Here is a 72,089-nt window from a genome sequence, read left to right on the forward strand (position 1 = left end):
GGGAAATTGAGAATGTGAGCCTTGATTCTACTGTGTTTCCCCGAAAATAAGACCTAGCTGGACCATCAGCTCTAATGCATCTTTTGGAGCAAAAATTAATATAAGACCCGGTCTTATTTTACTGTAAGACCCAGTCTTTATAATATAAAATATAATATAATTAATATAACATAATATAATCTAATAATATAATACCGGGTCATATAAATTTTTGCTCCAAAAGACGCATTAAAGCTGATGGTCTGGCTAGGTCTTATTTTCGGGGAAACATGGTATTTACAAAGGGATTCACAACTTGCAAAATTCTTTAAATATAGAGAAGTTTTTCAAAAGATGACAGACAAAACTTTAAAATTACAATGGTTTAGCTTATCTGACTCATATCTGTCTAATCCAAATATAGAAAAAACTTTTATAAACTCTAATCAAAACACTTAAAAAAACACACATGATATCATAAGAAAAAAACTGAAAATAGGAAGAAATATCTAAGTATTTAACCATTGAAAGAAAATAACTGCACTGGTTAAATTTGCATTAATACAGTCCTACACCTGAAGACACTGCCGTCTGTGAAGAACTGGATGACTACATCTGAAACAGCAAAGTTTTCTAGCTTGTGCAATAAGAGAACAGAGTTCCAGACTAACAGAACAGAAGAACTGGGAAACTGAGTGGAGTGGCAGAGAACCCTATACAAGTGGCAGCCTCAGAGAAGAGTGTCAAAGATAGTGAAGATCTGAAATATGCATGTCCACTCCATTCTGATAATGGGTCATCCCCAAATTGCACATGCACAGTGAAAACCATAGACCCCAGCAGAAGGCAATAGCTGGGGGACTAGAATAGAGCAGAGATTTCAGCCACTACACACTACAAAAGAACGTAAGTTTGGTGTTTGAGCTCAGGTAGATGCATTATACTCTTAAAGCATCACTCTTGAAAGGAAAGTAATGGAACCCAGAGTCTCTACAATGTATTAGCCCCAAAATCCAGTATACAGTTAAAACTAACTAAACATAAAGAGAAACAGGAAAAAAAAAACTGGGGGTTGCTAGATGGGAGGGGGGTGGGGTTGGGAGAGAAGGTAAAGGGATTAGAAAGTACAAATTAGTGTAACCACAATATTGCCATAAGGATATGAAAGACCGTTGGTGGAATATAATCAATAATGTTGTAAAGATTTTGTAGGGTATATGATGGACGTTTGTCTTACTAGGGCAACCACTTACTTCATGGACAGTGTAGATGCCTGACTACTTCCCTGTACACCTGACTCTGAAGCTTCCCTATACACCTGAATATATATATATATATATATATATATATATATATATATATAGTCACAAGATGTGGAGTATAGCATAGGGAATATAGTCAAGGGAATTGTAACAACTGTATACAATGTCAGAGAGGTAGTCATCACTTTGTGAGGGGTGCAAATGTACATTGTTTTGTACACCTGAAACTAATAATAAAAACAAGAATAACAACAACAACAACAAAAGAAACAGGAAAATATGATACATAGTCCGAAAATGTAGCCAATGAAAAGAGACTTTGAGATGGCCTGCATGTTAGAATTAGAAGACAAGGACTTTAGCTTCTTAACTATGCTCAAAGATGACAGGAATAAAAGGTTATTCACCTAAACATATGTGAAATATCAAGTAAGAAATGAAAACTATATAGAAATAAGGAAATAGAAATTCTAGAGCTGAGGAACACAATATCTGATTTGAACATTTTACTAGCTGAGCTTACCAGAGATGGCAGAAGAAAATATCAGTAAACTTGAAGACATATCAATAGAAATTTGTCCTGATCCGTGAGCATTATCTTGGAACTTTGTGGATTAGATGTAGTTACTGAGAATGAATCTGGGGGCAAGAAGGAATGCCCTGGCTTTGACATGAAGTCCACACAAGGAGCAGGGCACATGCTGTGGGACTGACCCCCATCCCAGATCTCGTAAAGAAGAAGGTCCTTGCTACTGGAAAATAATACAGATTAAACTACTTCAATTACATTCAAGATAAACTGACTGGCAATGATGTCTAAGATAAAAAAGCATTATAACCCACAAATGGAAGTATAAATAGTCAATACTTTGAAATCCAGGCAGTGATTGGGCTTCTAGGTAGAGTAAAACTAGCAAGAAGAAAACAGAGATTAAGTTCTAGGTTAAAAATAAGGCCCCAAGAAGGTTTATAATTCAAAAACTCAGAAGAGCCAAGCAGAAGGCTATATTCTGGGCTTTCCAGGCCGTGAGAGTAACAGGACTACTAAAACCAATTGCCAAAAACAAGAACTCAGGAACGTGGATTTGGGGGAGGGGTTCTGGGCAGAAGCTTACTTACCAAATTATTGCAGTAATTATGAGGTAGACGGTGGTAGAGAGGAAGGGCATGGGACTGGAAATGAATTGGGTAGCTCCATGATCATCACTGGAATACCCCATAACGGTCATCAGTGATGCAGAAAAAAGTATTTCAAATGTGAGCTCTTTCAATCCCACTGTAATAGGTCAGGGTTGGTCCTAGAGACAGGGAGACAAGTACAGCCTGTAGATATCTGTGTGTTTGAGGACAGAGAGTGAAGGTTAAAGGACCAGGCTGTGCCTAGGAGAGAGGTAGTAAGGCTGAAAACTAACTGGATTCTTTATTTTTGCAAAGATTGTTTTATTAAAATATAGCTAGTATACAATATTATGTTAGTTTAAGGCATACATCATCATTCAACAGTACCCACCCAGCACTATACAGATTTCGTACCACATTATTGATTATACTCCCTATGCTAAAGAAATGATCACCGTGGTAAGTCCAGCAACCATCTGACACTGTACCACGCTATCACAGTATTATTGATCTTCCCTCCCTTTTTAAATTTTAGACTTTAAATGTAGTCTTTAAACCACATAAGGGAATTCAGATTTTGCTGCTGTTTGCCAGTGGCTGCCCATAGTTCTCAGTCAGAATCTCCTGGAGGGATTGTGAAACCACAGTTGGCTCAGAAACTGTCCAAATCAACAAGTAGAGAAACCCACATTGGAGCAAGGTGGGGCAAAGTGGGGCCAGGCATTTATAGCACCATGGACTGATGCTGGAAAGGACTCATGACTTTGGGAGAGGTCATTCTATTCAGCTGTCTTACAGATGTACAACAACCCATTTTGCAATTTACTCTTGATCGATATATCCAATGGCATTGTGTCTTCAGACACGTAGAAGGATAAAAATTAGAAACATACATTCTAATGACATTCATTTGCCCTTGGCTAAATATAAGTCTGGATGCTTCCAGCTTGCCCTTGCTTGGTTAGAATTTTGGGTAGATCAGAGGAGAATTCACATTTGCTCACGTAAAATTTTAATGCACTTAACACAGCCATTAACCTGCTAAAAGGCACAATTTATGTAAACACACCTTTCTACATGAGACAATTCAGCCCGTGGTTTCCTTAAGGATTTTAAATATTTTTAGGTATCAGTAATTTTAAAAAGCTGGCATACATAATGCAAAGTATCTGCGTGAATGTTTCATGTTGTTTTATTAGTTGCGTGGATTAAAGTAACTGTCATAAAATTTCAAGGAATGATTAGAGATTGAGGAACAATTCTTGTTAAAAGGCTGCCCTCTTGTGACAATGTGCTGTATGTTTTACTGGAAAAATGGCCTCATATCGTCTAGAATCTAACTCATAATTGCATGAAAAGAAATAAAACCTAAATGTAGTTTGAGATTTAAAAAAAAAAAAATCTTGCTTATATGGCAACTTTGGATAATGAATAGTACTAATTAGATCGATGTTCCAGAGAGCTGAAAGTTTAAATGCATTTCATTATTTAACTAACTTAATGGACATATTTCTAATGTATACAACCCACTTCTCTGCTTTTAATAAATTAGTTACATTTTGCTGTAGCTTGAGGTGTCAGTGGCACATATCATAAAACTTAAATTGCCATCTATGCTTCTGTAACTGTGAATGTCATTCCCAGAATGAAAAATTAGTTAAACAATAAACATTACTAATGGAAAGATAATACATCTCTGGCTTTGAAGAGCAGTTGGCCTAATGCAGGGGATAGATGGTGTAGAGAATTACAAAGAAAAATCTCAAATGCTATAGTACAGGAGTACGTACTATACCCGGAAGCAGAGAAGAGAAAGTACTGAGCTTTGCTTTAGAGAACCAGGGAAATGGACTAGATATGCTAACACTGGAGACATTACTGAAATTTGAATAAGACACACACAATTGTACTATGTGCTATTGTATTCCGTAGAAACTCAGGACATATTAATGAAAATATTTAGTCACTACTTTAAGGAACTAGGATGTAATGGAGAAACCATACTGTAAACAATTGAAATGCAATATAATAAGGGTTATAAGGTCCCGTGGATTTTCTGTCTTTAGTATCTCTTGAAATTGTACCCTTCTTTGCTTTCATCAATACCCTCTAGTACAAACACAGTGACTACAATATTTCTGTGATGTTAATTTTTAGGGTTCTTTTTTTCTTCCAGTATTTTCCTAGGTATTGTTCCCCCAATTGTAGGCGCAAATCTATCCTGGGCTCACCGGCTTAGAGAAATAGACAGAAAGCATTTCATGGATAGAAACAGTAACCTGTAATTCTTTCTGACTTTTGTTTTCTAAAAGTTTAAGCCTTTGGGAGAATTTAGAAGGATTATGGAACTGGTGGAGAGTAGTGTTTTGCTGAGTGAGAAAGACTGTGTAAATGTGAAAGAAGAAAGATTTTCCCAGATTCAAAAAAGAAAAAAAAAAAAACCCACTCTCCATACCTCTACATCCCCTCCCCATGGTTGAGAGGGGGGGAAACAGAGGGGTCCTTTGATGAGCAGTGGAGATGTAGAAGCAGTTCTTTAGAAACATCCCAAGAGATGTAAAGGTCTAGAAAAAAAAAAAGCTACCGGGGTGTCTAGGCAGAAGGGGCCATGGGCAGACTCATGGCAGCATGTTTGTATTCCACATATGATAAAGCAGCAGCAGTGAGCTTGTGGCCAAAACAGGCTCTGCAGGAATGGACACAGGAAAGGCCCCCAGCAGACTGTGTGGACAGATGGCAGAGCACAACGTGCCTAACCATGGTCTATGCCCCCAGCTCTGGCTCTGCTTACCAAGGCCGTGCTCTGCCACCCAGATGCATCATTCTCTCAGTTCCTGGGAGTGTCGACAGCGAACTCCTTGCAATAACACTCACAGCTGAATAACATCATCTCATCCAAGTTCACCACGCCTTCCCAGGGACAACCTATATACAAGTACTGGTCAATGTATGTGTATAATGTCTTGGCTTCTTTACCCCAAGTCAGGACAGTTTTAGACCCATTAGGTCAAACTACAAAAAAGAGGAGAAAAATAAATTTATCAAAGATAATTATTCCTAACGGTGGGACATCAAAATTGCAATTAAATGCAGCATTTAATGATTACTTAAAATTAAGAGTTTAAAATCCAGTAGAATATACAAGAAATGGGTAATAGCTTTGTCTCCAGTGCAGGGAACTCTGGAAATAATGTTCTTTAAGTGTATTTTGATTCTGCATCATATTGAAAGAGAAACCCTTAAACAAGCAATAGGAAAACCCTTGTGAGAACATTCCATATGTAGATTTCAAAAGTTCTATAACAGAGACAACTTAGATAGACATGAAGATTATGGCCTAGAAAAACCTGTGAGATAACTGTAAGGGGAGCTTAATCGATAAAAAGACATTGATATAAAAAATGCATTTGAATAATTAGACTAAATTATTTCATGAAATGTGAGAAATTCTAAATCAATATACTTACATTATAGGTATAAAAAATATTATAAGTAGATGTAGATATTTGACTTTTATCCACAGCATAATTAACTTACACATCCAGTTTTGCTCACATGAAAACCTGGATTTTCCTCAATGGAAAAATTTGGGAGATATACCTAAGAATCAATGATTTTTTTCCTAGGAAGAAAGGGAAAATAAAAATCACATGAGACCCCTTATCATGGTCTCTACTTTTAAAAAACAAACAAACAAACAAACAAACAAACGAAAATACCCTTATTCTGGAGAAGGAATAGTGGAGCTACAATGCAGTTTGGGCCCAGAGAATATGGATCTAATTCATTTAGTATATGTGTGTTTGGTAGCCACAAATTTGCAAACCACTTCTACTAGTAGCCCTTCAAATAGCAGATACTGTCTAGATTGCATCTCTACTATGGAGATCAACTCAACCTGACATGTTCCTCACGATTCTGCTATTTCCCTAAAGAAAGTCGGGTATACGTTCTTTTAAAATCAAATGCATACAATTTTCAAGTGGGTGATGTACAGCAATCCTTAATTGTTTCTCTGATGTCCCCCCTCACTCCATTTAAGCAAACTTATAGGACTTCCACTAGGTCTTCCCTTCTACAGAGCTGGAAAGGGGGATTTCAACACATTTTAGAAAAAGGGTGAAGAAAATTATGCTACATTATTAGAAGGCCACATTTACACACCGCATGAACTTTTCTTCTGCTCTTGCCAGGCTGTTGTTGCAAAACTTCTGTGCATCGCTAGGCTGACTCTCCATCTCCTATCATCCTTGCTTACCTAACATCGTTTATTATCTGACCTCAGTATGTCTAGGGCCCCAGCAAAGAGGTTAGTAACAACCTCTCCAGTGGAGCTTATTAGAGATAGACCTTTTGGAAAACAATTATGCTCATGCCTGGTCCTTACCCAAGAATCTTAAATAGCCCCTGACTAGAGTAACTCTTTTTCTATGATATATAGAAAATCTTCATATAATCTGACCTGCCTGTATCACATCTGTCCTCCCTTTCTGCATCACAGTCTACAAAGTACCAAGCTACATTCTCTTCTATATCTCTCTTTGCACATACTATCCCAAAATATCCATCAAGAACCAACGCAATCATCTCTATTAGCAGCCAAATCTTCCCTAAACTCCTCCTGCAGCTGACACTCAGCCTTTCTCCACACCACCCCTTGGCGCAGTCCTTATGGCTGCAAGCATCTCATAGTCAGGCAACATGTGTTTACATAAGTAGTTTCCCAATACAAGTTTGGTGAGTCCAAGAATTTGAACTTTTCCCATTTTGTACTCCAATACCTGTCATGCTTGAGGGAAGGCTTGTTGCCAAGATTGATTAAGATGATTAAGTACAGTTACCCCACTCCTTTCAAGGAGATACATGTGGAGCACTTGAGTGCAAAATATTGTAAAGCTGCAAAAGCAAATCTTCAGAGATACACTCTGAAAAACGTCTCAAGGAATAGCCTGCACAACATAGGAGATGAACAAAAGTGGAGGACTGACACTACCCAACTTCAAGACTTACTACAAGCTACAGCTATCAAGACAGTGTGGTGAAAGAACAGACACTGTCTTGTTCAATGGAACAGAATACTGAATAGAATGGAACAGATTCGTTCAATGGAACAGAATCAGTGGAACAGAATACAGAACCTAGAAATAGACCCACATATACCCAACCAAGCTTTGACAAAGGAGCAAAGGCAATACAGTATACAGTGTAGAAAAGATCATCGCGGTGCTGAAACAACTAAACATCCACATGCAAAAAAAAAAAAAAAAATTCTAGAAAAAGACCTCATCCTTCACAAAAATTAACTCAAAATAGTTCATAGACCTAAATGTAAAACGTGAAGCTATTAAACTCCTAGAAGTTAACATAGGAAAAATCTTATATGGCCTTTGGCACGGTCATGGATTTTTAGATACGACACCAAAGGCACAATCCATAAAAGTAATAATTGATAAATTAAACTTTGTTAAAATTAAAAACTTCTGCTTTTGAAAGGTAATACCAAGAGAATGAGAGAAGCCACAGACTGGGAGAAAATATTTGTAAAAGACACATCTAATAAAATAATTCTCCAAAAACTAATTCTTAAAACTCAACAATGAAAAATAAATAAATAACCCGTTTGAAAAATGGACAAAAGACCTGAACAAACACCTCACCAAAGACATAAGGATGGCAAATAAGCATGGTAAAAGGTGTTCAACATCATATGTCATCAGGGAAATGCAAATTAAAACAACAGTGACATTGCACTGCATATGTATCAGAATGGTCAAATCCAAAACACTGACACCACCAAATGTTGGTGAGGATGTGGAGCAAAAGGAACTCTCATTCATTGCTGGTGACAATGCAAAATGGTATGGCCATTTTGTAAGACAGTTTGGCGGTTTCTTACAAAACTAAACATACTCTTATCATATGATCCAACGATTGTTCTCCTTGGCATTTACCCAAAGAAATTGAAAACATGTGTCTATACAAAAACCTAGCCATGGATGTTTATTATAAAAGCTTTATTCCTAATTTGTAAAACTTTCAACCAAGATGTTCTTCAGTAGATGAATATAAAAATCAACTTGATACATTCAGACAATGAAATATTATTCAGTACAAAAAAAATGTGTATTTTTCTTGACTTACTCATGGGGAAGGGATATAAGGGTGAATCTAGTACTGTTGGGTGCCACCATCTTATCCTAGGGGTGTCTCCCAAATAATTTTTGTTTACCTTGTAGTAAAAACTGTGTCCGTATTCAAGTCTATAAATATTGATCAAGTGTTATTTTTTTTGGTACAGGCTATAGGGGGAAAATAAGTTTGAAATAAGATTGTCCCTATGTTCAGTAACTCACTCTTTAACAGATACTGTATGTTGTCTTTTAGAATGAAAGTTTCTTGGTGATAGTGCCCTAGGTCATGTGGTTCTGAAAATACATTTAGTTTGATCATTAAAATAAAATATGCTCTTAATAAATTCTAATTTTCTCTCTATCTCTCTCTCACCCCATATCTCCCCCACTTAAAGAGAATTCTGCTAAAAGTAAGCATATTTGCTAATTCTTTATTCTTCATTCACTTTGATAACCTTCATCTTGAATGATATTTTCTCAATTAAAAATCTCTCCTACCAAGGGTTAAACAGTAACACAACACTAACAAATACTGGAGAGTAAAAAAAATCCTTTAAAAACTATGACAAGTTCAAGTGACAAAATCCAGTGATTTCAGAATCTACCTATGCCTGCAGTAGACATTTTGTTAACCTTCAAATTGTCTTGTTTCCCAGAGAGTTACGAACGAAGACCTGAAATTTATAATTCTTCTATGTGTTTAGCATGTTAATGAATGTTTTAATACTTTAATGATATACGGGGAAGAATTCTTTAAATTCAGTTCTAAATGAAAATTATTCTTGAATACTGTATTTGTCTTGAGTAACCTCAGCTAATATTAAAATCTGGTTTTACTGCATTCTTAGAAAAGAGTTTAAGACACAATCTTAAATTTGTTGTTCTGTGACAGCTCTCTGATCTCTAACCAGAAACACTTGTAACATTTTGTTCTTCTAAATAGTGGTCTCTGCCCACTCTTCCCCAAGTAAGCTAAAAACTTACTGCTTCATTTATTTAATTTTGTGTTTATTATTCAACAAATATTTATGGAGTCCCTGAAACAGGCCAGTTATTCACCTAGATCCAAAAAATACAAAGATGCATAATTCAGACTTTACTAGTCTCAGGAAAATCACATTGTAGTGTTGGATAGACAAGTAAGCAGAGAGTCTTAATACCCCATTTTGTAACACAGACATGAAATGCCATCTCTGAGAAACAAAGGAGGAGACAAAGGCAAAGGAAGGAGTGATACTGGAAAGGAGAAGTTAACCATGGGAAAGCCCAAGACAGAGCTCAAGTGAGAAGGCAGACGTAAGGGAAAATCTGAGTTAGGAACTGGAAGGGGCTGAAGAGATGAAACCGGAAAGCTGGAAGAGTGTTCAACAGAGTCCTAGAGAAGCTAAGTGAATGATCTGTTGCTTTGAATCTTCAAACACTTTCTGCAATATTATGTTCCATTTAAAGCACTTTAATCATGACTGCTAGTCTACATGCAAACACATTCTTCCGTGTCCCTGTGAGATATAATTCTACCCCAGCCAAGAGCCTAGCATTCCAGAAACTTAAGCCATGATACAGAAATCCAAATTTAATTCATCAACACCATCTGCATAACCAGCTGTTCACCTCCTCTCCCATATTTCCTCTTTTTTTTGTGTACCGCATATTCATAGGAAACAAGAAATTATGAATGAAAATGTTACTTGTGTTTTAAAAGTCCTACATTTCCTAACCCCAAAATCTTCGCTACTGTTTTCTGCCAATGTTGTGTATACCACCTGGAGAAGCAGGTTGAACTGTCAAAAGCAGAACTCAAGTATTTGGTAATTTTTAGCAGTGTCTTTATCCTAAGATCATAAAAGCACCCACCAGAAAACGAGCACATGTGTTTGGCCATTTGCCAGCACGGTCGCATCCAGCCAACACCAGGCCAGCAGACACTTAGAAGCCACATCATAATTTCTCAGGGCCAGGCTCCCCCTTTTGTCCTATGCTTCTTTTCCAGAGGATTTGACTTCCTATTCACCCATCCGTCCATTTATTCATTCATAAACATTTAATGCCTATTATATATTCAATAGATAATCAAAACAGGATAAAGAATTTAAACACCTCATCTCTCCATGACTAGCTGATCCAGAATACCATGTCTTCAGCCTGGCATAACATACTTGGTGCACAGTGTCTATTTTTCTCTGTTGTTGTCCCAGGTAATTGCTATAGAATACCTGTGCTTCATCACAGTCCTCCAAAAAGTACATTTTTTCCTTCTTACTTCTGTTTTTGATCTATAAGTTCTACAAATTTGGGGGAAAAAACACATGATTAAAAATATTGCTTGAAGACTATGAACTTGAGGGTCAGAAGAACTTACTTCCCTCACCACCAAGAAAAGCTCCTAAGGCTTCCTTTTCTTATTAATCTGCATCTTGGAAACAAAACAAAACAAACGAACAAAAAGTGGAAGAAAATAAGATACTGGAGAAGATATTTCAATATGAGAATCTATCAATATTTTATAAATTGATGTCTTCAAGTTATCCTTGAGAAATTCTATCACCTAGGGCAAGGGTTTTTTATTATAATGGTTATGGTGTCATTTTATATGCTATGAGGTAAGTTGGCTACTGCTTCTTTGTTGCCCCGGGGGCCCTAAGGAATCAGAAATACTGGAGCAGGAGTTCTGCTCCTAGTAGCATACATAGAGTGCATTTCAGTTAATTTTAAATGTCATTAATGTCACTTACTGCATTTCAAAAGTTTCTGGGGATATCTGGAAAATTAATGTGGGAGGGGGAATTGGAAAAGTGAAATTGCATGAGGGCTTGTGGTTTTGTTTAAAAGAAGGTAAATGGGGTCTAATATATGGTAATGAAAAGAGAGCTGATTCTGGGTGGTTAACACACAATGTGAGATATAGATAATGTATTACAGAATTGTACACCTGAAATCTATGTAACTTTACTAACAATTGTCGCCCCAATGAGCTTTAATTAAAAAAAAAAAAAAAAAAAGGAATGTGAGAAATTTGTGAGCAATTGCCTTAGTGACAGAGGGGAGAGAGAGTATCTCTGTGGACTGCAGTCAGAGGCCTGTGGAGTAAAGGGCTGCACCAAACACTGAAGGAGCTATTTGCAAGGACTGTCCCAGACAGTAGAGGTGCAAGCAGATACCATACACAGAGGAAAGACCATGTGCAAACACAACAAAAAGGTGGCTAGCTGCAAGACAAGGAGAGAAGCCTTAGAAGAAACCAAAAGACACCTTGATCTTGGACTTCCAGCCTCCAGAACAGTGAGAAAGTAAATTGATGTTGTTTAGGCCACTTGTCTGGTATTTTGTTAAGGCAGCCCCAGCAAACTCATACAGCAGGAATTCAAGAGCATAAAGACTGAATGTAGTTGACAGATAGATTTAGAAACATACATTAAAATAAACCTCGAAAGCATTCAGGTGTAAGTGAGAGAGAGCTGAGGCCCGGGAACTCCTGGATTGGATCAGTAAATAGGACAATGCCAAGGACATGTAGATTATTATTTTGAATGTAATCATTTGTAAGTATAGCTACTAACATGTATTGAACTGTGGAGAAGTACATATCACACAGGTTAAAAGCATGTACCCAACAGCCAGATTTCCTAGGTTGTAATTCTGGTTCTGTGCATGGTCCTGGGTAGTTAGTTCATACTTTTGTGTCTCGGTTTCTTCATCAGTGGAGATAACAAGGCCAATCTCGTAAGGTTTTTGTAGGGATTAAATTAATTTATATATATATATATATATATATATATATATATATATATATATATATATATATATATATATATATATATATATATATATATATATGTATATATATATATATAATTATACTGCAGGAATACAATATTATATATAATTAAACTGCAGGAATACAATAATGTACGTAACTCTTAGCTATCATTATTTTTTATTATCATCAGTATAGGAACACACTAGTCAAAGTATTGAATCAATTTTCACAAAAATTCTTAGGTGACTGAAACATGATAAGTGGACCCAAGATTTGACCTTAAGCATTACAGATCTATAGGTTATTATGTTCTGTAGAAACAAAACCATTATTTACAAAGTGCTACATAAAATCTAAATAGTTCACTAAAGAGAAGGTGAATTTATTATTACAAGATTAATATTAATCCAAGTGACTTCCCCAAGTAACAAATTAACAATTCATAAAACATACTCCCTGATTTTACCACTATAGTCTGAGAAGTGGAGAATGGTACTATATAGACAATGTATTGAAGCAATAAGCTTCTCTTTCTTTCTAAAGGCATATTATCTATTAATAATTAAGGGAAGCATTCAATAATAAACATTTGATTGAGGTAAACAGGAATAAACAACTGTTCAGGATATACTCATAATGCTTTACCATATATTGTTGATTCTTAAAACTTATGTAAGAAGTAGATATATCTGAATCCCAGATTGAACAATGCATTCTAAAAAAAATACTGATTACATTGGTCCCATACACAAGTTTTTCAATTTACAAACAAGTTACTGCATTTGATGGAAGAAGGCATATTATATTTCCTCTGGTTTGCATGCACACGGAGTGAAAAATACTTCCTCATTTTCTTTAAGTATAAAATCATACTTGCAGATAGGTGGTCTGTGAAAGAGGAAAAGAGGAAATAAAAAATAACTATTAGTAAAACAGCAAAGTTGCTTATCTTCTAAATAGTCTAAACATTAGAATATCCTATGTCTATAATTAACTAGTTCTCTAAATGCAGGGATCTGGAACATACCTATAGGATCATTTCTGTTCTATCTCATCGGGCTATGTTGAGATAAAGTAGACACAATGTTTATGAAAAATAAAAACTCTCTGTGTTTCAACTTCTCTCTTTGTTGCTTCATTGGAATACTTACAATGTATGGGAGATATTGCTGGCTACTGAAATAACTGAAACCTGAACTCAACTCATTGGCTAGACCAGTTAGTCTACCATTGATAATCACCATGGAAGAGTTGGTCTGAATTGCAGACAAGTTTTCCCAAATTATTTAATCAATTTTCTTTGCTACCTATTAAAATAAAAATAATAGTATGTGAAGTATTCTATATCTTGGAGAGATTGTGTAGTTAGTATTGGAAGATTTCTGAGAAGTCACTGTGGTGAATCAGGCATCTTGTCTAGTTATTTATCTTTTTAAAGTTATAATGCTTTACATATATTGTTAATATCTTGAAAACCTTCAAAAAAGTAATTAACTATAATAAGAAAAGATTGGTAAATGTTAATATTCTCTTTAAAAGTTACTTAGAATAAGGTTTCCACACTAACACAGGTGCCTGTTTCCACCTGCCAGACAGGAAAAATCAGTAACTCACAGGTCACTGATAAAATGCATAGAAGGGTCTTGCCTCAGTAATGGGAGTAACTAACCCTAAACTGAGCACTTCTTCAGGCCTGCCTAATAAATCTTGAAAGCAGGATATGAAAGAATCAACTTGTTTGTAAATAATTTAAACATCATCTTGAGAATAAACCTGAAGAATATTTATAGGAATACAAAAATATAAAGTACACAATGTGATAAAAATGCACAATGTCTGGCATCTAATCAAGAATTATCAAGCATGCAAAGAAGCAGGAAAATTGGCCCACATGAAGGTAAACTGATGAAAACCAACCTAGAAGTAGCACAGATGTAAGAATCAGCAAACATTGAAAGAGTTATTATGACTGTAGTCCATGCATTCAAATAGTTAAGTAGAGACATGAGAGACATTTAAAAAAAAAAAATCATACTTCCGGAGGAGAAAATTACAATATCTGATATGAAAAAATACCCTGGATGGGATTAGTATCAGATTAGACATTACAGAAGAAAAGAACAGTGATCTTGAAGACATAGCAACAGAAACTAATCAAAATAAAATGCAAAGGGTAAATGAACTTTAAACATTAGTAGGGCATCAATGAGATGTGGGACAACTTCACAGAGCCTAATAAACTTGAAATTAGAGTCCCCAAAGGAATAGGTTAGAGAAGGGACACAGAAAAAGATATTTTAAAAAATAGTTAAGATTTTAGATGAAATTTGATGAAGTCTATAAACACAAGAAGTATGAAGAAAATTACAAGTCACATCATAATCATACTATTTAAAATCAATGATGAGAAAATCTTAAAACTACCCAGAGGACAAAAAAGCAGATTTTCTTCACAGAAATGAAGGGATGATAGTAACAGATTTCTCATTAGGATCAGTGTATGGTAGAAGACAATACAGCAACATCTTTAAAGTACTAAAAGTAAAAAACAAAACAAAAGAAAACTGTCAAACTAAAATTCTATAACCAGATAAATTATCTTTCAAAATGAAGCATCATAAAACTTTCTTAGACACAAAAGTCTGAAAGAATTCATAGCCAGCAGACCCACACTACAAAAGAAAAAAAAAAAAAATCTTAAAGGAACTCCTTTACTCAGAAGGTAAATTATACCACATGAATTATGCATCTACATAATGGTTAGAAGTGTACCAGAAATAGCAACTATGTGGATAAATATATGAATTTCCCTAATTACTTATATCTATTTATTAGAGTGACTCTTTAAACAAAAATGACACATTGTATTATGGAGTTTTTAGCATATGTAAGTAAAAAGTATACCAACAACTGTTCAAAAGCTAGAATGAAAGAAATGGAATTATATTACTGTACAGTTTTCATGTTATATGTAAAGCGGTAAAATTCACACGAAGGTAGAGTGGGATAAATTATATAATATAAACCCAAAAAAACTTCTAAAATAATTTGTTAAAAGAGTTATAGATAATAAATACACAAAAGAGGTAAACTGAAAACATAAGACTACTAAATTTATCCAAAAGAAAGTAGACAATGAGAAAAATGGGAACAAAGAATAGATGGGACAGATAGAAAACAAAATAGCAAGATGATATATTTAAACCCAACCTTATTAATAATCACATTAAATTAAAAGATGTAAATATCCTCGATTAAATGGCAGAGTTCATCAACATCATTTGTCATTTGAGAAATGCAAATTAAAAACACAATGAGATACCTCTACACATCTGTTGGGATAGTGAAAATAAAAACCAAAACAACAAAACTGGTGAAGGTGTAGTTTTTGGTGCAGGAGTGCAGTGGAATTCTGCCAGTGGGAATGCAAAATGTACAATCACTTTTGAAAACAGTCTGGCACTTCCTTATAAAATTAAACATACACTTATAATATGACCCAGCAATCTCACTTATAGGTATGTATCCAAAATAAATCAAAACTTATGTTCATATAAAAACCGTCATGCAAAAATTTATGTTGGCTTTCTTTTTAGACTGATATAAAAAATTGTTAACAAAACATATGTCTTCCAACTGGTGAATTTATGGATAAATGAACTGTGGTATATCCATACAATAGAATGTTATTCATCTGTAACATTCCATTGATATAAGTAAAAACCTGAATAAATTTTAAATGTACAAGATCTGGCAATTAAATTTGCGAACTTGACACCATGTGCTTACATTTGGCAGCACTGTACAAACAGCTCAGTAAGGTTTCATAACCTTGTTATATCAGTGTCCCACAGCTGTGTTTGTGGCAATGTGTGGTGGTGTTTTGCTGAGTGGTGTTCATTATTGTTGTGTGTTTTTGTTTGCCATCATAAGAATATCTGAGCTTGAATCAGAGCAATGAACAAACATTACATTTTGTGTTAAACATGGCAAGAGTGGAAGTGAAAGCAGAGTCATGTTAGTCCAAGTTTATGGGGATAATGCCATAAAGAAAATGGAAGTGCAAAATGGATTAAACATTTGTCTGGGGGGAGAGAACACGTCACTGATGAAGAGCAGTCAGGGTGGGCACTAATGAACAGAACGGACAAAAACATTGCAAAACTTTGTCAAATTGTGCATCAAAAGTGTCAGCTAATATGAGAAGCATAGCAGACAAAGTAAACATTGATAGAGAAACAGTTAAGAAAATCTTAACTGAAAATCTTGGCATGAGAAAGATGTGTGCAAAAATGGTCCCCAAAGAGTTTACCAATGAACAAAAGCAAAAGAGAGTCAAAGTCTGCCAAGACCTTTTGGAGAGGCAAGACGAGGTTTTGTGCCATATTGTCACCAGTCATGAAACATAGGTGTACACATATGACTCTGAAACAAAACATCAAAGTGCACTGTGGAAGTCAGCCAATTCTCCACGACCAAAAAAGTTCTGTCAGTCCAAATCAAGAGCCAAAACGATATTGTTAACATTTTTTTATATCAGAGGAATTATTCATTATGAACGTGTACCAACTGGACAAATAGTTAACCAAGTTTACTATTTGGAAGTGCTGAAAAAGCTGCATGGAAAAGTTAGATGACCTGAACTTTTCACCATCAATTCATGTCTCTTGCATCACGACAATGCACCAGTTCTTTCTGTGCACATGGCACTTTCTGTGAGGGGAGTTTTTGGCCAGTAAACAAATCACTGTATTGGAAGACCCTCCCTACTCACCTGATCTGGCCCCCAGTGACTTCTTTCTTTACCCAAAGATAAAGGAAATATTGAAAGGAAGACATTTTGATGACATTCAGGACATCAAGCGTAATACAATGACAGCTTTGATGGTCATTCCAGAAAAAGAGTTCCAAAATTGCTTTGAAGGGTGGACTAGGCACTGGTGTCAGTGCATAGCTTCCCAAGTGGAGTACTTCGAAGGTGACCATAGTGATATTCAGCAATGAGGCACGTAGCACTTTTTTTAGGATGAGTTCTTGAACTTAATTATCAGACCTCATATGAAGCTAAGTAAAATAAACCATACTTTAAAGGCTACATACTGTATGATTCCTTTGATATAATGCTCTGGAAAAGGTAAAATGAGGTACGGTAGTTGCCAGGGAGTAGGAGTGGGAAATGAGATTGAAAATAAAGGAAGGGCACAGGCAGTTTCTGTGATTGATGGAAATGTTGTCTCTTGATTGTGGTTGTTGTTGTATGACTGTATGAATTCATCAAAACTCACAACTGTATGCCAAGAGTATGTTTTACTGTTAAGTTTTTAAAAGCAGTGTTAGTCCAACTTTCCTCAGGAAATCATACCTGGTCACCTCTACTGTGAATATCCCTTTCAGGCCCTAAATTTGAAGTCCCGGTTCTACTGGCAAAACCTGAAGAACTTATGTTGAGGTCTCTATCACAGCTTGCGACAGAGAGATAGTTACTGATTGAGTGCTTACACAGTTTAATCTGGGCCATAAGCCATCCTGTTTTTATAACTCACATTCCTAATAATTTGGCAGTGATAATTCTCATTAATTGCACATTATCTGTATAGACAGATCTAAATAGGAAAAGCAACTAGATGGTTATGACAATTATCTAGGTAATTAAACTTAAAGCAGACATTTCATCCAAGCATCTGTTAGCATCCCAAGCCAGCAGGAAATGGTAAGAGTTTTGCTAAACACCCACAAAATATATTTTAGGTTCTTTTTTTCCCTGAGTAGAAAAAAAGTCCATCTAAATCTTATAAATTTAGTAAATTTTCATAGTCTGTCCACCGTTTACATTCCACATAAAAATTGCATGCATGCTTCCTTTTTGCTCTGCAGTATAACCCTATGACTTCACCCTATTTCTTACTTAACTAATGAATGAGTTGTATACAGCATTTCTCTATGTAAAACATAATTTAGAAGATAATGAGTCAAATATAACAGTGGTCACATCTGTCTGCCTTTCCTTTCCCCTTATAACAAGTCACTTAAAAACGAGAAAGGCATAGAGAAAGCAACGGCTGTCTATCTATAGGCTCACCAGTACTGTGTATTAAGGTATGAACACAAGTAAAGAGATGGAAGATTCACAAATGTTCCTGCTCCTTGATATTCATTTTATGAATATAAAACAGCGAAATTGTTTAATGTGCAAATATGCATCAACAGTCAGTGTTCATGATAAGCAAACACTGGGAAAAAATCAAGTATCCAACAAAAAAGGAAAAATTAAGTTGAATATTCTACCAAAGATGGAATATGATGGCAGCCATTACTTATAGTTAGAAATATTGCTTATAACCAGACCCATGATGTTGCATAGCTTCAAGTTCATTAAGTGCATCCTGTTATCTCTGTGAACAGTGAGCCTTGAAGCTATTGCAATGAATACGCTGCATGATTCTACACAGACTTAAATGATGAGAGGGGTATCTAGCTCCGGCACTTTCTCATATACACATAGGGTCGATTATCCTTGGTCCCTTTTACTGTCTACATATGTGGAACTAAATTTCTCTTTCTCATCTTAAGCTTGAGTGTTGTTTCATGTATAAAGATTCTAGCTAAATTTCTGGTGTCTGGCTGGCCAAAACTATATGCTTATATAAGAAAACTTATATGCTTCTTCCACAGTGTAGAGGAAACGTGTTTATCTTTCCAGTTATGATATATAGGGAGCAGACTTTATTCCTGGACAATAAGAATCCTTTACATCTAAGTACCAGAACACAGGATGTAAAACGACAACCTCTAAACTTCTCTGCTCATACTCACCTTCCTTATGCTCCGAGAGGTATTAATAGGAAAGAATAGGGGAATATGATGGTGCAACAACCCCCGGCCTCTTTAAAATCTAGCTTTTGGGGGCTACCAAAATACAGTTGACCCTTAAACAATGTGAGGATTAGGGGTGCAGACTACCCCCTCCCCGCACAGTTGAAATGTGTGTATAGCTTTTGATTCCCCCAAAATTTAAATACTAATAGCCTACTGTTAACTGGAAGGAAGCCTTACTGATAATATAAACAGTCGATTAACACATATTTTGTAGGTTATATGTATTATATACTATATTCTTACATCAAAGTAAACTAGAGAAAATAAAATAATAGGAAAATCATAAAGAAGAGAAAATAAGTACATATTATGCATTTGTGATGTATCTAACTTTTTTTAAAAAATGGTATTTCTAAGCTATGTGGTTTGACTGTGAAGTTTTTCAAATTGTCACAAATTTCCAAATTTTTTTCCAATATGTTTATTGAACAAATTCTGTATATAAGTGGACCCATGCAGTTCAAAACTCTAGTCCTCCAAACATGACCTGCTAACCTTCCTCACTCTCTCTCTCTGTTTGATATACTTTGGCAGGGAATGATGTTGGCTAATATTCTTAACTGCAAATATCCATATATTTTGGTATTTTTGTAAGTATTTCACTCAAAGGGAAAGTACAGTGAACTTACGCCTAGATTTTTTTTCCATTATAATGACATCTTATTTATTGACTTTTGAATGACTAAATAGTCTTATAGCAAAAGTTACAAAATAACTTCCACTTCAAAGAATTTTCCCAACTCTCCTCCACTGATATAAATAAACCTCATCTAAATGAATAGTCTTCTTAGTTTTTATTTTTATTCTCCAAAAATTCTTATTGCTAAGTTCAACATTCACAGAAAAGCAATTGGGAAGTCAGGTACATAAATACAGGAACATAAAGATGAAGTGGTGGCAACTAATTAAAGGAGAGCGGTTTCTAGCAATCCACAAGCCCATTGTTATGGGCACTCGGTTGATGCTACCTGTCAGAACAACTCACTATCCAAAATGACAGATGACCATCTCATTAAAGAGCTCTTAGAGGTTCATAGTGCTTCCACAGGAGTGTTTTTTGTGGAAATATGGATTCTGCTATGGCAAACATGTACGTCAATACCATGAAGACAAGAAGAGTGGAAAACTTCTCCGGTTGCAAGGACATGAAACCAAGAAGAGCCCATTAAATGGGCTTAGAAAAATACTGCTAGAACCTATCGTCTTTAAGAAATTGGGACCCACACAGTAATGATGGTGGCACATGTTTTGGAATGGGGATATTTGTAACATAACTGACAAACCAAGACTGGTGACTGTAGGGCCGGCTCAGTGGCTCAGGCGGTTGGAGCTCCATGCTCCTAACCCGAAGGCTACCGGTTCAACTCTCACATGAGCCAGTACCAGATGGCTCGGTTGGTTGGAGCGTGGGCTCTCAACCACAGGGTTGCCGGTTCAACTTCTCGACTCCTCGACTCCCGCAAGGGATAGTGGGCTGTGCCCCCTGCAACTAACAACAGCAACTGGACCTGGAGCTGAGCTGCTCCCTTCACAACTAAGATTGAAAGGACAACAACTTGATTTGGAAAAGTCCTGGAAGTACACACTGTTCCCCAGTAAAATCCTGTTCCCCTAAATAAATAAATAAATAAATAAATAAATAAATAAATAAATAAATAAATAAAGTTGTAAAGATTAAAAAAATAAATAAAGACTGGTGACTGTAAAATTAAAGTGTTGAGTCAGACTCTTCCCACGCTGTAATATATATATGTTAATGCTGCACACCTGGTAAGTATATTCTTGGTGTTGAATCTCCAGTGATCTGTAGAATCTTAGATACAGCAGATGAAAACAGACTTTTTTTCTCTTCTCAAATAAAGGGTAATAAAGTTGGGCAAGAGAAGCGATCATTAAAAGTCATGGTCATTTCTATCTTCTGCTACCATATATCTCATTATAGAGTTTTCAGCCACTGGACCTCATCTGAAAAAGGACTCTCAACCCCTCTGGAAATATATATGTATATATATATATATAAATTATTGATAAACTTCTAAGGCAGACATTTGTCTTACTTTTTTCATTTTTGTTGTGTTTTATGAAACAATTCTGTGTGTGTTTTCCTTGCTTGGATAATGTGATTCCAAACGAACCTCATTCAAAACAAACAAACAAACAAACAAAAAAAAAAAACTGCATTTTGTACCATTTAGATATTCTAATAAAATATAATTTAAAATAAACAATAAACAGATATTTGAGTACATGAATTCTTAAACCACTCCTTAGCAAACTATATTTTCGAGTTTAAGAGATAACAAATTGAAATCAAAATTTAGTTTTCTTACCTTTCTGGGTATGTAAGTGATTTTAACATGAAACGCTTGATGCTGTATTTGCATGTGGAACATTGTCGATTTGAGCTTTGATACGCCAAACCAATGCTTGAAATATTTACATCATTTAAAAATTGAGCTAGAATCTTGACTTCTTGAAGTTTATGAAATGATTTGTTCTCCCTAAACAGAAAATTTTATATACTCAGCATATTACTAATTTGAAATATAGTTTAATTCTAAAATGAAAAATCATCTTAACAATGGAGGATAAAGAGACCAATCTTACAGGAAAAAAAGGCCAAACAATAAATATTTGGTTAAGTATTTATTAAAATAAGATAAACAGTAATTTAAAACAAAATGAAATATCTGCATCCTCATACACAATATTTTGGGTATACTTTTTGGAGAAAAAATGGACATCTTATTTTTTTGACTAGGTATCTAGATTATTCATTTGTCTAAAATTAGAGAAGTAATTTTATGCTTCTTTTTTTAGACCCTAAACAACGATCACAGTTCCTTGAATAGACACGGTACTCTAATAATAATCCTTTGTTGTTCTGTGCCACTTTATCAAAGATCTGTGAATTGAAGGAATAATTGTAAAAGCCCAAGATTCAAAAGAAAAAATAAAGGCAGTATTTAATACAAACAATTTATTCAGAATTGCAATAAAGTTTTACATACTTGATCTCCAACGATCTCCACAACTCCTTTTATTAGGTACTATTAGTATTACCATTTTACAGATGAGAAAACTGAGTACCAGAGTACACAACGGCCTTTCCAAAGCAAGTAAATGTTAAGCTGTAATGCAATGCCATGGCGATTCACGTCACCACTCCACCCAATTCCTCATCCTTGTGTGCCAGAAATGTGGGTCCCTGGAGTCATTTCGGCCAACATGTGCCTGCTGACTCCAAAGGAAACTCCAAGGATAATGAGGAGGAGGGGGGGGGGGTGGGGAGAGGAAAGGGAGGGGAGAAGAGAAGAGGGGAGGAGAGAGTAGGGGAGGGAAAAAGAGGGAAAGGGAGGGGAGGGGAAAGATGAGGAGGGGTGGGGGTAAAAGAGAGGAAGGGAATTTTTAATAAATAATTTCCTCCTTTCAGGCAGTCTTACTTAATCAAAAGTGACAACCGCACATACAACAGCTGACGAGCAGCCAGTGGGGCACCCAGCACCTGTCCATCTTATATTCGTCCCTGCACTAGTCCCAGAAAGGTCCTTATCACTCCCCTCAGAGTTCACCCTCTGCTCCCTCCTAGCAGAGTTCCTGTGTCACAGAACATAATGTCATGGTCCTATCTCTAATGTTCATCCAAGAGCTTCTCTACATTTCTCAGAGATGCTTCAGACTCAACTTGTCCAGACAGTAACGTGTTGTCCTCCTCCACAAATCCACATCCACTCCAATGGTTTCAAATGCCAACTGTTTGCTGGTGACGGCCAGATCTCTGCCCCTAGCTGAGCCCTGTCTGCTGAGATCCAGACACATGTACCCACTGCTATTCACCATGTCTACTTGGGTATCTCAAGGATGCCTAAAGCTCAGTAGGTTCAAATCTAAGTGATATCTTCCTGACACCTGCCTCTCACAAAAAAACCCCAAAGTGTACACATTTCCTTACCATTTTCAATGGCACAAACCACCTGTGGCTCAAGCCAGACAACTAGGATTCACTCTTGATACAATATCCTCTCTTTCAATCCCTACATCTAATCTATCATAAATTCCTATGGACTTTACCTATAAAATGTCTTGACTCTGCTTTGAATTCCTCCTCACGTTACCATCTCCACTGCAAACACTATCCCAGGACACCGCTGTTCCGTGCCCATTTTCTTACAATAGCACCCTGTCTTCCTCCTCTAATCCACTGTAGTCAAATTGTTTTTCCAAACTAAAACTCCAATCCTGGCCCCAACCAGACTGCCTCAACTAAAATACTTCAGTGGTTTTCATTGGCCCAGTGAATAAAATATAAATCCTGGAACATGTCCTACAAGTTCTAGTTCCTACAAAATCTAGGTGTTCTCAATCTTTCTCATCTCTTGCATTCTTTGCCTCTATTCTCAGGCATATTGCACTTCCTTCCGTTCCTGAAATGGGCTGTGTTCCCTCCTACTCCAGGGTCTTTTCCTGTGTTGGCCTCTGTGCCTGGAATACAGCAAAGCAGACTAAATCCAGCTCATCATTTAGATCTCCACCAATATAAAGCGTTCTTAAAGAAACTTTTAGTGACTGCCCCTAACTAATTCACCGCCTCAATTTTATGTTTCCTTACGTACTATAATTTGCCTCAAGACATGGACAGATTTTATTTACATATTTTTATAACTATTTGATTACCTGTATATCCCTCATTAGTCTGTAAGCTTAAGGAGGGTAGGACCATGTCTGTTTTTCTCATCACAGTATCCTCAGCACTTAGCACAGTGTCTAGTTCAATGCAGAGTCATTAAAAATTGTTTGAATAATGACAAACATCATTTTATTTGTATTATATATTTTTAAAGTCTGTCAGCTGCACTAGACAAATTATGCAAAGACAGAAATCTAATTTGTCCAGAATTTTGTCCCCGATTTCTAGTGCAGTTCCTGGCCTATAGAAGCGCTCAGAAACTTTTATTGCATGATTAAATCAGTTACCCTCCATGTATCTCCTAGCTCAGCAAACAGCATCATAGTTTAAATACTCACCAAGCGTAAAACTTGAGGTCACGCTAGATTGGTTTATTTCCTTCACTTCCACATGTTTAACTAATCATAAAAACACATATATTCTCAATCCTAAAAATGAACTTCCACTTACTTGGTTCACGCCCCATCATCTTTCAAATTAATTATTACAATAGCCACGTTTCTGATCTGCTTCCACTCTAATCTCCCCACTACTCATCCATCTGGGGAATAGCTCCAACCTGAATATCCAATATGGATACTCCCTGTTTAAAATCCTACATTGGCACATTAATATATTTGGCATCATATTGTAATGTGTAAGTGATTTTTAATGACAGAGCAAAGTGATCACACTACAACATTTATATAAAAATCAAGGTGTAGGACACATATGCAATAAGATCCTAATACTGCTAAATAAAAAAAAATAATATTAATATGTGTGTGTACGGGGCATGTACAAGATCTAGGAGAAAAAGGAGAAGGAATGGTTATAAACCAAATGGTCAATGTAATTATCCCTAGATGATATAATTATAAATCATTTTCATTTTCTACTGTAATATGACACATTTTTTACAGTAAGCAAACATTCCCATTTTAATTTTGAAAAAGGAAATAAAAGATCACGTAAAAGTCTCTGAATTCCCTGGCATCTAAAACAGTTTAAATCCCACAGCATGACTAAATTTATTAGCGAAGAATTATTAATAGAAACTTAATAAAGCCATTGGTCAGGCTTAGATGGACAGATTTACCATCGGTATATGTTCTATATTTTATATTCCTTTATGAAAAATGTACTGATTCAAGTATTTGAATAAAATGCATCACTATTTCATGATGTTCTGCATAGAATATGATGTTTGTAAAGGAAATCAAGATTCATAATTTCCTTGCCTTCTGAACAAGTTTGAAACAACTGTTGTAGGATGCAGTCTGTGGGCTATTACTGAAATCAGGTACTTTCCTATCTCCACGTCTTTGAAATCAGCCTGGATATAAAATGTATGCTACTTGGATTACCTTCAAAGTGGATGGTCAAGAAAACAAACATTTAATTTATGAAAGAAGAAAGAAAACTGAATTATACTTACTCATAGAGCTTTGGCTCTTGAAGCACTCCAAGCTGGTTTAATAATGTAAATGTAATATGGCCATCCTTCATAGTACTATCCACAACAATTATACTGAGAACAAAATAATAGGCTACAAAACAAAAATAGAGAATGCAATTCACATTTAAAAATTGTATTTTGGTACATATGCAGATATGCATGTATGTATATAGTATATAATGTAGGCAGATATTATATATGCAAATAATACTGAGAGGCACTTATTTGACACATGGGTAATACATTTTACTTCTTGCCAATTTTTAACTAGTCTTGAAAATGAGGAATGTCAAAATCTGCCAGGTAGTCATGGGTACAGTGAAGAATTGGACAAATCATTAGTGAATACCAACGGTTCTGAAAAAAAAAAAAAAAATTCAGCATTTAAGTCAATTAAACAATTTTTTAAATAGCACATCTAAGGTAAATATAAGGTTCCTTAATTACCTGATTGATAGTCCTAGCTAAACTTGCTTAACAATATAATTCCCAATTTCACTGGCTGTTTAGGAATGACTATGAAATTAAATAATCCTTGATAGCGTGATCTCATAGTAGTTCTTATTCAAAATGCCTCTACTAAAAATTGATAGAGTCTATCTTTCAGAGGCAAGCATGCTGAACTCATCCCTATAGTCGATGCCATCTGGGCTATACAGAAAGGTCTGACTCTGTGAGCTTTCCCAAGTACTGTGCACCATCTCCAAGAAGACAATTTATATAAACAGAACGTGGAATGCATGAAATTTTCTTATGAGAAATATATGTACTAAAAGTATGCATGTTAGCTGTTAAATGTTGCTACTAAACAGTCATTGTAACTTTTTGCTTTTTGCCTAACACTTAGTACTGCCTCAAATAAAGTAATGGATCTATGATTGAACCTCACCAATTTCTAACATACTAAGAGATATAAAGATAAGAGATAAGAGATATAAAGAAATACTTATTTTGAAGGGACTGCCCAGCTTTAGACAAAATACTTTGGTCTACCTCACCCAAAAGAGGTGACCGTTCAGACTTGTTCAGATGATTTCTGGCAGCAGGACATATTGAGATGCTACAGAATAAGCCCTTCTTCTGCTACAAGCACACAGAAATTCTGGGTGTACGATCCATAAATTAAATACACAACCAAGCTCAGATGAAGAAGGGAAATTTCAGGCGGAAAAATGAACAGAAATTAAAGTCTAATATAAGGTTATAATAAGGACTGAAGCCCTGGAACGCCATGGGACTTGAGAACTGGGTGTAGCATGGAGACAGAGGCTTAAGTGTCAACTTCCATGCTGGAACACAAGACATGATGCAAAATGATACAGCTGAAATGAAAATCCCTGCACAGTACAGACTCTGTAATCATGTGCTCTGGAGAATTCCTCCTATTGGTTGTGTGGGGGTTTTACATAGGAAATAAAAAGTATTCTCTGAGACTAAAACTTCATGTAACATGGAATTTAAACTTACACTTGTCACTTGGTGAAGGGCCCTCTCCCCCAATTTACATTAAAAATGCTCCTGGATTATGGTACAACAGTTCTAAAAAACAAAAAAATCCAACTTGCTCTGATTGGGAGAATTTTGAAGAGCTGACTGCAATGAATTTTCTACATTAAAAGAAGATATAAATATTTATTTTGAAATAGCACAAACATTTTTTTTCTTTAATTTTTAAGAGAGATTTGGACTGACAATTGAGAATAGAAAATGATAATAAACCATAAATAGATAGATAGATGATAGCTTGATTTAACCAGAAGAAAACTACAGATTATCTGTAGGGAATAATTAGATTGACAATAAATGAAAAATAATAATAAATTTATCTGAAAACAATAGAATGAATATCTTCAAAGTGCAAAGTGAAAATAACTCTCAATGTAGAATTCTACCCTGAACTAACTTTATATTCCAGAGTAAGGGAAAGATAAGGTTATTTTCAGAAAAACAAACAAACTGAGAGGGACTACTAGTGAAAATCACTAAGGATATACTTCAGCAAGATAGAAGTTAAACTCAGAGGGAAGAAGTGGGGGAGGACAGGGCAAGATAGTACAGAAAATTGAAATTGGTAAATATAAATGAGCATTTGATGTAATGATAACATTCATAAAAAATACTGATTGTTAGATAAGGGTGAAATAAAATATTACAGAACGTAATAGTGAAGATAGAAAAAACGACAAGATTCAAAGGCTTTATGAGACAAAATCATTTGATAGAATCCAATAATATAGTCTGTGAGGCAAGATGTATTTTTAAGTGGAAAGCAAGAAAGAACTAAGTCACCAGAACTATATCACAATCCTGAAACTTTATACATCTAAAAAAAAAGAATCACAACCTCAGAATCCATAATGGCAAAACCTAAATCACATGACTTCCTGCTAAAATAAAAGCTTTACACACAACTGAAATTCTAACATAATAGACAAAACGTCCAGGATGTCATTGAAAATTACCCATTATACTAAGGACAAAGAAAATCACAACTTTGGTAAGGAAAGAAAATCAACAATTGCTAACACTGAGATAAATCAGATGCCAGGATTATCTGACAAGGATTGTAAAGGAGCCATGATAGAAATACTTCAAAGCCAGTTAGAGTCTCTTAAAACAAAACAAACAAACAACAACAAATATATATATATATATATATATATATATATATATATATATATATGAAAAATAGAACCTATAAAAGAAAACACAATGGAAATTACATAAATGAAAAATATAATAACAGATACAAAACTCATTGGATATGCTCAGTAATAGAGAAGAGATGATAGAGGATAGGTAAACTTTAGGACAGATGAATCTGTCCCTCACTGTACAGCAGAGAAAAACTAGAGTGAGGGGAAAAAAAAGAGAGAGAGAGACTCAGGGACCTGTGGAACTATAATAAAAGGTGTAATATCTGGGCTAGCAGAGTGTCAGAAGGAGAAAAAAGATGTGGGATTGAAAGAATATTAGAAAAAATGATACCTGAAAACTTTCTAAATTTGGTGAAGGAAACAAACACACAGATTCAAGAAGCTGAGTCAGCCTGAAACAGGGTAAACCTAAAGAAATCCTCAAAAAGACAGATCATAACTAAACTTCAGAAACCTAGAAATAAAAACATCTTGAAAACTGCCAAAGAGAAATGATGTATTACCTACAGGAGAACATGAATTTGAGTCACAATAGATTCCTCATCTGTAACCACCCAGGCCAAAAGGAATTAGCACATTTTTCAAGTGCTAAAAGAAAGAACTCAGCTCTGAATCTCATATCCAGCAAAACTATCCTTTGAGAACAAAGAGGTAATAAAGACATTCTCAAAGAAAAACTGAAAGAATTTCTCATTAGCAGACCCAACCTTAAATATTATAAGAAGGAATTTATTCAAACAGAAAGGAATTGATGAAATAAATAATCTTGGAGATTAAGAAACAAAGAGGAAACAATGGGAAGACAAGATATATGGGTACATACAATAGATTATCCTTTTCCTCATGGATTTTATAAATTACATTTGATGATTGAAACAAAAATTATCACAATATCTGACACTCAATACAATGATATTTAAAATTAGAGAATGTCAGAGGACCTAAATGGAAGTGAGGTTCCCACATTTCACTTGAAGTGGTAAAATGTTGATACCAGTAGACTGAAAAATCACATATGCATACTGTAATTGTAGTAAACCTCCCCAAATATGTCCATAACCTAATCTCTGCAACCTGTTAATAAGGTACCTTAAATGATAAAAGATAATAAAGATCTCAAATGGAAGTAAGGTTACTAATAAGCTGACCCTGAAATAGGAAAATTACCCTAAACTATCCAAGTGGTCCTAATGTAATCACAAGGAATGCAATCACAAAGCCTTAAAAGCAGAAGAGGAAAGCAGAAGAAGAGAATCAGAAAAATAAATGTAAGGCAGAAGCGTCAAAGTGATTCAGTGTGAGGACTCAACCCACCATTATGGAAGATGAGGCCACAGCTACAAAAATGCATACTGCTTCTAGAAGCTCAAAAAAGTCAAGGAAACAGATTTTCCCCTGGGCCTCCAGAAAGGAATGCATTCCTACTAACATCTTCATTTTTGCACAGTAGCACTTGTTTCAGTCTTCTGACCTACAGAACTGTAAGACAATAGATTTGTGTGTTTTAAGTCACTAAGTTTATGGTAATTAGTTATGGCAGTGATAGAAAATGAATACAGATTTTGTTATGAAGACTGAGATGATGCTATAGCCCTTCCCCAAAAAATGAGGAAGTGGCTTTGAAACTAGCAATGAGCAGAAGCTGTAAGAATTTTGAGGCACAGTAACAGAAAAACCGAGATTACCTTGAACTATATTCGTACAAATGTAGATGTGAACAATTCTGCTAGTGAAGACTCAGAGTAGGTGAGGAGCATGTTTTTGTAAACTGGAGGAAAAGAATCCTTGCTGTGTGGTCGCAGAAAGCTGAGCAGAATATGTCCTGAAATTATGTGGAAAGCAGAAATCGTATATGAAAAAATTGGACATTTAGATGGGGGGATTTCCACGCAAAAGGTTGAAAGTGTGGCCATATTTCTTATTGGTGTTTATGGTTAAATGTAGAAGACATAAACTGAGATAAAAGTGTTAAACAAAACAAACCCTACTCTGATGATTTGAAAAATCTTTATCCTATTAAGTTCACAAAAGATACTAAAACTAAGAGATTCACCAACAGGAAATTATGCTCTAGAGTTAAAAATAGGAATGTGGATGGACAATGTTTTGCTTTAGAAAGATAAAAAAAGTCAGTGTATTCAGTAACACACAAGTCTCTTTGAAAAAATTAAGTGTGTGACTCATAGATTCCCTCAGATGTCTCAGCAGAAGCCAAAAATAGAGGTAGTATTTATGTTAAAAAGATATTTTGAGGAGCCTCTTGCCTAATGGAATGAATTTCTGTGACATAAATGGAGATTTAGAAGGTTTTTGATAATGTTGCAGCAGCATAAATACTGCCAGCTTGGACTGAAAGGGACAGAGAGAGCACAAAACAAAAGAAAGTTGTGGGATCCCCACAATTCTACAGAAAAGAAACAGGCTAATAAAACTATGCAGATGCAAGCATATGCTATAATTCATATAAAAATAAAAAGTAAAAAAAGAAGAAGGATGACTCTGAGACCCTAGAATGTGGAGCTATGAACGCAAGAGGCAGAACCTAGGGTGAATAGACCACAGGGGATTATTCCCCAGCCTTGAAACCAAATAAAATTTGCCTCACTGGACTATAAAATTATTTGGTACCATTGACCCTATTATCCTTTCATTTTCTCCCTTTTGAACAGGAATGTCCATAACTAGTATTCTTTTCCTGTCTCACCACTTTATTTTGGGATCAGATAACTTAATTCTTGAGTTTTACAGGCTCACACATAGACACAAATTGTGCCCAAGGATGGATTCTGTCTACAGCCTCAACCAAATCTGATTTATATTTAGAATTAAATGATATGATTTGGAACTTTTATCTGATGAGGTTAGATAAGATTTTTTACTTTGAGTTGATAATGTTGGAGGCCAACCAACAAACTCTTATTGACATAAACAGAACACTCCACCTAACAAAAGCAGAATACACATTTATTTTACATGCCTATGAAACATTCACCCAGATAGAGATATTCTGGGCTATAAAAAAAAAAAAAAAAAAAAAGGAAGAAGAAGAAAGGAAGAAAGAAAGAAACTCACCAATATTTAAAAATCACTAAACATTTGGAATTAAACAACATGCTTATAAAGAACCCATGGCCAAAGAAGTCTCAAAAAGAAATACATGGAATTAAATGAAAATGAAAATACAATGTATCATTACATGTGGAATACAGTTAAAGCAATGCAGAGAGAGAAATTCATAGGATTAGACATGAAGAAATATATTTTCATAAACAATAGAACAGGAATCAATGAAATTTAATTCAAGAAAACAATAGAAAATTAATTAAACAAAAAGATGGTTCCTGGAAAAAAAGGTAATAGAATTGATAAACTTCGGCAATATAGACAAAAATAAAAAGAGAGAAGACACAAGTCACCACTATCACCAATGAAATAGAAGATATTACTACAGATCTTGTAGTCCTTAAAAAAATAATAAGGAAATAGTACAAACAACTTTATGCTCATAAATTCTATGCCTCAGAAGTAAAGGACAATTTCTTAAAAACCACAATCTACAAAAACTCAACCAAGATGTAATTGATAATCAGAGTAGCCCTATATCCATTAAAGGAAGGAGATTTGTAACTCAAACACTCCCCAAAATGAAAACTTGAGGCCCAAATGGTTGCACAAGAAAATTTTATTAAACATTTAAAAAGAATTAACACCAATTTTGCACAATATATTCCAGAAAATAATAGAAAACACTTACCAACTCATTTTATGAGATTGTGTTATTCTTATATGAAGACAATATTACTCTCATGAACTTAGACACAAAGTCTTCAACAAACTATTAACAAGCCAAATCCAACAATGTATAAAAAGAATATTCACTATAACCAAATGGGGTTTATTACAGGAACACAAGACTGGCTCACATTCTAAAATCAATGTAATCTTATATTTCAACAAATTAAAGAAAAAAAAAATGATTATGTCACATTGCAAAAAAAGCATTTGACAAAATCCAACATGCATTTATGAGAAAAATTCTTATCAAGTTAGGAACAGAAAGGAATTACTTTTATTTATAAAGATTGTCTATGAAAAATGTACAGGTAACATCATACTTAATGGTGAAAGACTGAATGCTTTCCCTCTAAGATTAGGAAAAAGGCAAGATGTCTGCTCTCATCATTCTTATTCAACACAGTACAAGGAGTTTCAGCCACTGAAATATGTCAGTAAAAAGTAAATTAAAGCCATACAGATTAGAAAGTAAGGAAATAAAAGTTTCTCCACGACATGGCTGTTACACAGAAAATTCCAAGAAATCTGTTTTAAAATGTGAAGAAATAATAAGCAAATTCAGCAAGATCTCAGGAAACAAGTTCAATACAAAAGTTTCAGTCCCATTTCTTTATACTAACAACGAACATGGAGATCTGAAACATTTTTAGGTATAGAACCAAAATACTTAGGTATACATAACAAAAGAAGCTCAGGATCTGTATTGCTGAAAATTATAAAATGCTGATGAAAGAAATCAAAGATTCAAAGTAAATAGAAAGATATAACATGCTCATGAATCAGAAGACTCAACATGGTAAAAACGTCAGTTTTTTTCAAATTGATCTATAGGTTTAATACAATTCCTATGAAAATCCCAATCAAGTTTTTGTAGACATAGACAATCTTATTTTAACTTTATACTGAAAGGGACATACCCTAAATATCAAAATAATCATGACAAAGAAGAATAAATAATAAATAATCACTCTACATGATATTAAGACTTACTACATAGCTATAGTATTTAATACTGTATAGCATTGGAAAAAGGATAAACACATAAATCAATGAAACAAAATAGACAACAAAATATAGACCCAATAGAAATAGACCTAAACAAATATGCTTATCTTATTTTTTATAAAGGTGCAAAAGCATTTCAATAAAGTAAGGATAGCCTTTCTAACAAATGGAGAAAATGGGAATCCATAGGCATAAAATTGAACCTCAAGCTAAATCTCACATATTATTCCAAATTTGTTTTAAAAAAAATGGATTATAGACTTAAAAAACACATAATACTATAAAAATTTTAGAAAAAGATGTAGGAGAAAATCTTCAGGACCTAGGGATCAGCAAAGAGTTCTTAGACACCAAAATTATGTTCCACTAAAGGGAAAAAAATGATAAATTAGACCTCAATAAGAGTGAATCCTTTTCCCCTTACAAAAGCCCTGTGAAGATGAAAAAACAGCAAAGTTACAGGCTGGAGAAAATGTTTGCAAACCAAATATCCAACAAGTACTACCAAAAATATATAAAGAACCATCAAAATTCAACAGTTAAAAAAAGTCCAATTTTATTAACAATTGTCACCCCAATAAATTTTTAAAAAAATTTTTAAAAAGAAGGTAAAAAGGAAAGAAAAGAAAGAAAAAAAAGTCCAATTGTAGAACTATATGGAGATGGAAGGAGAACTGGCTCTGGGTGGTAAACACACTATGTGATTTATAGAGGATGTAATACAGAATTGTATACCTGAAATTTATGTAACTTTACTAACAATTCTCACCCCAATAAACTTTAATATAAAAAAGAAGTTCAACTGTAAAATGGGCAAAAGACACAAACACACATTTCATCAAAGAGAATATATGGAAAGTATATTCAATATCATAAGCTGTCATGGCAACAAACATGAAAAACTTCAATAAGGTATCACCACATGTTTATCAGAATGGATAAAAATTTTTAAATAATGATACCACCAAACGCTAGTAAGAAATCACAGAAATTGGATCACTCATACTTTGCTGAGAGAAATATAAAATGCTACTGCCACTCTGCAAAACACTGTCAACTTCTTACAAGGCTAACTGCAATTAGCTCTGACCCAGCAATTGAATTCCTGGGCCTTTACAATGGATGAATGAAAACTTAAATTCACACAAAAACTTGTACATAAATTTTCATAGCAGCTATATTCAAAATAGCCCAAAACTAAGAACATCCTAATGTTCTTCAACAGATGAATCATTAAACAGAATGTAGTACATAATACTCAGCAATAAAAAAGAATGAATGATTGATACTTGCTACACTATGGATGAACCTCCAGAGTATTAAACTGGAAAAAAGTCCAATTAAAAGGTCACATGCTGAATTTTCCCTTTATGTAACATTTTCAAAATGAAATTTTAGGAATCTGTTAATGGATGCCAGGGGTGAGAAACAGCAGGATGGGAGGAGGCAGGAGGGTGATTTATGTCTTTATAAAAGTGCCACAAGGGATACTTGTGGTGATTAAATTGTTCAGTATCTTAACTGTGGTGATAAGATACATAGACCTGTATGTGTGATTAAGTTGTACAGATCTACACACACACACACACACACACACACGAGTCTGTGGGGGAAATATGAACAAGATGGGAGGATTGTATCAATCAAGATACATGTGTTCTGATGTTCATTGCAGCTTTATTTATCGTGGTAGTGACATTATATTCTATAGTGTGGTGAAATTTTACCATTGAGGAAAACTGGATAAAGTGTACACAGGATCGCTCTGTATTATTTCTTACATCTGTTTGTGAATCTAAATTTACTCAATAAAATTTTTAATTTGAAAAATGGACAGGCCAAAAAACCATCGACAAAACAAAGGTAACCAACCAAATGGGAGAAGATATTTGCAAATAATTCCTCTGATAAGGGGCTAATATTCAAAATATATAAGGAACTTACACAACTCAACAAGAAAAAGACAATCCAATTAAAAAATGGGCAGAGGACCTGAACAGACACTTCTCCCTACAAGACATACAAACTGCCAATAGATATATGAAAAAATGCTCAACTTCACTAGCTATTAGGGAAATGCAAATCAAAACCACAATGAAATATCACCTCACACTGGTTAGAATGGCTATCATCAAGACAAATAAAAAGTGTTGAAGAGGCTGTGGAGGAAAAGGAACCCTCATACACTGTTGGTGGGAATGTAAATTGGCACAGCTGCTATGGAAAACAACATGGAGGTTCCTCAAAAACTTAAGAAAAGAATTACCATATGACCCAGCAATCCCTTTCCTGGGTTGTCGTGCAGGAGACCTTGCTCGCTGCGCCATTTGTCGTGCGCGGAGGCCTTCTCGCCGCGCCATCTTTCAGGCGGGGCGGCCTGCGGGGTCTCTGCTCCCGCTCCCCATACAAGAACACAGGATATGGTGAGGCCGAAAAGGAACACCCACGGAGCCATAGGTAGGGGAGTCATACCACTGTGGTCTCACTGGAGGCTGGGCCCACCGGACGCGTGACCTGCCATCCGCTTTTCCGCCAACCGACCAACTGACGACTCTCCTCCCTCCTCCTCCTCCCTCCTCCTCCTCCTCCCTCCTCCTCCTCCTCCCTCCCTCCTCCTCCTCCTCCTCCTCCTCCTCTCCTCTCCTCTCCTCTCCCGCTCTCTTCGGCTCTGCTCGGCTCCTCGGCAGTCCTCCGTAGTCGCAGCAGTTATACCAGCGGCCAATCGGCTAACCGGCCACAGCCGACAGCCAATCAGCCACAGCTGACGGCCATTCACCACCCGAGCCAGTACCCCTTCACGTGAGGCCGAGAGCCTGTAAACTACTCTCTGGGGCTCTGTCCCCACATGGGTATCTACCCAAAAAATCTGAAAATATTTATCCATAAAGATACATGTGTTCTGATGTTCATTGCAGCTTTGTTTACAGTGGCCAAGACATGGAAGCAACCAAAGTATCCTTGGATAGATGATTGGATAAAGAAGATGTGGTATATATACACAATGGAATACTACTCTGCCGTAGGAAAAGATGAAATACTGCCATTTGCAACAACATGCATGGATCTTGAGATTATTATGCTAAGCGAAATAAATCAGACAGAAAAAGTCAAGAACCATATGACTTCACTCATATGTGGGATGTAAAACTGAAAGCAACAAAGGAACATGACAAACAAACAATGAAGCAAAAACTCATAGACACAGGTAACAGTTTAGTGGTTACCAGAGGGTAAGGGTGGAGGGGTGATGGTAGAAGAGGGTAAAAGGGGTCAAATATATGGTATGGAAATAGAACTGACTGTGGGTTGTGAGCACACAATGTGACATATAAATTACATATTACAGAATTGTACATTTGAAACCTATGTGATTTTACTAACCATTGTCACCCAATAAATTTAATTTAAAAATAATAATACTAAATAAATTGACGGGCCCAATTCTGAATAATCAAACACATCACTAATGCTTAAAGAATTATAATATCTTAAAATTGACAGCAACTGTAACTGTAAAACCCTGACAATAACTGAGCTAAACATATTTTTAAATATGATAATCTATTTTAAATATTTATACACCAGTAACCAAGGTCAATGGCAGTGACTAGAAACTTTTCTCAGAAGATTCTTCATATAATAGGATTTACTTTTATTTATAAACCACTTCTAGATTTGCATCTCTAAACAAAATAATTTTGCTTTCTTTACTAGCCCCTCATAAATCTATTTATTTAATTTATTTATAAAAGATTCTCTCTTGTTCTTCAAATTTTTCCTCTTGTCTAACTTTAAATATCTTGGGAAGATTATTATTTACTTATACTTTTTTTGTATTCACATGTGTAGTTTCAGTTCCCAAAAGGGTGGCAAATAGTGTAGATAGATGTCTTAAACTCTGTAACCTGTTATATGCTAATATAACTCTAAGGGTAGGAAGGATAATCATACAAATTTGGGGGAAAAATAAACAAGGTCCTTGATTGTTTCTTTGGGAAAAATGTTACCCAAAGCAAATGTTCATTTTATCTAAAAAAATCAAGTCCTAATCTGAATTTGTACAATTGGCTCTGACAAGTTTTAAAATTCCTTGAAAGCGCATGATGGAATTTGAATGGGTAGAAAGAAAATTTTGAATAAAATATAAATGAATATTAGAACTAATCATCTGTTTATTTGATAAAAATGTAACTTACTACAGAATGGATTTTTGCCAGCAGTATCCAAAAACACAGTGATCCTAAGAGATCTTTCTTTTAAAACATCTTTCCACTGCTCAGCCTGAAAACCTGGGATTTGAGAAACAGAACATTAGAAATTGGATTTCCATCAAATAGCTTACAAAACTTTGAAATTACTGAAGGAACTAAAGCATCAATGAATAATAATATTATTATTATTTTTGTATTAATGGGATTTTTATAACAAATTATTTTTCAAATAATTTCACATTTTATTTATTTTAATTACAATAATAACTCTTAAGCTAAAGATTCACAAACAAATCTACTCCCTCGGCAGATATCTTATCAGAGCTTAGCATATTCTCTATGGCTATTATCCACTTGTCGAAATGTTTACTATTGTATTACAAATTCAGAATTTTACTTGTAACTCTTTTTAGTATACTCAGCGGACTAAATTGATTATATAAAACTTGAATACAAATTTAGCTCCATGACTACAGCCCCAATTCTTCTATGCATAATCATATAGGTATGATATACACATATGCATACATTATACATATTACATATAGCATAGATATCATCCATATACACTATATATTATTAGTATATGTATATATTTCAGATACATACATTGAATGTACACATAGAATATGTATTATACACACACGTATATATTTAAGACGCTTCCCACTTCCTGTAGTTGTCTGTTGCCACGTTTCTACCTCCAAATTTGAGATCTGAATGTAGTAGACAGAAAGAATGCTTGACAGACTTCAGAGGTTTAATACGAGTTCTCACTTGTGCCCTTAAGCAATCCATATGTTCACACTAGGTCACAATTTTCTTATTTGTATGGAAAAGTGATGGGACCAGAAAAGCAATCACAAACATAAGGTCTGAAAAAAACGAATACAGCAAAATGTCTTGTGGACTGACGGGGTCTACGGGGAAAATAAGTCTGGTGAAGCCTGCATATTTCCTGCCTCTTCTAGCGATTCTCTGTGTACATTAGCATAAACCTCCTGCTGAAGAACACTGCAGGAGGCTGTATAATTCATTCAGCATTTGTAATTGCTTCCCATTTCATGGAGCCCCTTTGGCTTTGGAAACATTTCTGGCAAATCCTGTCAAGATACTCATCAGATGTTTACATGCTTTGAGTCTGGTATTCTCTTTAGGAAACCCTTAATAAACAGCCTCCGAGATTCCTTCCAGCTCTAACATTTTATTTTTATGTGGACTCTTTTTTCTCTAAATTCCTCACTGGCAGGCTTTAATTATCAGAGGTTGTAATACTTAACTGCTCTTACCAAGCTTTATCAATTTGGAAGGTGTGAACGTAGAGTCATGTCCACTTGCTAATAGCCAATGAAATGCTATCTATGCTTCACACCTCTTCACTTGCTCCTAACATTTCCTATTAAAACAACAACAACAACAAAACAAAACAAAACAAAAAAACTCTCAGTGCCACTAAGAATGCACAAGTCTCTTTCTTTAGTGCAAATATAGATGGATCACAAATAGACAGTGAGATCCTTTTGAATATCAAAAACAAGCATCATCATGAAGCTACCAAATTTGCCCACTACATTGAGCATAGAAAGGCAGTTAATCAAGTTCCTCTCACTAAACATCTTAAAAATATTTAGTAGGAAATGAACTATTTTCTCTGGTTGTTCCACAGATAGTTTCTCTACAAAGTGTTAACATATTCAAAAATAAATGAAAACTTCCAATAAAAAATACTAAGACAATTATGTTATTCATTTTCCACAAAGAATCACAGTAATTATAACAATCGATCTTACCTAGCCTTGGACATGATTTTTTCTCAAAGTTGTCACAATCCACACATAAACCAGTCTCGTAAGCGTCATATGAATGACAAGGAAATGAAATAAAATTGCAGTTTGTTTCCAAAGTTGCCATGAACAAGTAAACTGCTCTCTGGTGGTCACACTTAACAAATGGTATTCCTTAGGTGTTAAAAATCAAGTAAAAGAATTGTAGGTGTATTAAACCAAATTCAAGTAAATTAGAGAAAAATTAAAGATTAAGTAGTATTCAATACTGTGTTTTATGAATGTTAAAGTGTTGACTACAACGCACAGTGTTATCTCAAGCAACTAAACAAATAATGCCATTGAAAATTTAAATTTAGTATATCTTTTACATGAGATTATAAGAAATTTTTCTAAAGTTATAATTAACACAGTAAAAATGTTCAATTTCAATAATTTAACAAATTCTACAAACACAGTGCTACCATACTTAATAACTAGTGTATTCATTTCTCCCTTCTAACCCATCTCACTTAACATTTCTACTCAATGTCAGAGATGACTTATGAAACCGGGTGACATTAAAACTTTATCATGTCCCTTTCCTCCCCAACTTCTTATACCCATTTCCCTTTGACCAAACTTCTCCAGCTGCAATAGCCTTTAGCAGTGTGTTACTTGACAAGTTGCCACTGTAGAACTCAGAACATTTCTCACTGAGCCTCTGAAGTGAGCCAAATTCCATACCTGGAGCAGTTGTTGAGCTATTTATATACAAAACAACCAAGTGCAAGAGTTAACAAATGTATGCTTGTACAGTACTATGGTGATGGTAAAGATTAAATCCTGAGACCAAACTTGTGTGATATGATCCTCAGCTATATGTACTTTGTCAATGACTTATAAGGTCTCCTAATGTTTAAAATTATAAACTAAAACTGCTGAAACTATAAAGTAATAGGTCTCATCCATGACCAAATGGGATGTTGACTAGTAACCTTTATGAACTGAGAAGGATTAAATTAAATCATTTTTCACTAATAACTCTCAGGAACTATGGGCACTGGTGATCAAAATCTTGCCCACAGATTAAGAGGGAAAAAGTACGTTGATTTACTTTTATCTTTTTTGAAGCATATGTAATTCATTCGAAAATACTATTGGTGTACCTGAAAATATTGACTTAGGACAGCCAGGTTGCTCTACTCCTCCATTTGGATAAAAATCCACATGTCCCACAGGTTCTTTAATGCCTAAACCTGAGAAGAAAAATCCACAGGTTCTTTAATGCCTAAACCTGAGATGAAAACCACCCAAGAATCACAAAGCGCGTATAATCAGGTCAGCAACACTTGTATAAAACAAAATCTCCTATAAAATACATTGAAAGTGACTCTTTTAAAAGTTGAATTGAAAATAAATGCAATTTTTAAGAAGATGATTTTTTCTGCTACTAATTCCTCAAATTAATTCCCCATGAAAATTATGTTTCATTACTTTAACACATTTACCAGTCACCAGTATACTATGGGCTTATCAAAATTCTGTGTGCTATGAATATATAAGTGAAAAAGAAAAGAGGAGCAAAAATGCTTATTGTAGTAGAATTATAGTCCACTGGAAGGAAGACATAACAAGTAAAAATACAGTATGTCAGGTAAGAGCTATAGGAAAAATTAAATAAAATAAGAGAACAGTGAGGGGAGGGAGGGTAGTAGGTCACACTTCTAAGTAATGTAGTTAAAGACTTTCTCAGTGAGGAGGTGAGAGTTGAACAAAGACGCGAATGAGGCCGTGAGCCAAGGAGGTACTGTGCGAACACGCCTGGGGTACTCAAGGAAGCCAGGGAAGCTAGAGTATAGTGTGTCAAAGAGGGAGTACTGGAGGAAATAAAGCCACGCCATGTAGGAGCTTTTAGGCAAGATTCTGGATAGTAATACCTAGAACTTAGTGCTAGATTCACAAATTGGAAAACAATCTAAATATGCTGCTTCATCTGAAACAAGCTGGGTCAGAGTGACATGAAATATGTAGCTATGATTTAAGGGCTTCTGTATATGTATAGATCCTTGGGGCACTGGGAAAGGTGCAAATTCTGGGTCCATTACCAATATGGCGTCTACAATCCAGGGGGCCATCCATAGGAATGAAAGAGGATAGCAGGTTCAGAATATTCAGGATTGTGATTAGATATAAAATCTCATTGCCAAGTAAGACTGCACTGCCTTGCCTTGAGGCACAATAAATTTCCTACAACAATGAACTCTTAAAGAGCTTAGTAATAGGTGTAGCATAACAAAGATAAATATTTGGATCTGAGAGTAAGGATTAAGATGTAACAACTTTATTTAATTCTAGTGTGTAACAGAAACAGTTAACAGCTAGTGAGGTGTTCCCAGGGCATGAAAACACAGGGCGTGTGCATTATGAGGGTGGGAATTCAGCTAACAAGGAAAGCCAAAAGACAACTTAGATGACTTCATTAGAACCCCCTAGAATTCAGCAAAGCATGTATGTAATTTGATTGTGACAGTGGTGAGGGTATGGTAACCAATCACTCTGTACATTCAATCAGTCACTTAGTTTGTGGAATTTAAGCAAGGAGAAACAGTCTCCTAAATACGACCCAAAAAAGGTCCAATATTTTTGGAAATCTTTAAAATGTCCTCATACCTGAACTCAATACGAAATTCCAAGCAAGACTAAGGGTTCTAAGATTGGAGCCATCATTTTCTCCAATCCGCCACTGAATTAGAATCAAACCAAGAAGACTGCTCAAGAATCAAGCAGACGCAGAATACATTTGTTATTAATGTACAAGCAGCCTTTGATTCAGACATGTCATTTCTCTTTTTTCAGATGGAGGGGGCAGGGTAGCTTGGTCTGCTTAGGTCATTTATTCCCTTGGTTTCAAGAAGGGTGGGTAGAGCAGATATGACTCTTTAATTTTCTTTTTATTGTAAGATATAACACATACATGCCAGAAAAGAACATAAAACATGATGCTAACGATTGATTATTTTTTACAAAGCAAATAGCCACTTCACTATCACACTCTGTCAAGAAATAGCACCTTAGAAGCCCCTAGTGTGCCCTTATGGGATCACCAGCTTCTCGCTTTCCTCTATAAATAAATAAATAAATAAATAAATAAATAAATAAATAAATAGTCTTTTCTTTTAACAAAATCGTTTATTTTGCTCTTCTTTACCTTCTAAGGATGTCTCCCAAAATATTATAGTTCAGATTTTCCCTTTTTGAAAATATATATAAATTAATTCATATTTCATGTATGCTTTTGTGTCTGGCTTCTTTAGATTAGTATGGTTGTGATATTAATCTATACTGTTAGGTGAATATTCAGTGTCAAAATTCTCTGTTCCTCACTTGTGATAGTCATGAAAAGATCAATCAATGTGCCAACTATGTGGCATGTAGCGGCAACTTAGATCTGATAGGCTGAGTCATCCAAAGATGTTGAGAGTACAGTTGACCCACCATATCCATGGTTTCCACGTCCACAGATTCAACCAACCATAAATCAAAAATATTTGAAAAAACGAAAATGTTACTCTGTTACCAACATGTACTTTGGCGTAAGGCCTATGATGGTTGCATCTATACTGAACGTGTACAGACTTAATTTCTTGTCATTATTCCCTAAACAATATAGTATCACAACTATTTGCATAGGATTTACATTGTATTAAGTATTATAGGCAATATAGAGGTGATTTAAAGTATACAAGAGGGTGTATGTAGGTTATATGCAAAATACTACACTCTTTTATATAAGGTACTTGAACTTCCGTGAAGTTTCGTATCTGTGGGGATCCTGGAACCAATGCCCCATAAATACCAAGAGATGTCTATATAAGACAATCCAAAGGAGTTTATTAGGAAAAGTAAAAAATGCGAACAAAAATAATAAAAAGTATGAAGAACTAATTCAAAAGGCCATAGGCAGAACTGAAATTGGGATTTCAGAAAGAAGAGTTCAGACAAAGAGCTGCAGAGTAATTGAGCAGTAGGTGTCCTGTGTGTGGAAATGTTAAGCTGATATAAAGGGCTAGAGACAAAGAAGACTTGAGAGTTTGGAGTTATCATACTAGAACTATAAAACTTTGGGGACTGATTCCCTGTAAGATGAAAGTAAACTTAGATTCCAAAGAAGGAGCAGAATTGTTCTTATTATAGGCTCAGCTGATTGGCACATAGATACAGAAGTTGAAAATTTTTATGGCATTTATGGTCTTTATATTTCTCACAAAATCACTGGTATGGGTCGTCACAAGGTAAATTCAGAGGAATATGGGACCTGGACCAAAGAAAAAAGAAACCTGAGGAAACAGAGAAGTAGGGGCAGTCTGAGGGGCACTTCCTCCTTCTCTATCTTAGCATCATATCCTCCCCATGCCCACAATCACAACACACATTAATGAGAGCAACATACTGGTGAAGTGCACACTCTGAAACCAAAAGATATGATTTCAGATTCTGCCTCTGCCACTTACTGGCCTTGCAATTGTGGTCCTAGCTTTCTCATCAGTATAAAATGATGATAATGGCTATTTATCTCATGGGGACTTAGACAAATCCCATAATTAATTTATAGAAAGCACTTAAAACATTGCCTGATGTATAGGAAGGGATTGATAAATATTAGTATCATCATTTTCAAATCAGGAAAGGATCAGGGCCATCTAAATTATTCCGTGATAGTGCCTGTCCAACGTACTCTGGCCAAAACTATCAACAGCCTGTTAGACATTTTCAGGAAGATAATTTAAAACAATGAGAAGTTATTTCCCTACCTTTAGGGAAAGGTATTCTTCATCTGTGTCTGAATTGCTGTGCTCAGTACTAGCTGATAATTATCACAGCGAGAAAATGAGTGGGGGGAATGGTAACCTAAATATATCAAGAACATTAAGCCTGGGGAAAATTGTGATCAAATCAATAAAACTGTCAATAGCATGAACAGGATGAAGTATTGTTTTTGTCAAATTTCAGTTTTTTAGGATGACATGACAGTTCTTGAAACCTAAAGGAGGAAAGCTGCAGGCACCACAGGATTTCATGAACTCCAAAAAATAGTACTTTGGGGGAAATATAATCAATATATAATTACAGATTTATTATCACTTTATGAACTACTCTTTCTCCTCTTACATTCTCCTTTTCTTTAGTATCTGCATCTCATTTTTGACTTTCAAATAATTAAGCAATAAATCCTGCATTGTTACCATTGGTATCAGAATGGATGACATCCACAAACTTTGCATCAGTGTAATCTAATCTGGCATTTGATGGTTTTCCAGAGAATTTTGGTCCAGCAGGGTCAAGACCTGAAATTCAAGAAAGAACCTATAGATCTATTGATCAAGTCCTATTACAGTGATCATTAGATTATATGCTTGCATTATTATTACATCATAAATATAACATGCCTGTACAGTTTTAGCTTAAACCTGTCTAAAAACAAAGCTAAAGATAAATAAAATTGTATGTATAGCAAGTATATTCATTACATAAATAATACGTTTTACCAGTCTTATCAACAATCTAGTGTTAAGCCACACTAGAGATGCCTCAACAAAATACTGTAGAGTTGGTTTTTTTCCCCATTTTTATTTAAGTAATTAGAAATAAACTGGTAGAACTTTAATAATAAATAACTACTACTACTTCTGAGGGGGAAATAAATCAATACCATCCTGGTCCTATCTTGGACCCTGTTCCTTACTAGTTCATCCTGGATCTATCTATAAGTTAAATGCAATTTTGGCTGTGGAATAAAATGTATTTATTACTGCTTTATATTTAAATAAACATATTTATTTATCATTCATTTCTCATAAAAGTTTACCACACACACATAAGAAAAGAAATATATATTCAAAGTTCCGTGGAATATGGATATATTTCTGGTGTATTTGAAATTCTAAATAAAAATTCTAGGCTCTTGACCTACTGGAATGTATCAAAAAAATGAGGAAGGAGATAAAATTCAGCACCTGGAGAACATCTATGCAGTAGATGAAACTATCATCTTAAAAATATATTTTAAAACGTAAATATAATGTTACTCATCTCAGCCCCCCGCTTTTTTTAGTCTATATATTTTATGTAACATTCCCACCTTTTCCCTGCATAACTAAAAAACCCTCCAATCTTACATGTTATCATGTTATCTGGCCAGTACTTTAATTTTACCTTGTTTCTATATCTCTCAATATAGTCATTTGTTACTTTTGCTGCTAATGCTTGGTTAGATTTACCCACATGATGACCAAGCTTTTTTTGTTCACTATGCTTCTTTTTTTTAAAATAGTATCTTTCTTTTTATTTATTTTATTTTACTTTTTTTATTATCAATTCCTTTTGTTTCCCTAGTTTATTTAGCACAACTACAGAATGAAGCAGAAACTTCTCTCTTCCTATAAATTATTATGATGTAGAAATACCACATTTTCTGGCCTTGTAAACGGTCATAATTGCTTGGCATGTGGAGCCATTCAAACTGGACTAATACTCATATGTGAGTAAACAAACCTTAAAATAAAGTAGGATCGTCACCAGTTTAAACAGAGCTAGTGTGATGGTTGAAAGAGAATGAGCTTTTGGTGTTAGTGATATTTGTGTAAATCCTGGCTTAGCTGACCCTCCCACATTGATTCAGTTATCCTCAGCTTTCACATCTGTATAATGGGGAAAACATTAAATGCGGTCAGAATAAGTAACGTATACTAAAGGTTTGAAAAGATCCTAACTATCTGTACAAGTTATTCACCTCTTCCTTACCCCTTTGCTTAACTAAATCTCTATTATCTTTTATTTACACTTGAAATTATTATAAATCTTCTATGGACATGGGTCTTCACAACTTTTAAAAAGCTAAATAGTTTGGGAGGGATACTATCCTTCTAGTTCTAAAATCACCACCATTCCTAAAGGAACGCATGAAAATCCATGTCAGCATTATTTGGTTACCAAGCTTACTGGATGTGGTAACACTGGTAAGGAAGAATGAGGGAAATCGGGATCCAGAATTGCTTAAGCTTGGATACCAGTTCCTGATTCTCTCTTCTGGCATTCAAGTAAAATTTTCAAAAGAATTGAAATACATCAAACTTTGTGAAAACTAAATACAGTTTATGTTTATATTTTTAGTTAATACATGAAAAAAAGTTTTCTGTTTAACGGTCCAAATTTTTCTCTGGATTGTTATAAAAATGTTTCTTTAACAGGGGCTGCAGAAATTCATCTGTTTCTTTTCAATTCTATAAGGGTAGCTTAAGCTCAGTTAAGAACTAAACAAGACTTTAAAGTCTAATAAAACAAAGACTAGCATTTGAGTATAACATACAAAAAAGAAACGTTTGTGTATTTCTATTACTTAATTACTGTACCTATCAAATTCTAAATAAAGTAATTTCTGATACTTAAAAGTGTGCTAAAGTGTTCATTTTGTCGAAAATATTTTACCTGTTATTCTTCCAAGGTGACCGTGAAATCTCTTTCCAACGAATCCACTAATATGAGCCCCTAAGCTCATGCCTATGAAATGAAAATTATCAAGAGACGCTCCATGCTTCTGCAATTAAAAATGTAGTGTTACGATTTTCCTTTCAGCAAAATCACAAATTAGGCCTTGTGCATCAATATCCTAAAATGTGTTTTGTTTTGTTTTCTAGTTTAATCCATTTCTGGGAGACAGGGAATGGGATTTCATCATTTCAAAACAACTATATCTTTGCTCAAGTTTTTCCAGAAGAGATCTGACTTTTCTCTACATTTTTAAAACGCCATTACATTTTTATTTAAAAATTTAAAAACCTTTGTCATCTATTATCTAGAAGAGTATATGCAAAATAACACATGTAATTAGTAAAACATTTTATAATAAAGATCATTGAGTGCTTACTTTGTACTAGCTGCCTTGATAAGTGCTTTATAAATCTCATAATTAATATTTGCAATATTCTTGTGAGTTATTTATTTTTATCCTATTGCCTAAAACTGTTCCTAGCACCTATTAAATGCTGAATGAATATGGTTTAATAATGAGTTGCCCAAAGCCACATACTACAGGGGAAAACGATAGACTTCAAGTCCAGGTCTGTTTAACTCCAAAATATATACTAATCTGCCTCTGTGTTTCCGCTGATCAGATTGTGTCAAAAATTCTTGACACAGTATGAATAATGACTGAACAGTATGAATAATCATCCTCACTTCAGAGACGATACAGTAAGACTCATAGATTTTTAAGTGATTTCTCTGGGTCACAAGCTGGGGAGTGATGGAGACAGATCTTCCAAGCCCAAGTTTTGAACATCTCTGAGAGTCTCACGTGCCCCATCCCTGGGATGTGGGGGGCATTAGCAGCTCAACTGAGGGAGAATTTCTTCATTTACATTTTCGGGAAACAAGTCATGGCCCAGTCTACACAGTGCCACATCTGATGGTTTGGAGAAAGATGTGGAGCATTAACTGCTTATGAGAAACTAGACTCAGGCTTCCCAAGCACAGGGTGATAATTTTCTTCAAATTTTTCAGAGCAATGCCCAGAAACCTGAGGGAGTATTGCTTTCAACTTTAGTGCAACTGATCTTTTCATCCCTTCTCTGTAATATGAACCCTTTGCAAGCAAACGGACTCTTAGAAATTTATCTAACATAATAAAATTTCCAATTTAACATTCACATTTCCCACACTTTATGGTACATACTAATTAATTTAGAAAAGAAAACTACTGCTATAAGGAAAAATCAATTATTCAATCTACAGACTATCAGTAAGAACAGGTGCATCAATTACCTCCTCTGTCTCTCTAGAGTCCAGAGAGATGGTTTGGTTTTGTCCAAATTTGAGAATGTAAAAATCATGATAGCTGATTTTAATTCAATGGTTATTATATGTCAGGCACTGGTTAAGAATTAATTTCATTTAATATTTAAATACTGTTATAAAGTTTTGTTATTCCAAATGTATAGATAAAGAAATGAGGCAATTGTTCAAAATCACACAGATGATAAAAGATGGATTTGGTCTTTGAAACCCTCCAGTCTGACTCCTAATCACTACATGCAACTATTTCTTGGCTGTGTTATGCTTGCTCAGTTTCAGCAGAGGCTTGGAAGTTAATCGCAACAACAACTCAAAGGCAGATTTCAAGTTCAGAAATACCCCCAAATCAGACATCGCCCTTCTTTCTCTCAAGTGCCCATCACCATACCTCTCTCTGGATCTCCCTATGGGTTACTTAGTAACCAAAGATGACCCAGAACTGTCCTGAATTTATTTGACCCATCTCAACCCTGGACCTAAATCCTGCACAAATGTGTATAAAACTGAGACCTGCCTCCAAGGTTGGCAGAAGTATGCTCCTTTTCAATCTGTTTTTCCCTCCCTTTTATTTATTCACACTTGATTAACTATAAACATATTAGCTATACCTTAGAAAAGATATCTAAAGAACCTAATGATTGCATAGTTTATCCACTCTATCCACATAGAATCACTCACTACCTTTTCCTGAAATCTGTATAGGTAAAGTTTAAAAAATTAAAATCTTAAAAGACTTTTAAGATAAAACACAATAACTTAGTCTTTAAGATAATTTTTAAAAATCATACAGTTCATGTCTAGATATAGAATTATCCATCTATACAAAGAAAGATGACTGCACACTTTAGCATATCAAAGCAGTAATTCTGAATGCCATGGGGGGAAAAGCATTAAAAGCACATTCTTTTATTACCACTTTGTGGTATCGCACAACACACTGCATATTGTATAACATATATCGTATGTAAAATTCCAGACTTACCAAAAGCATCTGAATGCACTGACTCAAACTCGCAGCAACTTTTCTGGCATTTTTAATTGCTCTATTGTAAATAAGAGTTGTAGCACCATGGTTCCAGTCAACTACAATTAGATTCATATCGTCTTGAATCAACAAAATCCTTTGAAAGTTCTGAAGCCATTGTGGGGTGGAGCCTGTTGGTCTGTATCCATGAACAAGCCAGACTGTTTTCTTGTTTGTGTCGAAATTAACGTTAAGTGAGTTATTCTGCTCAAACAATGGCTCCCCACAGTTTAGGTTGTTCCTTGTATACATTATCAGAAACACCTCAATTTTGGGCTTAAACAAATCTCTGAGGGAATCCTTTATACTTAGCTGAGAGAATTTAAGGCATGGTCTTTTATTCTCTGAAATAAAAAACAATTCAATCAAGCTGAGTACTAGGATAGTATTTGATTCGATTCCTGTTGCTGATGCAAAGAACAGAATTGAACTCAGAGGGTGGGGAGGATTTCATTTCATTAGCTCTTCCACATAATTAACTGACCAACTATAATATTCAAATAATTTGTTGATTATGTGAAAAGACTTTTTGAACTAGAAGTACTAAAAATGGAAATAAAATACAGAAATAAGTGTAGTTAATTTAAAAATAAGAATTATTTTCAAGTATATAAAGTAACAATGGTGTGAGCTAAATCATTAATAGTATTAATAAAGAAAGTGTTATGCACAGTTATAAAAGCAGATAATTTGATTATGAACTTTAACAGAATTTCTTTAGAATACTTATATATGTATAATAAGCATTAGAAAAATATAAATTTTACCTGACTAGTGATCAAATAAATACAAATCAAAACAATAAGGTATCACTTTCTTCCTATCAAATTAAACAAAACAGGAAAACCCTTTTAACACTCAACAATTGTGAGGGTAAATGTAACAAATATTCATATAGATGGATGCTGAGAGCATAAGTTGATGCAACACCCTTTTGACATTTTATATATGTGTCTGTACCACACACACTTTTACATAAAGTTAAAAATATTTATTTTTCCTGATTTTCTTTCTAGGATTTACATTAATGAAATAAACAATTATATTAAATGTAAAGGCATTAGTCACAGAGTTATGCATAATAACAAAAAAGTGTAAAACACCTTAAATATCATTTTATAAGTATTCTCATCCATGTGTTCATACTATCTATCTATCTATATCTATCTATCTATCTATATCTATCTATCTATCTATCTATCTATCTATCTATCTATCTATCTATCTATCTATCTTCTTAACTCTCTATCCATCCATCCATCTATCCATCCTTGAAGGAAGTAGAGCAGAAAATAAATAACTAAGCCTAATCAATAGCAATAGTCATTGCTAGGCTGCTTTGTGTTTTCTTTTTCATAGCTTTTCAGAATTGTATTTTTTTTCAAAATAATTATATACCATTTTTAAAATGAAAGTATATGTTCTTACTGCTTCTGAAAGTTAAACTTAGTAAGAAGATTTGGGAAAACAATTTCTTGATATATGTCAAAAGTTCACAGAAGCTGTATTATAATTTATACCAGTAATTCCACTTCTAAGAGTTTATCCCCAAAAAATAGTGCCAAAACACATTAAAAATGAACTAATATAAGTTATTTTAATACTAGGGAAATAGAAGTGATTTAACTGCCCCAAATTAATGATTTGATTAAGTAAACCGCATATATACATATCTGATAAATAGAAATATATTTTTAATATATAAATATGTAATACATATTTGATAAACCATAATAATATGCATTAATATTCATTAATTGCAATCATTCTGTTTGGAAAGTGTATGTGTGACATTGTCACAATTATTTAGAAGAAGATATAGGAGGAAGGCAATAAAGGAGAAGTAAGACCTGCATTCAATTCCCCAAGTTAACAACAGAGGTACTTGGACAAATGAAAAACTGATACTTTGCTCTAAGTACTAGGGAGTGAGGAAGTAAAGAGATAGAATAAATCAAACCATAGTGCAATATCAGTGATTATTACACTGAAAAATTATGTAAGAAATTGTGTACATCCACCTTCACATCATCTGGAACTCTGAGAAGGCCAAATGCAATCAATACATCCAAACTGCTGGTCCATTCCAAGCCAAGGTAGATTTTACTTGGCCTTAGAATGATTAATGAGGAATAAACCAGCAAGATCTCAGTTAGAAAATAAGGGAAAGAACTCACCCAAAACAATCAACAGAGAAATCTATTCTCTATTACCAGATGTAGAAGTAATTGCAGAAAACTACAGCAAACATGTCTCAAAAAAAGGAGCAGGAGACCCTTAAGAGAAAATTTATTGAGGCCGAAAACAATAGGATAAGGTGAAACGTGGAATAAGACAATCCAATCCAGGAAAAGTACAAATGCAATTGCAGAATAAAAATTCACATTATAGATACTAAAACACATGTGGAAAGCTCACTTTAAAGTAAGAATGGAGGAAGAAAGAGATTAAAATTATAAAACGAAATATAGATATGGGATAGTCAATAATGATTTAAATTAAAAATCATCAGTTTCCCTTGGGCTGGGGGGAGAAATTTGGGGAGGGACAGAGTAGTAGTTAGAATAATTAAGGAAATAATTGTATACCAGGGTGTGCAAACTGAAAAGGTTCATCATAATCTAGAGAAAATCAGTTAATCGCACTCACCGAGAGTCTTCCTAGAAACTGGTCTGGGTTTCAGTGAAAGTGAAAGGTACCCTAAAAACATCAAAGCAGAAAATCCAGGTTACATATAGAGGAATGAATTTATGATGACGTCACATTTGTCTTCTAACAATACAGCAGACAGATAAACATACAATGAATAAAGATTACAAGTGAAAAAGTTTGTGGTCTAACAATTTTGTATTCTTCCTAAAGTACACCGTTCATAAATGATATAGTATAGCTTTGATGTTATCATTGTTAAGTAAATGCTAGATTTATTGAAGACAAGGTCCATAGAAACTCACAGTATAAAAAGACTGAAAGTGAGCATGTGCAGGCACCAAAATTCAGAACACGTTTCTTTATTTCACACGAGTGCATTAAGTATGTCTGTTACAACACGCAACATATTGAATTTTGAAGGTTCATATTAGACACAACCACGTCTATTTGTTTTCAAGTGCGCACATTATTCATGTGTTGTGTCTGTACTCCAATTGGTCAGTCGGCAATAAGTCTGGTCATGACGGGCTCGGACACAATGAAGTTCCAACTAGCCAGAATGGAATGTGTTTAATGAGTTGATCTGTTTACATAGGCATTTACCTCTCGTCCAAAGGCGCTCATTTGGGTATTTACAAATACTTAATTATAGTTTATATTATCATTTACTTTAAGTATTAATGTCAATAATTTTATTTATTTATATTTAATTATATATTAATATTATTATTTTATAATTCAATACTGCCGTGTGTTGCAATGGATGTACTAAATGTGTCCGTCTGGCTGAGCATCTTAACTGGGGCTTATTTTTGTGGTAGAGCTTATATTATGAGCATCCTGCAAAAATCATGCTACAGCTTATTTTCCGGTTAAGTCTTATTTTTGAGGAAATACGGTACTACTTGACTCCACAAGTGTGAGTAATAACTGCTTTATATCAAATGCCACTGAGGGTTTGGCTTTTGTTTTGTTTTGTTTAACTTTACTGTGAAGTGGAAAATAAAGAGTTACTGTTTAATGGTTAGAGAATTTCAGTTTGGGAAGATGAAAAAGATCTGGACATAGATAGTGGTGATAGTGTATGCATTCATAATAATGTGAATATACTTAATGACACTGAATTGTAAACTTAAAAATGGTTAAAATAGTAATTTTTATGTGTTTCACCACAATTCAAACAAAAACATACAGAATCCAATTTCTATCATGTTGAATATCTGATTCCAGACTTACCTTACTTCTGTAAACAATTAGAATACTGGATAAAAATATATGCAAGAAAAAAAGTTTAGACATTGGACGAGAAACATAAGACAGTGATCCCTGAAAGAAGGGAATCAAATCATTTGAACCCTATAACTAATACTTTCTGTCTGCGGGTAGTTTCCACACCACACTGCAGGAAGACTGAACCCTAGGAAAGTGTGGTGGTCTTACTGAACTAGGGAAAAAGACTGGAGTTTGGGGAGGCTGAAGCAAACTGAATTTGTATTGCAGAGTGCCACAAAGGATGGAGCCATGCAGAGGCAGAACTCTGAAATCTGCAGGGAGTTCCCATGTGTGGGTTGGAAAGTGTGAAACTCCGCAAAGAGCTGAACAATTCCAGAGGTCACAATGGGCTCTGACATAATGAAGTTCCAACTAGCCAGAGTGGAATGTGTTTAATGAGTATCATGGATATTCAACAGAGACCCTAGAAGGATCAGACTTAGTTTTTAGGGATCTAAACGAGTAAAAGACATCATCCTTTCTCCCTCTCATTGTCTCAACTCTTCTTGCTTTGATTCAGCTTCTTTCTCTGGCAGGCAGCAGGCTATTTATATCAAATACTGAAATATTAGCAATCTTGAGGTTAGAAAAGGTTTCTCAGACAACATTACCGTTTAAGTTGAAACATAAAAGAAAAAGTGATAAATTGGACACAGATAAGAATATGAATATATAGGCTTGCAATACGTAAATCTGAAAAGTACCAGAATACTCGTATGTCAGTGTGTTGTATGTCTGTGTTTATGCACACACATATATGTAAAACAATAGAACAATTCAATGTTTAAAAATTAGCAAAAGAATTGAAGACACTTCACAAAAGATGGAGATGGTATACTGGCCAATAAGCTCATGAAATGCTCAACATCATTGGGAAAATATAAATTATACCAAAGTAATATACCACTATGCACCTATTAGAATGGCTAAAATTAAAAAGACCGACAAAACCAAGTATTGGTGAGGATGTAAACCAATTTGAAGCATCCCACATTACTGAGGGAAATGAAAAATCTTAAATAAACAATCTAACTTTACACCTAAAATAACAAAGCCGAAAGTGAGTAGAAATAAATAAATAAACAAACAAATAAATAAATAAATGAAATGGGAGTCCGAAAAAACAATACAAAGAATCAATGAAACCAAGAGCCAGTTCTTTGAAAACATAAACAAAATTGATAAACATTTAACCAGACTCATCAAGAAAAGAAGAGGGAGGACCCATATAAATAAAATCAGAAATGAAAGTGGAGAAGTGACAACTGACATCACAGAAATACAAAGGAAAATACGAAAATACGACAAATAATTATATGCCAAAAAATTGGACAATCTGAAAACAATGGATAAATTCCTACAAACATGAAATCCTCTAGTACTGAATCAGGAAGGAACAGAAAATCTGAACAGACTGATTACTACTAACAAAATTGAATGTTAATCACAACAAATCAAAAAAATCACACCAAACAAAAGCCCTAGACTGGATGGTTTCACAGGTGAATTTTACCAAACATTCAAAAGAAGAATTAACATGTATCCTTCTCAAACCATTCCAAAAAATTCAAAAGGAGAAATGATCCCCAAGCTCACTTTACGAGGCCAGCATTGCCATGATTCTAAAACCAAAGACATTACAAAAAAGAAAAAACAAAATTACAGGCCAATATACCTGATGAACTTACATGCAAAAATCTTCAACAAAATATTAGCAAACCAAATTCAGCAATATATTAAAAAATCATACACCATGATATTCCTGAGATGCAAGATTGGTTCAATATCTACAAATCAATTAATGTGATATACAACATAAAAAAAAATGAAAGATAAAAATCATGTCCAATTTCACCACTTTTATTCAACATAGTATTGAAAATCCTAGCCACAGCAATCAGAGAAGAAAAGGAAATAAAAGGCATCCAAATTGGAAAGAACGAAGTAAAATTGTCATTATTTGTAGATGACATGATACTATATAGAGAGAACCCCAATGATTCCACCAAAAATCTGTTAGAACTAATAAATAAATTCAATAAAGAAGAAGGATACAAAATTAATATTCAGAAATCAGTTTTATGTTTATGTACTAATAACAAACTATCAGAAAGAGAAATAAAGAAAACAATCCCATTTGCAATTGCATGGGGAAAAAAAAAAACAAAAAACCTAGGAATAAATTTAGCCAAGGACATAAAAGACCTATACCTGTAAAATCATAAGACACTGAAGAAAGAAATGGAAGCAGATACAAATAAATATGAAAGGCCAGACAATCAAGTTTGCAAACTTTCCATTGTGCACTTACACAGTAAAAAATTTGTGAACTTAATTGTCTGGCCTTCGTATACACCATGCTCTTGGATAAGTAGAATTAAAATCATCAAAATGTCCATACTACCCAAAGAAACCTATAGGCTTAATAATTCAATCCCTATCAAAATACCAATGGCATTTTTCACAGAACAAGAACAAATAATTCTAAAGTTTATATGGAATCACAAAAGACCCCAAATAGTCACAGCAATCTTGAGAAACAAGAACAAAATTGGAGATATCACAATACCTGATATCAAACTATATTACAAGGCTATACTAATCAAAACAGCATGGTACTAACATAAAAATAGACATATAGCTCAATGGAACACAATACAGAACCCAGAAATAAATCCACACTTATATGGCCAATTAATCTATGACAAAGGAGGCAAGAATATGCAATGGGGTAATGACAGTACAGTCAATAAGCATTGATGTAATTGTTCCCCTTCCCTGTCTTATAAATATCCCTTGCTTTTATCTTCCTATCAGAACAATATTTGGGTTTCTGCCTGAACCAGTATTTCCCATATAGCTATTCTTTGGATCCCAAATAAATGCTTATTGCCATTCATTTGGCCCTTTATAGTTTAGTTAACAGGACAAATGCACACACATCCAAAAACACACAGGACTAATACACACACACACACACACACACACACACACACACACACACACACACAGATACATGAGCTATAAATCATTATACCTTATGCAGCAATCCAAAAGCAAAATTCCCAAATAATACACTCAAAAACATATAGAGCAGTCCACACTACAATCCACAGAATAGGACTACAACAGGAATAATTTCAATTATTGTATTTTAAGTAACATAAATGTAGAATTATTTTTTATTAAAATTATAAAATGCCTTTTTCATGCCAATAGTGATTACTATATTCATGATGAAATACCAGTGACACATTTCCATTAAAATTAAGTATTAAAAACATCTGCTATCCCATTAAGGATTTTTTAAACATTCTAATTTATCAATAAGAAAAAGAAATATGATCTAATCATTGGATACAGACATTATTGTCCTTATTTTGCATGTGATATATTACACCTAAAAATATGGAAATAGCAACGGAAAAAATAAATCCAATAGGAAATTTTAATATAAACATGTAATATGTAAATCTGAAAAGTACCTGTAAATATATTGAAAAAAACCAATGGCCTATATTAGCAATAACCAATATAAAAAGTATAATTCAAAAAATTAAAAAATTGAAAACCACAAACATGTATTTATTAATATTACTGTAAATATATATTTTTCTCAGCTTTCAAACTTTTCAAAACTTACTTCCCACACTGAGTGAATTTTTTCTGGACTAACCATAAATGTATGCTCTCCCTCCATCCCTGCCCAATCCGAACACCCAGCAGAGAGAAAGTGGCTTTCTTCTTTCCACATTTCAAGCTATGAGGAAACACATCCTGAAGCTGTGGGTGGCTTTTTTATTTTTTCAGTGCTTGAATCCAGTGGTATTTAATACAAAGCTTTTCAGTTATGTGAGAAAATAAATTCCTTCTTTGCCTAAGCTTGTTTGAACTGGTGATTTGCAAGTTAATTAGTTCTTGAAAAAAAGGAAGAGAAGGAGGGGAGTTGGAGGAAGAGGAGTGGGAAGAAGTGGAGAAGGGGAGGAGAGAAAGGATAAAGTGGAAAAGGGGAAGGAGAAGAAGAGAAAAGGAAAGAAAAGACCAGAAGGAAAAAGTAAATATACAGTACCCATAAAAGAATACTACGAAGCTGAAAAACTACACAGAAACAGAAAAGATTTGAATAAGCACTGAGATATGCCATAATCCAGAATGGAAGAGCTAATATTACAAAATTGATTCTACTGAAATTAATTTATATGTACAATGTGATTCTAAATTGTCTCAGTGAGATGCCTGCAAGGGGGGGATAATGCCCAAGAAAAATGAATGATATTTTAAAGATAATAAAAAGTTTTGATTAAAAGTATGTTCATATTATATATCAATTAAAAAAGAGGCCTGTGAAGCTGAGTCAATAATTGATAAATTAATGAAACAGAACAGGAACACCCAGCAGTAAACTGTATTATCCTTAACTATGGAAATTCAAAGCAGTCAAAGGTAAGGGATTTTTAAATAAACAATGGCTAGGATAATTATTTGATTCTTGTTATATTAAACATTTTTGTGTAAAATGAAAACTTATATGAACAAGAAGAAACATAGAGTTAATATGGACATGATCTCAGATTGAGGAATGACTTTTTAGCATAAAAACAAAGGAAGAAATTATCAAGTATGAGAATTCATCGTACATAAATTTAAAACTTCTTCAATAAACACTATACACTAGCCAAAAGACAAAAAATAAATAAACTAGGGAAATATTTTCAATATAAGGTAGGAAAGGAATTAATATACTTACATATAAAGAACTATAAAAGAAAAGAAAAAGAATACCCCAAATTGAACACCAAGGAAAGGATATAAACATATTTTATAAAATAAAATATTCAAATTGCTCATAAACTTATTTAAATGTCCCTAATTTTCTTAGAAATTAAATAAAAATTAATTAAAACAACGTTACTATGAATTTTTACCATTATACCCATTGACCACCAATATCGATGTTATGTCACAGGATTTTTAATAGTGAACACTTAAGAATCAACTACATATATGGCAATGAGAGACTGGAAAAATAATTTATGGTGTATCCACAGATGGGGACTACATGCAGCAATTAATAGATCTATATAGTCCATGTATATAGTTATAATTTTGTCTATAACATATAGTGTTTATACCGTATACTATAAACATATACACAGTTTGTGCATATGCACATATATTTATCGTAATAGGACTGGTAGGGAATAAAACAATCACTTAATTGTTTATAATGATGGTGCTATTAGAACAGATTTTTTTCTGTTTTCTTGTATTTTTATGTGCAGTTTCTATTTTCTGTATTTTAATATTTTCTGAATGTTCTAGATCTAAAATATTCATTTATTAGTTTTATAATGAGGAAAAATGGTTTAAATAGACCAGGTAATTAAAAATTATAATAGCAAAAATAATAATAATAATGTTATCAGCAAAAAGATAAAGGTATCTAGAAAAAAAGGATAAAGATTGATTTTTTTAAATCCTACTTGAAAAATTAACAAATTGAGGGTCTGGGAACTAGACTAAGTAACTGTATTGTGATTAGAAATTCAGTAGCCGGGGCAAAGTCTTAGATTTCACTGCCAAATATATAGGAAGATAATGACTCCAGCAGTATCTCAACAGAGAAGTGCAGTGAGAAAGAATTCTAAAAATCTTAGGTTTAAATTTATAAAGGCAGTAAAATTGCTAAAAATATCAAAGATATATGGTAATGTTAGGAGCAATCCTTCTAGGTTATTCAGCTGTACCTCTGGCGTATATTTCCATTATAGCGAAAATGGCTGTGAAGAGGTCGATAGGGAGATCACAATGGACAGAGTGCAGAGGTGTGGACAGCGAGTGCACTGGACATGGACAGCTGAGACTCCAGAGACTCTAGCTTCTCTCAAGCATCTCTTGCACCCTGAGCAAATTCTTTTTCTTCTCATCTTGGAGCCTTGGTTTCTTTAAATGGAAGGAATGCAAATAAGTGATCCCTATGACTTGTTCTAACATTCTTTGATTTAAAACCCATTTTCACACTTGGTAATCTTCAGAGACAAGTTATCTTGTCTTGCAACTTCTAGCGTTGACCAAATCAGTAACAGGGGGCCTCAAAATCCAGCCATAAAAAGCTAGCAATCCTAACACATTCTGGAAAAATTTAAACCCTTTTCTTCTGATAACCCTCTGAAACGCCACGCTCATCTCAAAAAGCCTCCTTCCTTCTCTTTCCCCATTTCTGAAAATAAAACATATCTGCTAACAGCAATAACATCAACATGTAACATGTAAACATTATAATAAATTCAAATTTTGTGTCTACAAATACATTTTTATTAGAATACTCATTTGTTTTCAAATTGTCTACAGCTGTTTTCATGTTATCATGGCAGAGCTGAATAGATGCAACAAAGATTATATGGCCCCCAAGGCCTAAAATATTTACTATCTGGCCCTTTACAGGAATATTTGCTGACCTTTGCTATAATAATAATAGTAACAATCACAACTGCCATATAGGCAGCTAGTACGAATCACAAACTGTACCAAGAATATATATATTCGTATATATGCAATTTGAATATACAGAAGGTTCCCAAAAAATGTATACACATTTTAAGAAAGGAAAATAACTATTACAATTATGCTGATGGTAACCACTTTAAGCATCTCTTGTAATTGCAGAAGTCAAACGTGATTTGTATTAATCTTTTGTTATAGGTATTACAATTTTCATACAGTTTTTTCCTTTCTTAAAATGTATATACATTTTTTGGCACCCCCGGTATATTTATACAGATAAATATTTACATATAGTTTGTTCAGCTACCTCTCTACTCTCCTTTTATTCTATTTAAAAAAATTTAAACATCTGACTAATATCAGTTTTTCAGAATGTTTTTTCTTTTCTTGAAGGCAGATGTAATCATATAATGATTTTCATGTTGAATATGTGAGACGTGACCTCTAGGAGGTATATATCAGAATCTCTAGTAAACTTGTGTAACTTGAATAAACATACTTATATAAATAAATTACTGAAAATTCAACAAAATTTCCTAGGCCTGTGGGAATTTGAGGAAAAAGCAAGAAAGCATAAGCGTTTACATGGGTTAAGCATGATTTCGAGAATCACTGAAATCTTTAATTTCCTTATTTTCTATTTACTGCGTCTTTCTGCTCCACAGAATATAAAACTCAAAAATTTCCAAACTGTATGATTAGCTCAAATATAAAATGGAAGAGAAACAAGAAATAATTGGAATTTCTAGGTGATATTTTAAAGTTCTTCAACTATCCCTTCAAAAAAATTTTTAAAATGTAAAGAAAGTAATCTGCTTTTGCAAAATCCCTAAAAAACATAAAATAGTGATCATGAATTTTAAATTTTGTTACTTTTCTTATTATCATAAAGTAGAACAAGTAGTTCTACTTTATTGCCATAAAGTAGTAAATGATATTACTAAAATTAGTAAGCTTTATTACCATAGACCAGTAAACCAGGAGAAGAAAAAGAAAGGGAGAAGAAACTTGTAGTATATGTTTACTTTGTTTTCTTTGCGATTGATAATTTACCTATGTAAAAATTTTCCTCACAAGTGGGTTATTTGAAATTGAAAAAAGATTTCTATTATATCATGATTTTCAAATACTGGATTTTTATTAATGAGTTATTCTAATTTCTCTTGAATGTTTCTATTTGTTCTCTATTCACATCTTCTTATAAAAGGTTTCCTAGTTACTAATTATTTGGAAAGTCCAGAATATGCAATTTACCAAAAACACACACACACACATATATGCATACCTACATACATACAGGAACTTTCTTCATAACAATCTGTTTTATATCATTAGTACCCATAATCATAGTATTTTTTTCATACCATGTCATAGTATTCCCTATCCCACAATACAGACCATACTGATTATTTTATACACCATTTTAAAAGACAAATCAAATTATCAAGTTCTTACCAGATCTTGTCCAGTACATCAAACAGAGAAATATGTATATTTTCATTTGGAATCTGATAAAAGTAAAAGAAGCACTCAGATTCACCAAAAATGAATTTCTGAAATTCAGTAAGGTTTCTCTTTGATAGGACTGTCACAGTCTGGTAAGTTTTAATGTAAAACATCCCTGACCTTTTGCTCCACCCTGTTTGTTGAAAAGGTGAGGTAGTTTGTTTTCTCCCAATTAGCCTGTGGTTGTGAGAAAGAGTTTTAAGTCAAAGACTTTAAGTCAAAGACTCTATAATAAGTCACAAACATTCAACTAAAAAGTTGAATTTAAGGGAAAGAAAAAGCTAATTATATCTTCCTTTATTCCTCTTAACCTCGGGGTTTTAGAAGTGGTTAGAAAGAACATATTTGTTGAAAGCCTAGAGCAAATGTGATGTTAGAAAATGCTAGAAATGGAAAGAGTCAGAAATAGTTGTGGTTCATGTTCATGTTGACTACAAACTAAGTTGTCTTTATACACCATAAAATCAATAATGAAATCCTATTCATCAAGCTGTCAAGTATGAAATATAGCATTTTCATGTTTGCCATTTTGCAACCCAAATTCAGTGGCTATTTTAAAATTCAGAATGCTAGCTTGTCTTGAAAGCTACATTTTTAAAAAATATGTTGGTTTTAGTATAACAAACATTTTTAAATTATTCCAGGTTTTCTTTTCACATGTTTACTTAAATTTTCTCTAATTTTCCTTCCAGCAATGGAATTTACTAGGCAAGGAAAGTAGAGAATTGTTCTAAATGCATGCATTTATAAGTTCAAAATTAAATTTATTTTTTGGAAATTCAAGTCTCTGTAAATTTCCAAAGATACTTCAAGAACAGAAGTGTTTAATTTACATGATCATTGATCAGCAGAAACCAGTCTGAGGTCTGGGTAGGTGTTTCAGAGGATACACAAACAAAATTAGTTATTCATTTAAAAATCATGAAAAGGCTAATTGCTGATGAAATGTCATCATTGTTTTGACTCTTTTTAATCTCTAGAAATTTTATGTGACACTTCAATTTTTAGAGTGCCACCATTAAAATTTGACTGGAAACTACAAAATAACCTAGGACTTTCCACATAATTTAGTTGTTTAACAATTGCACTTCTCATACAAAGATATAAATAAACCATGTCATTTCAAAATGAGAAGATAGAAAATGTAATTGTCATACATGTTAAAAGAGATTCTTTCTTAACCAGTTTATACTCAAACTAAAAGCCTTTCCTATTTAACATAAATCCCTTTTGCTTTGTGCTTTTGATGTGACAGGGTAATATGAATCTTTACCATTCTAAAGAGCTTATATTAAAAATATCAACTTGGCATTTAAGACAGCATAATAAATACCAGAGTTTTAAAATATAAAATTACATTTCATTTTCATATTTTTTCTTACTGTCAATAGTGACAAAGTTGATTTAATGTCTATTGCATTAAATAGCAAAATATAGAGAAATGACAAAATATTATATAAAATTTATAGTTTAGTTAAGACAATATTTATTCCTGTACTTATTGAGTCCTCCTGGTTATAAAAAATGATTTTAAGAAGATTACAGGTATGCACACAATATAAACAATACTAAAAAAGTGATAATGAGAGTGATGATATAAAATTAATTGAACCCTATATACCAAGCATGCTTTTAGGCACTTTACAGGTAATTATAATAGGTAGTTAGTAGTGTTTATTGAGATGCGGGGAGTCACTGTTTATCAGAATATATTTCGGCATAATCTTTTGTGTAATTTAGCAATGCGTCAAAATGTTTAATGATCTTACCCTTTGATTCAGCAGTTAAACATCCAAGATACTTTCTTACAGAAAAACTAACACATATGCACAAAGACATATGCACAAGGATGGTCATCTCAGCATTTTTATAACTGCCAAAAAATGGAAATGGTGTAAATGTGTAACATTGGGGGACTAGCCTAATTATACACATACTGTGGATTAAAATGAATGATGTAAATAAATCAATATTTGTTGGTGTAGAAAGCCTCCATTATATGGTGTAAGGAGAGAAAAGGCAAGCTAAAAAACATAGTAAGGTTTATTTCCTTAAAAAATGTTTTACATACATATGCATAGACATAGAAAAATGTTCCTCTAAAATGTTTATTTCTGCATGATAGATGCATTAATGATTTTCACTTTCTTATTTATTTCTTTAAATATTAAAATATGTCTTTACAATAAATATCTAATATAAGTAAAACAAAAAAAGCTATATTTACTTGGGACAAATACGGTTCGAAAAATTAGAATAAAGACAAACTGAGTGGAAGGAAAAAGGTGAAGATAAAAGTGAGGTCAATTTAAAAAAACGCATCCTCTAGAGTCCCTTAACACGACCAAATTTCTTCATTCATTCATTCATTCATTCATTCACTTATGCAAAAGCATCCGCTGATTTCCATGCATAACTTAGTTGTTGGACATACAATACAGAAACATTTATTTATTCAAACCATATTATTTCCACAACTATTTATGATACATCCACAGATATGTCAGAGATTATCCTAGGTTCTGAAATATATTTATCCTATAGTACTTCACAGTGAGGAGGACTTGAAAATGTATATCTAAGGAATTATGGAACCACACAGGTGGGGCAGTCAACTAATTTATAGTGCAGAGTTCAGGGAAGCCTAACTGGAGCTGCTGCCTGGGCTGCATTACAAAAGAAAATAGGAGTCAACAGTGCAAAGAAGGGGAGGAAGGACCTCTAACTTATATATAGAATATAAAAATATATTAATTATATACAATACAAATATATAAATTTATAAATATATTTTATCTGAACAAAGTTTATAGGTTTACTTATGATATATATTATAGATTTATAAATGTTTTCATTTTTGATGTGTTCACACAGTTAGAGGTATAAGACATCCTGATATGAGTGAAGAAAGGCTAATTCTTTAAAGAGTGTTCAATGCATGTTACCTGCTAAACCTTATATGTGACCAATGGTCCAGTAAATGTTGAGAGTAAAGTGAATTATTTTTTAGCTTCTGTTAGGTTTATTACCATGCATTCATTCAATATGAGTTAGGAAATACAGTATGCTTACATCAGAAAAAATGATATGTTGAGGTCAAAGTTTGAACAGAAAGCTAATTGTACAAGCTGACTTTCAGAGCTTGTAACATTAAATGAGTATTCTTAAAATTATAAGCACTATAAACTTATGTAATACCAAAAGATGTGATAAGAACTCCAAAATTACTCACATTTGTAGACAAAGAATAATGCAAATTTTACTATAACAAGATAATATTATCAATTACTTACAAATACAACTAAAGGTTTTAGCATTCACAGTCATATATATCCACTGCATGTCTTATAATGAAAACCTGAAGATACATCTCGAATGTAAGCAGTGTCTGAGGAGCAGTTAAAAAGGAAATATGTCTGTTTTGATACTGTCTGCGGGGCGACCTGCAGGGTCTCAGCTCCCGCTCCCCACATAAGAATGCAGAATATGGTGAGGTCAAAAAGGAACACCCACGGAGCCATAGATAGGGGAGTCATACCACTATAGTCTCACTGGAGGCTGGATTGGAGACACAGGAAGCAAGAGGCACACGATCCGCAACCTGCTGTCTGCTTTTTTGCCAACCGACTGACTCTCCTCCACTCTACTTGCTAACTGCAATCCGAGATTACTAGGTCAGCCACCATCTTCTTGCTAGCCCCCCATTTTCTGCAGAAAGGAAGCCAAATTAAGAGTTGACAGTTGATTTATCAAAGTACTAAGTAAGTTCCCCCCCTTCTTTAAATTATCTTTATTGATTTTAGGATTTTAAAACATCTTCCTCAAGTAAGAATCAATTCTTCATCCTGGTACACAGTATTCAAAGTACAGTCCTAATACACGGTACAAATATTGGCTCCTGCTACAAGTGCCCAGTAGCCATCCTCAAGAATTGTGGCTTCAGGCACAAAACTTGCACACTCTTTCTTTGATATAGGCTGTTTTCCTTGATATAGGCAGTTTTCTCAAGTTCAAGTGCCTTTTAGAGTCCATCCATCTAAAACCACTATGACCATTTTCAAATATTTTTCCAGGAAGTGCTTCCTAGGTGAATAAACTTTAATTCTAGTAATCTCTGGTACCCACATTCATGCATGCATCATGCATTCATTCTTTCCAAAGAATTTTATGAAGAATGTAATTTGAAAATACTAATGATTTATTCATTTTTCTCTTTGGAAACTAATCTACCCATTGGCCTGGGAGTTTCTGTAATTGAGTTAGTATAACTTAAATGATCTCTAGAGACAGGCATTTTATTTAAAATGTTAGTTGAATAAATCCAGAATTAATAGTGTCCTGGCCGGAAATAGGGAGGATATTCCATAAGCAAGAAGGCAGAGCCTCTCTCACACTAAACTTTCTCACTCTCATTCTCCCAAGGTCCCCCCCAAATCCTGGGTTGGCGACGGCGCGGTGGGCGGGTCCCGTGAGGCGCCAGGAGGCGTGGCTCCGCAGCCTCGTTGGGCGCCGGGCGCGCGCGCCCCATCGTCGGCCCCACCCCCTCGCCAGGCGGCGCAGTGAAGTGGAGCAGGGCGGGTCTCGACATCTCCTCCGTCCTCCGGCCGAGACTAGAGGAATGTTCCCTGCTCAGGAGGAGGCCGACAGAACGGTGTTTGTGGGGAATTTAGAGGTCCGTGTACGCGAGGAGATCCTTTACGAGCTGTTCCTTCAGGTACCGTCGGTGGGGAAGGGGCAGTGGAGGCGACGGGGCCCGTCAAGCCTGAAGCGCAGCCGGAGTGGCGGGGCCCACCCACCTGGACCATTCGGAGCCCGGCCCCCTTCCCGCGCGTTTACCCCGAGCTTTGGTTTTAATATAGTTACGCCTTGGCGCACCTGTCTCCAGGTGAGCTGCTGGGTAGTGATGTAACCTAATGTGATCCCCATCCCTAGTGCAGAGCCCTGGGGATGGGCAGTGACTGGGCTCCGCCCTAAGTAAGTGCCTGGCCGAAGCTGCCTGGGCCTTGGCTGTGCTCAGCCAAAACGGAAAACAGCTGTGTCACTGCCTGCCTTCAGGTGATAAACACCGACACACCTTCCAGCCCGCAGAATGAGCGGTATGGATTTTTCAGTGTTTCCCTCTCTCTTACTCCCCCCCCCCCCCCCCCGTACCGTTTTATGGGGCTGGTGTTTTTGCTCCAGTATGATGAATGAGATTGGAGATGATTTGGGCAGCCAGAGCATGACTTTGACCAATTAATTCTCTGGCCAGTTCCCTGATTTCATACTCAACCGACTTTCCGGAAACTTTCCAGACCAGGTACCTCCAGGATTAACCCTCTTGTCTCCTGTAAACACTCATCTATTGTACACACCTAGGTCTCAGATGGTAAAGAGATATCCTCATTCAGCCATTCATCTAACCATTTAATGGGCCAGAGTGGCATGGCAAGTACTAAGTAAGGTACTGGGCATACACAGTTAAGAGCCCGATTTTAGTCTTTCTTAAATGGGAAATTTTAAATTAATTACCATAGTTCAAGATAATCTACAAAACAGAGGATACACAGTATAACAGTTGTTTAGAGTGTGAGTTCTGATGTCAGCAATGTACCTTTGGGCAAGTAAGTAAATATTTCAGTGCCTCAGTTTCCTTGAACGTCAAATGGGAGCAATAATATCTACAATATGATGTGTGAAGATTAAATAAACTAATCCAGGTAAAACAGAACTGAGCCTGACGCTTACTGTTTTCTGCTGCTGCTACTACTAATAGTACCATTAATACTAACATGAAGAGAAATCAAAGAGTGACATCCCCCTGTCAGAAAAAGGGCAAGTTCCAAGACTGACAATAGCAAAGCTAAATTTCCAGAAGTATGAGTACCAACCATGAAAGGAGTTCATTATGTAGTTTTTGAAAGGCCCTACCTTTGTCTCTGAACTAAAGCACCCCTCTGTTAATTATAGATACAGACAATTTGATAGAGACAATCCCTTCTGGTACCACAGTTTCCTGTCCTGGACATAAAATTTTTTATTTGAAAAATATTGTTGAAATTAAGGCTTTTATGCTTACCCTTCTAATAATTTGCCATCCTTTAAAATTTGCTCTTTTTAATCTGTTCAAATACTTGTATTTTCCTATAGTTATTTTTCCCCCAATATCATTTGAAACTTGTTACTCTGAAAAAAAAGAAGAAAAAGCTCAATCGTTCTTTTTTTCCAGAAGGCTTCTGTTGAGCCTCCAAAAACGAAGTGAAGGGGAGTTGGGGAGGATAAGGCACGAAGGCCCTCGTGCACGTATTAGTTCTACTCAGTAGGGACTTCTCAGTTATGTGGATCTATAAGACCATATATCTACTATATTCTCATTTTTTGTGATTTCTACATAAACAAAGTGTTCATCTCTTCTAACAGATCAGGTAATCAAGCACATTTTTATTTTTGCCTCGGTCCTATATTCTGGAAGAATTTGCTAAAATGAGGTATCTTTTAGAAAGGCTTCAACCCAACAAAACCCAGCAAATGTTGACAACGGCAACACTGTTTATGTGTTTTATTTATCATGATTTAAAAAGACTACAAGCTGATGTGATTCTTGCTACAAGCAAGTCTCTTACTGAATTTTATCTTTAAACATGCTTTGGCATATCTTTGAATTTGTAAAATTCAGAGAGCATTTAACATATTCTGTCCATTTGTGATTTCATGTATTTAATGTCAGGAGTGGAAAAATACTGATTAAAATTGGTTTTACTATACATTTATCCTAGTGTCTTTCAAATTTCTGATTATCCTTTGAAGTGAGACAGTAAGGTTTAATATCTTTGTACTTTTAACTGAGGAATACTGGAGTAGAGATTTCGAGGAGAAAAATAACGAATTCACTTTCAAATATGCTGAGTTTGAAGTACAGTGACATGGAAGTCTCTAGGACACTGTTCCATGAAAGAGGCATGCATGAGTAGGAAACAGATTTGTTGGTGAAGTGGTCCTTGAAACCAGAAGGGAGGATGAGCTAGTCCCTGAGAAAGCAACAAATGAAAAGAGAAAGACCGAATCCTAAAATACAACATCATTTTAAAAATGATAATTAATATTTTTCTTTAGATAAGCAATTTCTTAATACTATATTTAGCCATCACTACAGAGCAAAGCAATCAATCTTTAATGATTATACAAAGTCTGAGCCATTCATTATTACACCTTAGCTGTTTATAAATTTTTGTGAGTTCTTCCTCTGATCATTATCATGGTGAAGATACAAATATTTTCTTAGTTCTAATTAACACTATTTTAAAAAATATTTGACTGCGTTTTTACTCTGTATTGCTAATTATAAGTTTTATTATTGATGCAATCTGAATATTTTCAATATATGGTATTCCATTTTAATAATACACCATAGAATAATATTCTCCAGTTGAATGTAGAGCCTTTTTGATTTTTCACTATTATAAATAATGCACCTACTTAAAAGTTTTAAATATATTAAAACATTTCTTGACCAAAAAAAAATATCTGGCAGTGATTTAATATTACCAGTTTTTTTGGTCATAAGCAACATTGGTTTTGTCATTTCAATTTATTTTTGAGTTATATACACTGTTATTACGTAAGAGACACATAGCATTTTGATCTTAGATTTAAATGCTCTCTAAATTTTTTTGTTAAGCCTAACAGAAGGGTAACAGAGATTTCCTTTTAAAATTTGGACGTATTAGAATTGCCTGTTCTTAACACCATGAATGTTTCTTGATGAGATAGAAAATATGAAGAAAGTGTGTTGAAGTGTAATATTTAGTGTTAGGAAAGTACATTACATTAGAGCTACATAAAGATACTATTGCTAACAGATTTTTTAGGCTAAAGTTGAATATACTTGATTTATCCAACTGTAAAAAAAAAAATCTTTGATTTATGAGAAAATAATTTTTAAGTTTCTTGTAGGCTGGGCCATTAACCAAAGTGACTATATGCAAAGACAAAGACGGAAAGCCGAAGTCTTTTGGATTTGTCTGCTTTAAACATCCAGAATCAGTGTCTTATGCCATAGCTTTGCTGAATGGAATTCGTTTATATGGAAGACCAATTAATGTGCAGTATCGATTTGGTAGGTCCTATCAGTGATAAGTCTTCCAAGTGTGTTCTGTTGGTGGTGGTGTTTTCAGAAGTATAAGCATTTTGTTTTCTATATAGCATTAGACCAAAAAAGTGCCCCTGTGCTGTCTATTAAATTATCTCAGAACGCATGTCTAATTCATAATGGTATATAATTAATTAGCATTGCCAGTTACATGGCCAACCCTTTTGCATCTCTTCTGTATTAAAAATTTTAATGTTCCATGTTAGTATCAGCCAGCAAGTATCTATGGTATTTGCTATTATAAATGAAGCAAATATAAATGAACTGGGGACATACAACTCTAGCTTTTATATAGCAAGGCTATTTGCTGATATTGTCATTGCTAATGTATGGTATCAAATACCTACTGTTTGGAAGACAGAGTCGGTGACTTAGTCCTACTCCTAGGGGAATCATGATCTATATAATATATACATATATACCGTATTTCCCAAAAAATAAGACCTGGTCTTATGTTAATTTTTGCTCCAAAAGATACATTAGGGCATTTAGGGCGTATTTTCAGGGGATGTCTTATTTTTTCATGTACACCAATCTACATTTATTCAAATACAATCATGTTATCTTTTGGAACATCGTCATAATGTACTAAATGCGTCCGTCTGGCCAACGATCTTAACTGGGGCTTATTTTCAGGGAACCATGGTATATATAATATATATCACATATTATATATAATATATATTATATACATATATATTATATATACACACATATTGATACATATATATACACATATATGTGTGTATATATGTATATATACATATATATACACACACATATATATATATAGTGTGTGTGTGTGTGTGTGTGTGTGTGTGTGTGTGTGTATATTGCTCTGGATCTAAGCCCCTGTAAGAACAGCTGGCCAACGGCAGCTGCAAAGTGACCATAGCGGTGGAGGAAAACTTCCTGACATGAATGATGAATGGCCTTCTCCTGCACACACGTCAAGAACTGATCATCTTTGATTAGAGAACATTGTACTAATACTCTAGCACTGTCATGCTTAGAGAGACTAATAGAAGCAATGCTTATGCTTATGCTGCAGTGCTTGCAATGCTTATGTTGCCTCCCTCCTCTAAATAATTTAAGTTATTGATAGATCCCTTGTTTGTTGTTTATTCTTACTATACTAAAAACAAACAAGAATGACAAAACGATGCCTTGTTGCAAAGGAAAAGTGCTTCTCTTTGAGTTTCTTTTTTTTTAAATGTCTTCGCAAAGAACATTGGCTGTATCATGCTTTCAGATATTGTCCAGTTAACTCATACAGGTTAGTATCGTGGGCCAGGACGGTATGTCCTGACACTTCTCTAGCCAACTGCATAGCATCCTCTGTGATCTTGCATTGTTTTTTGTCAGTGCAGTTTAAAGAACCCATGCCTTATGCATGGAGGCAAATAACACTGAATATTTGCCATTTTTAGTTCACAGGTATGTAGAACAAAATGTTGTGTATCGTATATGGTCCCATGTCAATATAATTGTTTTGTAGAGCCGTTCCTTTGGACAATCCTTGATTGTATTTCAGTCATTTATAGTAATATAAACAATTTGTAAATAGTACTTTGGAGGCCAACGACATATTCATGTATCTTATATGAGTTTAGAATTTTAATCAATACTACATTTTCTTGGGTTTGGAGTTTTTTTATGGTTTAATGTTAGAACTCAAAAAATATTATACCATGAAGTAATCTGTTATTCTGTTTATTTTTAAAGGGAGTTCTCGCTCTTCTGAACCAGCTAACCAAAGTTTTGAGAGCTGTGTTAAGATAAATTCACACAGCTACAGGTAATTAAAATATGTTTTTTTCATGAAGGTAAAGAAAATAAACACACTCTTGTGCCAGGAAGAGTTTTTATACATTCTGGACAATTGTAAACCTTACCATTTAGACATAGGATAAAATTAAGGAATCATTTTTTTCTGAAACCATGAAAAGTGACAGGAAATAATTTCATTTAAGTTCAGTCATGTTATTTTCAGCAATAGGTGGGAGAGATTTGTATTTCTTGTGTTCTTTATAGTTTATTGTGTTTTTATAGATGTTAAATCATTTACACATCTAAGATCTCCTTGTGATGAATCATAGAGATACTATGATTCAGGCTTCTGTGGTACTACTTCCACCACTTATAAAAGGGATCTCTGCCTCTTCATCTGACTGCTTCCTGTTGTTCTCCTGCCCTCTCCTTTATCTGCTTATGTTAATTTCGCCCTTCCCACAATACACTATCTGGACTAAGGCTTAGTAGTATTAGCTTTAAAATTGTGGAATACGATGGGGCAAGTAGACTAATGAAGACTAGCTATAGTATCTAGTTAGTATTTATAACATTGGAATTTATTGAACATCTCCATAGAACAAAACATTACACTTTTTTAAAAATGAAATTTTAGGCCACTGCAGTTTTTAAATTAGGTATTCTTAATATGTAGAAGAAATCAGCAAGTATGTGTTCATGTTAACATCAGCAGTCCATTTCAGAAAGAGTATAATTTATATAAACAGTATATAAATTATATAAAAAGATATCTTCAAAAATAAATTGAGGAACATGTCTACCTTTCTTTCACTTTTTATAGCTATAAAAGATCGAATGTACCCTTGATGATTGATAATGACTTGCTCTGCTGTCTTTGTATCTAAGTGTTTCTTTGTCTTATGCAACTATAACATTGCTTATCATTTTCCTATCAGAATGCCAAATGTGACTCTAAATATTGAGACTTCAATATGTAGTAATTCATAAGACTTAAGGTACTGCTGTGTCACTACATTATCAGTATAACAACTGATTAGTTGTATATGTGTGTTTAAAGTTAATTAATTGTAACTGAGCTCTCTTAGAGAAGCTTTTTTTTTTTAATTACAAAGAGATGTCTTTTTTTTTTTTAAGCAAAAGGGACATTTTGGGGTAGGAATTTTAACTCTTTATTATGTTTTTTGTTTGTTTGTTTGTTTGTTTATCTCTCCAAAGAAATGAAGAAGTCGTGGGCAGATCTTCCTTTCCCATGCAGTTCTTTCCAACTAATAATGCAGCTTTACCTCAAGAATACTTTTGTTTTCAAAGGATGGTAAGTTTGGTATGCCTTTGGTTCAATATACAACATGATACAAACTATGAAGAATATGAAAACTGTATTAAACTTAATGATGCTCAAATCTAAACCTGAGATGAAGACAAGCTTCTCCGAGCCTTTCCCCCAGTGGCAGTCAGCTCTACTCCCGTCATCTTAAATCCCGCACATATACCTCAGCAAACAGCTAGTGCTTCAACAACAAAGGGGTGGCTAGGAGTGATGAGGCACTGTGATCCAAGTAAAGTTTGAGTAGAGAGTTATTTAAATACCTATTTTGAAATATATTTTTCAGAATTGAATAGTTTCATTCAGTGAAACATTTTTATATAATGTAAACACCAATCACAAATATACTGCTTTTGGACATGGATTTATTTAT

The 72,089-nt window shown here is 34.3% G+C and overlaps 2 protein-coding genes across 4 annotated transcripts in view; one reads left to right on the top strand and one right to left on the bottom strand.

The window, feature by feature from the left end:
- Window positions 1-13,048: 13,048 nt before the first annotated feature.
- LIPI (lipase I) lies at window positions 13,049-48,893 on the bottom strand. Its single transcript, XM_019741997.2, has 9 exons — window positions 48,516-48,893; window positions 46,169-46,277; window positions 43,927-44,028; window positions 39,850-39,939; window positions 38,708-38,875; window positions 36,903-36,995; window positions 25,229-25,340; window positions 21,455-21,625; window positions 13,049-13,136 (listed from the first exon to the last, which is right to left on the bottom strand). Exons 1-9 carry the CDS (start codon window positions 48,807-48,809, stop codon window positions 13,049-13,051), a joined length of 1,227 nt encoding a protein of 408 aa, XP_019597556.2. The 5' UTR covers window positions 48,810-48,893.
- Window positions 48,894-65,007: 16,114 nt separating this feature from the next.
- RBM11 (RNA binding motif protein 11) overlaps window positions 65,008-72,089 on the top strand; it is a 10,595-nt gene continuing 3,513 nt past the window's right edge. For 2 of the 3 annotated variants that reach the window (XM_074333497.1, XM_074333504.1), the window contains exons 1-4: window positions 65,008-65,376; window positions 68,424-68,586; window positions 70,345-70,417; window positions 71,608-71,704. In XM_074333497.1, the coding sequence (XP_074189598.1) occupies window positions 65,110-65,376; window positions 68,424-68,586; window positions 70,345-70,417; window positions 71,608-71,704 (600 nt within the window). In that variant the 5' untranslated portion in view covers window positions 65,008-65,109. The remainder of the gene's footprint in view (window positions 65,377-68,423; window positions 68,587-70,344; window positions 70,418-71,607; window positions 71,705-72,089) is intronic. The other variant, XM_019741999.2, reaches the window with a different exon arrangement.

Source organism: Rhinolophus sinicus, linkage group LG01, assembly GCF_036562045.2.
Source record: "Rhinolophus sinicus isolate RSC01 linkage group LG01, ASM3656204v1, whole genome shotgun sequence".
In the NCBI taxonomy this organism is placed as follows: Eukaryota; Metazoa; Chordata; class Mammalia; order Chiroptera; family Rhinolophidae; genus Rhinolophus; species Rhinolophus sinicus.

Bases quoted from the DNA above. Each gene is read 5' to 3' on its own strand.
- LIPI (XM_019741997.2), bottom strand. From the start codon at position 48,809: ATGTATACAAGGAACAACCTAAACTGTGGGGAGCCATTGTTTGAGCAG. The intron at 44,029-46,168 runs GTAAAATATTTT...CTTGAATTTCAG, and splicing joins TCACCTTGGAAGAATAACAG to GTCTTGACCCTGCTGGACCA. The intron at 13,137-21,454 runs GTAAGAAAACTA...CCTCTTTCACAG, and splicing joins TCACTTACATACCCAGAAAG to ACCACCTATCTGCAAGTATG.